The sequence below is a fragment of the Primulina tabacum genome, chromosome 1, assembly GCF_025594145.1.
Source record: "Primulina tabacum isolate GXHZ01 chromosome 1, ASM2559414v2, whole genome shotgun sequence".
Classification (NCBI taxonomy): domain Eukaryota; kingdom Viridiplantae; phylum Streptophyta; class Magnoliopsida; order Lamiales; family Gesneriaceae; genus Primulina; species Primulina tabacum.
The window spans coordinates 40,282,833-40,354,921 of record NC_134550.1 but is presented as its reverse complement, the minus strand read 5'-3'; the positions used below and the strand labels follow the sequence as shown (position 1 = coordinate 40,354,921).

The window sequence follows — 72,089 nt, the reverse complement described above, 5'->3', positions numbered from 1 at the left end:
TGAATTAGCGTCCGGGTCCCCACAGCAGGCTGGTATCAGAGCGATAGATCCTTTAGACGGAAATAGGAGCTAGTGAGCGGGATAGAATGAGTTTCTTTCCTTGCTTTTGAATGCTAACATGTGTTACTGCTTTATATAATACATGTTTACTTGCTTATCTAATTTGTTTATAAACATGTGTTATTGAGAATGAATCAGAACTGATTCTTGATCAACAGTAAGATGATCAGAGGAGGACTGAAACATGTTTGTTGTATTTGGTTACTAATTCTTTTGATAATCAGATATACCTCCTCAAAGAATCTCAGAACCGGGTAGTATTTCGACTAGTCAGATGGATGTGTAAGAAACTCCGATGGAAATACAGCTGAAGAGGTTTCAGTCATTGACACCGCCGATTCTGAGGGGTACTGAGACGACTGTTGATTGTGAGAGCTGGATAGATGATATAGAGATATTGTTTGATTCACTTGATTACTCAGATGAACATCGAGTTAGATTGATTGGGCACCAGTTATATGAAGTCGCAAAGAGCTGGTGGATTACAACCAAAGGAGTCTTAGAACAGCTTGATACAGTGATTACTTGGGAAATCTTCAAAATGGAATTTTATCGAAGGTTTTCCCAGTTTCGTACCGAGAATATATAAGGGCAGAATTTAAAAATTTGAAACAGGGTCAGCTAAACATTGAAGAATATGTTTGCGCAATTTTCTACCTTGCTACGTTTTGCTCCTAATGTGGCTGAGAATGATGAAGTTGTGACTGATCAGTTTGTTAAAGGATTGAATCCTGAGATATTGACATTGGTAAACACAGGCCGACCCTATAATTTTGTTGATGCTTTGAGTAGAGCCAAGAGAGCCGAAGCTAGTCTGATGAGACAGAAAGAAGCTTCGTTTGTGCCTCCAGCATCGAGACCACAGCAACCACCTCTCGGACTTGAGACTGGTAGTAGCAGGGGTGGAAAGAAAGATTTCTTGAAAGCTCGCCAGAAACAGTTTAAGAAACTAGGTAGTGGTTCATCTAGCTTCAGTAGTTCGAGCCCGAGTTATACCGGGGTTTATTGCAGAACTTGTGGAGGAAGATATTCCACAGAGCAATGCCAAGGAGTACTTGGTAGTTGCCACATCTGCAGACAGTCGGGACATTTTGCTAGAGTTTGTCCACAGAGAGGTTCCCGAAGATCTCAGGGAGCAGAACCATGTGGATCAGTGGCACCGCCTGATAGACCATCACCGGTTTTTCATTCCTTCCAACCACCAACGACTCCTCAGTCACAGTTAGGGCCAGGAGGAAGCCAGACAGGTAGCCAACCTCCTAGATAGTAGGCTAGAGTGTTGCCTTGACCAAGCAACAGGCCCAGAGCTCATCTGAGAAGATGGTGACATGTAATTGTTTCCTGTATGGTTATTTTGCATATGTACTGATAGATACTAATGCATTCCATCCGATTATTCTTAAATGAAATTGCATTGATATATGCGTTGTCTATTAAGTTATTATTTGCTGTAGTATTGATCTCTTTTCCGTTTGGGAGAGGTTTTGTATCAGTGACATCTGTTAGATCGTAGTATGCTACAGTATGACAGATATGAGATTGAGTAAGATTATATTGTACTTGGGTTGTCCGATTTCGATTTTATTATCGGTAATGATATGTTGATCAAGTACAAAGTTACCGTTGATTTTTCCAGAAGATTGAAAGATTCAGATAGATATGATTGATGAACGGAAATTACGGCAAGAATTCTAGATTTAGAATTCCTTGGATTATGAACGATGTTGAGGACTCGATTGTTATGAAAAGGAACAGAGGGATTCCTTATGCATTCAGTTGATTATTGAAATCGAGTTTATCATTGGCTGATTTTCCAGTAGTATATGAAATTTCTAATGTTTTCTCAATTGGAATTTCAGAGTTGCTTCCAGTCAGAAAGATAGATTCTAGCATTGAATGAATGCAAGGTACTATTTTTATTTCTAGAACACAGTACAGAATGATACCGATTGAATTGAAAGACTTGAAAAACCAGTTAGAAGATTTCTAGCCGAGAGTTACATTTGATTGAGTATTTCTATTTGGGATGCTTCGGCTATGTTTGTGGGTTGATGAACCATGTGTTCAGAAGTATTCTGATGATTTTATGCTTGTTTTATCTATGATATCCTGAGATATTAGAAGCATATGACTGATCAGATCGAACATTTGCAAATTTCATTGAATATTCTGAGAATTGAAATGTGGTATACAGAAACTGTTGAAATGTGCATCTTGATTGAGACAGATTGTATTTATGGTTTGTGATATCTGAAGATGATATATCTGTTGATTCTAGTACCGTAAAGCTGTGATCAGTTGACTGAGACCGATAGCATTGTCAGAAATTACAGTTTTATGAGTTTAGCAGATCAGTATCGATGAGTGATGTTTTGAATCTGATTGAATATTGATGTTGTTCTGAATCCGTATTTGAAAAACAGACAGTAAACAGTGAAGAATTTATATTGTACAGTCTGAACCAGAGCTGATTTGAGAATTAAAGCAGTTCAGAAAGTTGATCAGAATGTTCAGAACTCGATATTGACATCAGAACAGAGTATCGATAAGAATATCAGGTTTGTGACAGTGTGTTATATACGAGTAACCGTCTTATTGTAATGAATATTTCAGATTTGAAGGGACAGATATTGTCAGAAATGTACAGTAGTCGATTCCATAATCGTCCTGATGGCAGAAAAATGTACAGTGATTTGAAGAGATAGTTTTGAGAAAAACAGATAAAATCAGATATTACAAAATTTGTATCGAAATGTCTGAAATGCCAGCAGGTAAAGACAGAAAGAAAGAAACCAGGAAATTGGTTATATAGCTTATCGATTCCTGAACGGAAATGGGATCACATTTCCATGAATGTTGTGACGAAGCTACCGAAATCCTCCCGAGGTTGAGATGTGATTGGGTCGTGATGGACAGATTGACCGAATCTTTATGTTTCATTTGTACAAGATGACGTGCAGACATGACCAGATGACATAAATTTATGTCAGAGAAGTAGTCAGATTGTATAGAGTGCCGAAGTCGAGTGTTTCAGACTGTGATCTTCGGTTGCTTCGCACTTTGGAGCAGAGTTGCAGCAGGCCCTAGGTATGAGACTATACCTGAGTACCGCATATCATCCACAGACTGACGGACAGTCAGAGCGGACTATCCAGGCACTGGAGGATATGCTTAGGGCGATAGTACTTGATTTTAGCACTAGTTGGCAGGATTCATTGCCATGTTGTGAGTTTCGTACCACAACAGCTATCAAACGAGTATACAAATGATACCGTTTGAAGCGTTGTACGATAAGAAGTACAGATTACCTTTTGTATTAGAATGATATCTCTGAGGTTTCTGAGATTGGATCTGATATGATCAGAGATATGAGCGAAGAAGTGAAGCTGATTCAGAGAAAAGTGAAGACAGCTCAGAGTAGACAGATTGAATATGCCAACGTAAGACGATAACCGTTGGTAGTTGATATAAGAGATTAAATATTGAATTGATTTAACTTAGACAGATTTGATGGCAGATCACGATTTTGATTTGTTATGAGCTGTTGATTGGGATATACGGATGTTGTATAGCCAGTATGTTGAGATTTATTTTTATCAGAGTTACTTTGAATTATATTATGATATTATACTTCTTGAATTATTATTCCAGATTGAAATCAGAATCAGTAAAAGAAAGATAATTCACAATGAAGACTATTCTGCTAGTGAAAGTTCAATAGAGTTGTTAGAATATCGAAGAAGCTATTTGGAAGACAGAATCCAAGATGAGACAGAGATTCCAGAATTGTTTCATTGAAGTGAGTTTCTTCTTAACTTCTGTATATACCTCCTTCGGTATCTGATTTGATATCTGACTTGACTGCCTGTGATTTCGGAGTTGATTGCCTGTGATTTAGAAGACGAAATAAGATCTTCGGGGGGAGAAATGTAATGCCCGAGATTTAATTACTGTGAATCAGATGTTGATTAATTGACAGAATTGAGGTTATAGGAACTCAAATGAAGAAGCAGGGTATCGTTACAGTATAAGCCAAGATGTTGGACCGAACATCTGGCACCAAGATGTTGGACCGAACATCAGGCGCCAGAGTGGTAGAAAAGAACCGTCCGAGCGCCAATAAACTCATTGGACCGAATGTTTGGCGCCCGAGCGCCAGGAGATGATCAGCTGAGTATCTCGGGCAGAACATGCCGCGCTCGAGCGGTAATTTGCAACCGCCCGAGCGCCGCTTGCAAAATATGGAAAAGTAGACACTGTATCATTACATACAATTGGATATATATATATATATATATATATATACAAATCCCTCAGAATTATCAGATGGAATCAAAAAAAGCTACAAGGGAAGCTTCGGAAATCTTTACACATTTATATTTCAATCCATCCGTTCGATTTTGAATCTGACTTCAGTACTGAGTTCCTATCGACGCAGGCTTCAACTGGACGTAAGTTTTCTTATGTTCTGATAGGATTTGAAAATATGATGTTGAAGGAATCAGATATGATTCATATATGGTGTTTTTGATATGTTAGACATCGTATAATCGAAAACAGGATCGAAGAACAGATACCGTATGAAATTGTTATGAATTTTCAGTGTTAATTTAATTGTGATTAGACCGATGTGATATCAGAATTATGTTGTTATCGATTATGAAGTGTTGGAATTGATATCTGATTTATACTATATCGCTGGGTATAGTGAAATTATTCAGATTTGGATCAGATGAGTTGCTGAATTGTATATACATATATTGTATTGCCGGTATTACGAGCTTGTACAGATTTGAGATTATGATCTGTTATTTATTGTTGAGATTATGAGTTGTACTGATATTGATTATGATCTGTGTTATTATATCTGTGATGTTGAGATTGACGGCGTTTTTGAGATTGTATTCTTATGCCGTCGAAACATCAGTAGATTGATATTGATCAGATTCAGTATTGATTAAGATTGTATCATGATGTCATTGATATGGATCATATTATGTTGATTTGAGTATTGATCAGAACAGGTCTTGAATTGAGTTATACATTGATACAGTGTATTCGATATTGTTATTGCCAGATTGATTTGACAGGCAGTGAGTTCGAGACTTCGCCAGAGTCAGAGCGATAGAACGAAACGAAAGGTATAAGTTAATGTTGATGCGAGATTGCACGACTCGAGTTAGATTTGACTTGAGTTTCCCAAAATCACATACTGAATGATTATTGCATTTGATATTTGCAATGCTTAATATTGATTATGCTTAGTCTATTGGTCTATAGCAAAGCATGAGTTAGAGTCGGACAGATCCACCGAGTCTTTGGCTGAACCGCCAAGTCACTGGACTTTTGCATATATTTCGATAGACAGAGGAGAAGACCGACTCCTATTGCAGATCTTCAATATAGACAGCCAAAGTCTGGGACTAAGAACGTACCACCATCTAGCTGGGGTAAAGTAGATGGGAGAACGTTGCGTTCTTATTCAGATCGGGATCCCTAGATTAGGATGAGTCGAGTCGAGTCTGAGTCTGAGAATCACGGAGTGTGATTCAGAGTTTATATTGATTCATGTTTCTGATTTTGATACATGTTATGAATATCTGTTTCATGCTGTTATATTTGTTTATATTAAATGCATGTATACATGATTTATACTGGGAATGTAATTCTCACCGGAGTTATCCGGCTGTTGTCTTGTTTGTATGTGTGCATGACAACATGTGGGACAGGATCAGGAAGAGGATGAGAGATTTTAGTTAGCGTGGAGATCCGGGCCCAGAAGCAGAATAGGATTCAGCACTGGATATATAGTCGTTGAACCTAGTTGAGATAGAGATATGTAGTACATGATTGTACTTTGACTTTGACATGTATATCAGATAGATTATTATTTTGTTTCCGCATTTATATTTAGAAAAAAATTAGTCCCACTTTTCTTAATTGTTATATTTGACATTAATAATGATTAAGACATGAATTAGCGTCCGGGTCCCCACATATTAACATATCATCGTATTCGTATTAATCACAATTACTTTATTTCCTTCAACATTGATAAAGATAAAAAATTGTATATTAATTAAATGTTTTATTTTATAAATTTATAGTTTTTGTTTTATTAAATTTTTAAATATTATATGTTTTATAATAAATTGTATAAAATATAAGTTGTTGTGTAATTATAAGTTTTTACTATTTTTACAGGTTCGATAAAAAAAGAATAAATTTGGCGTTGCAAATGAGATTAAGATGATTCTTGGACCTGTAGAAAGTTGATGCTAATATCTACAATATTGGTGGCAAGCATGAGAAAAATCTTCTCACAAGTGAGATCAAATTAAGCAAAAAAAAAAAGTTACCAAAGAAGTGACAGTTTTACCATGCTCCAGCATTTTGACCATATTTCTCAAATTACTTGGTCAAATGGTAAAAAAAATACCACAATTCAAACAACTCAATTATCTACATGTTTTGTTTTATGTAGAGAAGAAAATTCGGATGGAAAGATTTTCAAAAGTGATGTGTATTTAAATATAATTTTTTTGAACACCAATGAAGACTTATGTGTAAAAAAATAATATTTTATTTGTGGTTTTCACCCCAATATATTTAAAGTGGATGCCTTAATTTTTTATATATGAGTATATCATAATATTAATTTCTTTGTACCATTTAAATGTTTGTTTAGTATTACCAACCATTTAAAGTGGATGTCTTGATTATTATATATGAATATATCATAATATTAATTTCTTGGTACCATTTAAATGTTTGTTTGGTATTACCAACCATTTAAAATGGATGTCTTGATTTATTATATATGAATATATCATAATATTAATTTCTTAGTACCATTTAAATGTTAGTTTGGTTTTACCAACCATTTAAAGTGAGAATCTTGATTTAGTATTTATAAATATATATATAGCACAATAAATAATTGAAAACATTTATATGTTTTGGTATGTATACTTATAAGATAATAATATAACATAATATAAATATGATTATTCAATATATTGAAACCATTTTATTAAGTGGATTTCAATAATGTTTATCAATGTTAACTTTATTAAAATACCAAGAGTGGATCCTTTAATCTCAACTACTTAAATTATAATTGTAACAATTAAAAATTACCAATTAAATATTCAAGCAATTAAACGAAAAAAAAAACAAAAATACATGGTACGTAGTGGACTCTTAATTACCTTAGCTTCCCTAGTGGATACGATATTCGGACTCACCGAATTATACTATTTGTGGACAATTTGCTCTTGGTAGTGCAACAATCAAAGTCGCATCAAGTTTTTGGCGCCGTTACCGGGGAAGTATAATTTAATTTCAAGTTTATTTAATTTTTTTATAATTTATTTTTCTTTATTTGAATTTTTATTGTTTTTGAGTGTTTTTATTCTTTTTCTTTTGCATTTGCATGAGCATTTGGTCACGTACACTTAGTGGCCGACTCATTCGAAATAACCCTTTATTTTTACAAAACATGGCGGAAGAACCCATCCAAGAAAATGAAGATGAAATTCAATCTCAACATGATCATGATAACGAAGAACACTTAGAGATCACATGAATCCTACACGTACTAGTGCACCTTTATGTCTAGTTTTTCCCCCTGATGCATCTCATTTCAATTTTAAGCCTGGTATTATCCAACTTTTACCCAACTTTCATGGCTTAGATTCTAAAAATCCGTACATGCATTTACGAGAGTTTGAAGAAGTGTGCAACACATATAATGATCTAAATTGTAGCATGAACACCATTCAACTTAAGCTTTTTCCTTTTTCTTTAACAGATAAAGCTAAAACTTGGCTACAAAATCTTAGATCGGGATCCATTCGAACTTGGCTTGAATTGCAACAACAATTTTTGTAAAAGTTTTTTCCATCTCATAGAACAAATTTTTTAAAAAGGCAATTAATCACTTTCACTCAAAAAAAAGGAGAAACTTTTTATCAGTGTTGGGATAAATACAAAGAATTGCTTAATCTTTGTCAACACCATGGTTTTGAAATTTGGAGAGTTGTTTCTCAATTTTATGAAGGCTTAACACCTAAAAATAGGAAAATGGTTGAATTTATGTGTAATGGAACATTTGAAGATAAAGTTCCAAACGAGGTAATTGAGTATCTCGATTCATTAGCTGAAAATGCTCAAAATTGGGACACTATAGGTACAATCGAACCATCAAACAAGATTCAATCTCCCACATCTGGTGGAGGTATGTACACCCTCAAAGATGAACATGATCTCCAAGCTAGATTTACCTCTTTGGCAATAAAATTTGAGACACTTGAATTGAAAAAGAATGGTCAATTAAAATATGTTCAAGAAATTGCGTGTCACATCTGTGATACAAGTGATCATTCTACAAAAGATTGTCCCACTTTGCCCTTCTTTTAAAGAATGTCTCCATGAACAATTCAATGTTTTGAACAATTTCAAAAGGCCAAATTTTGAACCATTTTCTCAAAATTACAATTCAGGTTGGCGAAATCATCCAAATTTTAGTTGGAGGAATGATAATGTTGCACAATTTTCACAACCACATTTTCAAAATCAACAAAATTTTCAAAATTATGCACCTTATGTTCCTCCACCTAAAAGGAACTTGGAAGATATATTGAATTCTTTCATTGCAAAGCAAGAGTCTGTCAATACTCAAACTGCTCAAACCATGACAGATTTGAAAGATACTATTGCTAAATTTGCATCTGCACTTAATGTTCATGAAAAAAGTAAATTTCATTGACAACCACATCCTAATCCTAAGGATCATCATTCACAAACTGGAACTTCTGGAATTAAACCAATTGATCAGGTAAAATCTATTATTACCCTTCGCAGTGGTAAGGTTGTGGAAAAATCCATTCTTGAACCTTGTGAAGATGATGATAAATCAACTCCAAAGGGTAAGGAAGTGGAACTCATAACTTGCGAAGAGGAGGATCAACTGACAATGTCACCACCATTCCCTCATGCATTGAAAATTACAAAAAAATCAAATTTGAATTCTGATATATATGATATTTTTAAACAAGTAAAAGTTAATATTCATTTATTAGATGCAATAAAGCAGGTACCATCATATGCCAAATTTTTGAAAGACTTGTGCACTGTGAAAAGAAAATTGAATGTGAAAAAAGAAAGCATTTTTAGCCGAACAAGTAAGTGCAATCATTCAAAATAATAATACTTTGTAAAACAAAGACCCTGGTTGTCCTAATATTTCATGTATTATTGGAGAACGAAACATTAAAAAAGCCTTGCTTGATCTTGGAGCTTTTGTGAATTTACTTCCAGATTCAGTTTATCAAAAACTCAATCTAGGAGAGTTAAAACCTACTTCGGTAACACTTTTACTTGCCGATCGATCTGTTAAAGTTCCAAGAGGTATGGTAGAAGACATGTTGGTCCAAGTTGATAACTTTGTATATCCTGTCGATTTCATAGTTTTAGATACACAACCTATCGAAGCTTGTAATGCAATTCATGTAATTTTGGGTCATCCATTTTTAGAAACTTCTAATGCTCTTATAAATTGCAAGAATAGAATAATGAAGTTGCCATTTGGTAACATGACCTTGGAGCTTAATGTTTTTAATCCTTGTAAGCAACCACATGACAAAGGAGATGAAAGTGAAGATGAAAATCTTATTGAAACTCTTGTGGAAGAAAACATTCAAGAAGAGAGTACTCGTGATCAATTAGATATTTGTTCAATTGAAACTATTAAAGAAAATATTGAAATTGATCTTGATGATTTTATCAGGTATCACTCGTTACCAGGATCAGAGAAAGAATTTGAGGCAAAATATGAGAGAAAAGACGAACCACCCATATTGGAGTTAAAACCCTTGCCAGAAGAATCGAAGTATGCATTTCTTGGAGAAGATGAAACATATCCTGTGGTAATTTCTTCCAAACTAGCAAGTGATCAAGAAGGTAAATTAGTTGATATGCTTTAAAGACATAAAAATGCAATTGGTTTGATACTAAAAGATCTCAAGGGCATTAATCCACTAATTTGCACTCACAAAATTCATTTAGAATAAAATGCTAAAACATCTCAACAACCACAAAGGAGATTAAATCCACACATGAAAGATGTTGTGAAAACTGAAGTTCTCAAACTACTTGATGTTGGGATCATCTACCCTATTTTTGATAGTAAGTGGGTAAGCCCAACACAAGTAGTTCCAAAAAAATCTGGTATCACGGTGATAAAAAAATGAAAAAGGTGAATTGTTAACAAGTCGAGTCCCATCTAGTTGGTGGATGTGTATTGATTATAGAAAATTAAATGACGCCACTAGAAAAGATCATTTTTCATTACCATTTTTAGATCAAAATTTAGAAAGAGTAGCAGGTCATCCCTACTACTGTTTTCTTGATGGATATTCAGGCTATTATCAAATTCCCATTGCACTCGAAGATCAAGATAAAACTACATTCACATGTCCTTTTGGAATATTTGCATTCAAAAAGATGCCATTTGGATTATGCAATGCCCCAACAACATTTGAAAGATGTATGCTAAGCATTTTTAGCGAAATGGTTGAAAATTGTTTGGAGATTTTCATGGATGATTTAACTGTTTCTGGGAATACATTTGATAATTGTCTTGAAAATTTGGAAAAAGTTTTAAAAAGATGCGAGGAAAAATGTCTTATTTTAAATTGAAAAAAATATCATTACATGATTACTTCTGGGATTGTTTTGGGACATGTTGTGTCATCTCATGGAATTGAAGTTGATAAAGCCAAAGTTGATGTCATTGCCAATTTACCCCCTCCAAAAAGCATTAAAGAAATTCGCTCATTTTTGGGACATGCTGGAATTTATAGAAGGTTTATAAAAGACTTTAGTTCAATCTCTAAACCCATTTGTAACATCTTAACAAAAGACACTGCATTTAAGTGGACTCAATAATGTCAAAATGCTTTTGATAAAATCATTCAACATTTAACATCAGCTCCTATCATGCAACCTCCTGATTGGTCTTTACCATCAAAGCTGATCCACTTATCATAAGCCTGCCTTTGAGCTGCTGTGGACTCCGTCGTAGGCACCGATGGACAGGGTTCATTGAGCACATATTTGTGTTTCTCCGCAGTTAAGACAATCAACAAATTACGTTTCCAATCAATGTAATTTTCTCCGACTAGTTGGTTGTTGGTTAATATCATAGACAGTGAATTTACAGTCATTTTTCTGAAAATTAAAATAAATTTAAATGAGCAATGCAATAAATAAAATTATGTGTTATGCATGAAATGCATTTGTAGATCCCAAAAACTACTACAACAAAGCAATTTACCTAAAACTCCAAAAGACATAATTTTTTCTTTAGGAAAAAACATGTTATTTATAGCTAGGCTGAGACCCTCTCACTAAATTTAATATATCTAGCAACTCATGCAATATCAATTTAGTATTGCTTGATTTTGGCCATCAAAAGCTATTGCAAAAATATTCTATAGGAAAATCTCACAATATCATTGACTTAAGTGTATAACCTTAAATTAATTATTTATCAAGTACCAAATTAATTATGTCACATATAGGGTGGTCACAATTAATTTTACTATAAAATAATTATAATAATGGGTCCAATCAAGTAACCAAAACAATGTAGCCCTCCTATAGGGAGACCAATAAAATTGGCATGAGGCATACATATATTCTTACTAATGGACTAATAAGGGAGACCGTGGGTTTATTTAAAATATATCCTCTCACACTTAATATTTAAATTTAATTTTGGGTTTTATCCGATCAATAAAATCATGACTATTTTAACTCTTAAAATAGTTCAATTATTAATCAAAATATTTATTCTCTAAAAATAGAATTAATAAAATTTTATGCATGAAAATATGGTACCTAAAGCGGTGTTTATGCAATCTACATGGCATGATACATGATTGACAAATATAAGCAATAATTAAGCAAGAACAAATTTATGGCCCAACCTAGACACAAAAAATTAAAGATCTAATTGAACCCAATTTGGCCCAATTCTTCAATTTTAAAAAATGTTTCCAGCCCAAGTAATTAATCCAGCAATCTGGTTTGGCCCATGAATAACTTTCTGGATCCAACCCGAAAGGCCATGACCCGAACCCGTGACCCAGAACCCGCGATCCATCTTCAACCGTACCAAAAAAATGCCGCCGCCGCCGCCGCTGGAATCGCCGGAAATGTGCGGTCGTGAAGATCTCCACCGCGCCGGTCACTGGAAAACCACCGAGACACCATATCCAATTCGGAATCGTAAAAACAGATGCACGATTTTTCCAGATCCAGCGCCAAAAATTTGATGATTTTCGCATCTCCTCCGCGCCGCTCCACCGTGAAGAACAACGCGTGAGAAGGACCGCAAATCACCTTCACATACATTCCTCATCCTCGCGGCCGCGTGCTTTCGATTATGCGATCTAGATTTGCCTTTTTCATGGTGGTTTTCGAAATTGCAGAACAGGTCCCTGACGGTTTGAAGAAGATGCACTCTGGTCCCTGGAAACCTTTGGACAAAATTTCATTCTGGTCCTTATGGTTTTAATTGAAATTGCATCCGGCCCTCCAGTTCTTTAATCAGAAACAGAAAAGCCCAAATCCAAAAAAATACAATAAAATTGCACAAAAATGAACAAGGGGAAACATGGAGTCGTAATCCACCCCCTTAGTTACAGACTCGAAAATACGAAATACAATTTCACCAAAAACTAAGGCCATAAACTGTTCAAAAATTAAATCAATCCATTCAAGCCACAATCACATAAATCTAACATCGCTTTAAACTAAAACATGCATAAATAATTAATTAATTCGAGATACGCAAAACAATATCAAAACCCGTGGCTCTGATACCATTTGTTAGCCAAGATCGAGAAGATCGGATCACAAAAATTAATTTCTTGTGATTTCAATCATCTCTTCTTCACAGGATCGATTGTTCTACGTATTTAACACGAATTAATTAATTACAACACACAAAAAATAGAGATTAACTTTGAAGCGTGTTTTCGATCTTTCTCTGCACTAGATCTACGCTCCAAACCTCCAAGCCTTCTCCTGGTGTTCTCTCAAACTCTTAACGTAGGATTGTGTGTAGTCACTTGTTACAATATCACATATATACAATATATATTTGTGATATCTTGTAACATAAAAGATAATGACAATATCTTTAAAAATATAAATTTAAATAGACAGAATATATTATACCATATATAGAAGATTTGATGATAAACTTCCATGCAATATAATAGTCCAGATAAATTTATCCCACATATACCATAAATTATAGCTCATATAATTTATACGAGTTTTTATTAGGGCCACCAAAGGGACCTGGTCGGATTCAATTAAATTAAGCTCCATAAATTAATTTGATCCAATCAACTCATGATTAAAAAAATAATTTATTAATCTTATTCCACTCCACTAAAATAATAAGATCGCACTCTCAAATTAATTGATTTTACTGAAGCACAAAATCGATAATTATATCCTCTGATTTATTAACCAAACAGGATGCAAAGCCACGACTGATACGATGGATTTTTTTGCTCCAAGAATTTGACATCGTGATCAAAGATAAAAAAAACCGAGAATGTCGTAGCCGATCATTTATCGAGATTAGTAACAGGATCATCTTGTGAAATGACACCAGTGAACGAAAATTTTCCTGATGAACATATATTTTCAGTTACTGCTACACCTTGGTTTGCTAACATAGTAAATTTTCTTGGGACAGGGAAAATGTCAACGCAATGGAGTTCCTAAGATAAAAGAAAATTTTTAATGACGTAAAAAAATTTTATTGGGATGATCTGTATCTGTTCAAGTATTGTACAGATCAAATTTTTTGACGTTGCATACCTGACAATGAGGTAATTAGTGTAATTAGATTTTGTCATTGAGAAGCATGCGGAAGGACATTTTTCTTCAAAGAAAACGGCTGCAAAAATCTTGCAATGTGGATTTTATTGGCCTATTTTGTTTAAAGACACCCACAAAATCTTCAAGATCTGTGAAAATTGTCAAAAATTGAGTGCGATTTCAAAAAGAAACATGATGCCTTTGAATCCTATCATTGAAATTGAAATCATTGACTGTTGGGGAATTGATTTTATGGGACTTTTTCCACTGTCGATTGGATACTTGTGTATTTTAGTTGCAGTTGATTATGTTTCCAAATGGATAGAGGCAATTCCATGTCGAAAAAATGATCATAAAATCGTCATCGAATTTTTGAAAGAAAATATTTTTAGTAGATTTGGAATTTCTTGAGCCATGATAAGTGATGGGGGAACTCACTTTGTTAATAATCCATTTGCTTCATTAATGAAAAAATATGGTATTACTCAGAAAGTAACCACTCCTTATCATCCTCAAACAAATGGACAAGTTGAATTAGCTAATGGGGAGATAAAGCAAATTTTGGAAAAAAATGTTAACCCAAATTGAAAAGATTGGTTTTTGCAACTTAATGATGCACTTTGGGCATATCGAACAACTTTTAAAACATCATTGAGTATGTCTCCCTATAGGTTGGTTTACGGAAAACATTGATATTTTCCTGTGGAATTGGAACATAAAGCTTATTGAGCGATCAAAACTTTTAATTCAAGCATCGGATGATTGCAACAAATTGCGCAAATTGCAACTTAATGAATTTGATGAACTCAGAAATGACGCGTATGAGAATTGAAGGATTTATAAAGTAAAAATCAAATTATTTCATGATAAAAAAATCTTAGAAAATCTTTTAAGATTGGTAAAAAAGTTTTGCTTTATAATTCTCGAATTCACATACTTTCAGGAAAATTAAGATCAAGATGGACAAGCCCATATGTTGTAAAGCATGTACATTCTTATGGAATTGTGGACATTGAAAATCCTAAAAATGGAGATGTTTTTAAAGTAAATGGACAAAGTATTAAACCATTTTTAGAAAATGAAATCTTTCAAGAAGATTTTATTTCCATTTCTGATCCTTGATTATTTTTTTTTGTATTTAATTATATTTGTTTTTATTTGAGCTTTCCTTAATCTTTTTATTTTCCCGGTTAAATGGTGGATAACGATATCCCATGACTCTCATAGTCGGTTAAATCAGTTTCTCACAATTGCTGATACAAAAATAAAAAAAATTCTTTTCTTTTAAAAATGGATGAAATTCTCTCAAAAATTTGTAAATATTTTTCCCTCTGTTTCTGAAAATGTTCTACGAAAAATTTATGTAGGTAAGTGTGAAAAATTGAGATTGCTAATGGAAAAAGGAATTCCAGAAGATAATCGTCTTGTAATAGAAGCAAAGGTCCGATTAGGAGGAGAAGTTCCACAATCATTGCTCATTCGGTATTTGCCTGGATTAGGAAAAAGCACTTATGCGAAAAAACGAAGGGCCAAAAGGTTAGGGGTTTGTCATAAGTGTGCAAGATGGACTTGTGACAAACGATGCACATCTTTGGAATGTGTTTCCAATAACAGAGAAGATAAAATTAGTTTCATTAAGAATGAGCTAAGTAAGGAGTTTTTAGATAACATATTATTGACTCTTCGAGACGCATTATAGTGGACACGTGCATATCGAACTTCTCCGTCTATGGAAACAATACCAAGATGAATGTCATAGTCTTGAGAATCAGACTAAAAAAGACCATGTTTGCCAATTTATAAGAAAATTGGATGGGAAGCATATCCTCGACTCATAGATGGCGTTGAAGCCATTTCTGGACGTAAAACCAGAGGAAAATTGTGAGTCATATTCACACTACTGTTTATATGAATGTGTGTCATTATTGTTTTTACTATTTATTTTGCTTACAGCTGTGACCCATAGTTTTATCATGATAACATATTCTCCTATAAAATCTCTCATCTTTTTCTCTATTTTCGTAGATAAAAAAGAAAGTAAAAACATGGATGGATCCTCTGCACAAACATTGAAAAATATTTGTGTATTTTGTGGATCGAGTCCTGGAAAAAATGAAGTCTTTGTAGAAGAAGCGAATAATCTTGGAAAGATATTGGCTGAGAGAAAAATTCACTTGGTATATGGGGGAGGTAATATTGGTTAATGAGATATGTTTCCACATCTGCTCATCTTGGAGGTAGTCAGGTTTTGGGTATTATTCCTACAGCTTTAGCTGAAGGAAATATTACAGGAGATACGAATGGGGAGGAATTAAAAGTTTCTTCTATGTATGAAAGAATCACTAAAATGATTAAAAATTCTGATGCTTTTATCGCACTACCAGGTGGTTTTGGTACCTTAGAAGAAATTTTTCACACTGTTTCTTTGGCACAAATTAATATACATAATAAACCTGTGGGCTTGTTAAATATCAATAATTATTATGACAGTTTGTTGACATTTCTTGATAAAGCTGTGGAACAGAATTTCATTTCAGAAAATTCACAAAATATGCTCATCTCTGCTTCGACTGCTTACCTACTAATTAATGATTTAGAAGCTTTTGTTTATAAGCCTGATCCGATGATAACAAAGATCAATTGATCGCAATCAAGCAGTAAGAAAAGAAAGTAGGATCATTGATTCAAAAGTCGTGGATTGGTTTGCGTTTGTTTCAGTTTGTTATCTTCAATAAAATTCCAGGCGATATCTCTTTCATTATGTACTCTTTATTAATAGTTATTTTGAAATTAGGGACAATGTCATATTCTGATTTGGGGGAGAACAAACTTATAAAAAAAAACTTTTAAAAAAATTTATTTAAAAATATTATTTTAAAATAAAACCATGTTTATTGTTTGTAGCTTAATAATTTTTGCAAAAATATCATTACATTACATGTTTGAAAGGTTTAAATTAGAAAATGTATTAATTTATCTAAGGATGTTTAAATTTTTATTTGAAAAAAAAGTCAATTTTAATATTTTGATCACTATAAAAATATGATTTATGAAATCTTTTTGAATGATTAACCATTGTGATAAAATCAATTATTAAAGTATATGGCCCAATATATACCTGATAAAAGTGCCTAAAATTTTTAAACTCACACATATTTTGTGAGTGAGTGGAGAGGATTGAGAAAACAACTTGGGAGCCTTAATTGATCATCAGGGAGGCTATCTATTGTTTAAATCTTGAGTTCTTATTTTGGAGAAAAAAAATGATATTTCCTGAAGAAAAAGAGAAAAAAAAAGAAGGATGTTGAAGATCTATGTAATTTTTAAGTTATATGCTACGACACATTTATCTCTCATAAAAATTAAAAAAAATATAGAAAAAAAGATTGAGAAATATATTGTACAAATTAAATAAATATGTGGTCAAGAAGCATAAAATTAGTCTGATTCCATGATGGTAAAAATAAAAGATCAGGAAAAAAATATATAATAAGAACAACTAGATTTTGAATCAATGGATTTCCTATCTTTTGATTAGTTTGGCTCGTTTGTCTATCTGCATTCTGTAAACCATTTTCCTGAGCATTTATCTGTATTCCAGCTCCATGAGAGAAATCGTTTCCATAAATTGAAACATTTATTAACCTGTGAGGATATGGAGTTGAGACTCTTACTAGGAATTTCTGAAGACCATGTACATTTAACTACCTGAAAATAAGCTTTGAATTGATCAGTTCAGATTATTTCATAAATTATAATTACAATGATCGTGATATAACTTTGACAGTTTTCAAATTTAATTTAAACACTTGGATAGTTCCGATTACATTTTTATTTAAATTAATCAATATGTTTTGTGTTGCTATTAACGCTTAAATTGCTAGTGACTAGCAATAAGCTGGTTGGGGAGTGTGATAAAGATAAAAAATTGTATATTAATTAAATGTTTTATAATATAAATTTATAGTTTTTGTATTATTAAATGTTTAAATATTATATGTTTTATACTAAACTGTATAAAATATAAGTTGTTGTGTAATTATAAGTTTTTACTATTTTAACAGGTTCGATAAAACAAAAATAACCATGGCGTTGCAAATGGGATTAAGATGATTCTTGGACCTGTAGAAATTTATGATAATATCTACAATATTGGTGACAAGCATAAGATAAAAATCTTCTCACAAGTGGGATCAAATTAAGCAACAAAAAAGTTAACAAAGAAGTGACAGTTTTACCATGCTCTAGTATTTTGACCATATCTCTCAAATTACTTGGTCAAATGGTTTAAAAAAAATACCACAATTCAAACAACTCAATTATCTACATGTTTTGTTTTATGTGGAGAAGAAAATTCGGATGAGAAGATTTTCAAAAGTTAAGTGTATTAAAATATAATTTCTTGGAACACCAATGAAGAATTATGTGTAAAAAATAATATTTTATTTGTGTTTGTCTCCCCAAATTTGGATATAAATAGGGGTGCATTATAATGAATTGAGATATCCCTCATTTTATGAACAAACCTTTGAGTTCATAATATTTCTCTCTTTGTTTTTCTTTAATTTTTTCATTTAAATATAATTAGCATGTTAATTTCATATTCAAAGTTTTACACTTTGAATAATAAGTAGCTAACTTCCCAAAGTTGAAATGAAAAAGTGAAACTCTTGGCATGATAATAAGGTTATTAAAAGATAAGAATCTATATTTTATATTATTTAATCATTATTTATTGCTTATGTTATCTTCTTGGAGCTTTTAGCCGGTCAAGGAAAATATACCAGTGGATGAACAGAGCGGTTGAACTGATGCATATCTCATATACGAATCGTAGGTGGTTTCATGCCGACCTGTTTTTGTCATACACCAAAATTTTTGGGAATAATATTTTCTTAACAGCATCCATTTTAAATGGTTGATAATATCAAACAAACATTTAAATGGTTCAAGAAATTAATATTATGATATATTTATATATAATAAATCAAGGCATCCACTTTAAATGGTTGGTAATACCAAACAAACATTTAAATGGTTCCAAGAATTTAGTGTAACATATAGCAACAATAAATCAAAACTCCCACTTATAAGTAGGGTATAATAATGCTTAAAGAAATAAATAGGATATTACCAATTGAGAATTAAAGAGGATGACATCTCCAAAACGGCTTTTAATACCCGTTATGGACACTATAAGTTTGTAGTAATGCCATTCGGATTAACCTACGCTCCTGCAGCTTTCATGGATATGATGCATTGAATATTTCAATGATTCTTGGACAAATTCGTTGTAATATTCATAGATGGTATTTTGATATTTTCAAGAAGTCATGAGGAACATGCTCAACATTTACGATTGATTCTCAAAACTTTGAAAGAGCATCAATTGTATGCCAAATTCAGTAAGTGTGAAATTTGGCTAGAAAAAGTGTCATTTCTTGGCCACTTTATCTCTAAGAAAGGATTGGAAGTAGATCCTGCAAAAATAGAAACCATATCTTGCTGGAAACAACCAATCAACATCATAGAAATTAGAAGTTTTCTCGGCCTAGCAGGATACTACCGAAGATTCATTAAATATTTTGCGAAAGTTAATGTTCCCCTGACACAGCTAACTCGCAAAGACAACCCTTTCTTGTGGAATGATGAGTGTGAGAAAAGTTTTTGCAAATTAAAAGAAATGCTTACTAGTGCACCTGTATTAGCTTTACCAGAAGGGACAGAAGGATTTGTGGTTTACACAGATGCCTCAAAAGAAGGCTTTGGATATGTATTAATGCAAAACGATAAAGTTATTGCATATGCATCTAGAAAATTAAAGAATCATGAGTTAATTATCCCACTCATGATCTGGAATTAGGAGCAATAGTGTTTGCATTAGCAAAATGGAGACACTACTTGTACGGTTCCACTTTTGATATTTATACAGACCACAAAAGCTTGAAGTATTTATTTACTCAAAAAGAGCTGAACATGAGGCAAAGAAGATGGATTGAATTTTTGGAAGATTACGATTGTTCCATCCTTTATCAATCAGGTAAAGCTAATGTAGTGGATGATGCTTTAAATAGAAAGATTAGCATGGCTTGTTTGGAAATGAAAGAAGTAAGAGATTGGGTACACATCCATTCACGTGGGCACTTGGCCGGATTAAGAATCGAACCTAAAATTTAATACTAGAATTAAGCAAAATCAAGAATTGGACCAAGAAGTTTCTAAACTCCGTACTGATACAAATTTCGTCACCAATTCACAAGGAATACTATTCTATCATGACCATATTTGTGTGCCTAGCTCAATGAAAAAGGAAATAATGGAAAAATCACATCAGTCTGGGATCAGCATTCATCCAGGAGGATCTAAGATGTACCAAGAGATTAAAAAACACTTCTAGTGGAAAGGAATGAAACGAGATATTGCGGATTTCATTTCACAATGCCTATCTTGCCAAATGATAAAGGCTGAACATCAAAGACCAGCAGGTCTTTTGCAACCACTTCCTATACCAGAATGGAAAAGAGATCAAATAACTATGGACTTTGTGACTGGATTACCTCATCTCCCAGGAGGTTTTAATAGCATATGGGCGATCGTTGATCGCTTAACCAAGTCAGCACATTTCATACTGTTGGAAACTAAATTCCGGCGTTTGACAAAATATGAATCAACTAAAAATATGAACCAACTGATCGAGCAAACTGAACTCAGCAACTGGACTTAATAACTGAAATCAACTGACTGATCAGTTGGAAACTGATCAGTTGATATATTCAGTCGTATGCTAAGCACCCTTCAACTGAACATATCTCGGGAAAGAACAATCAACCGTCAAGAGACATAGAAGATTGCAACGCCGCACTTCAATCAATACAGCTTAGAAAAACGCATTTCGGCTAAAGCAATTAAGACGCCGCATCACAATAAATGAAGCAAACAATGTCCAAGGAATAATCAACGGATACAAAGATTCAAATTCATCTCAAGTTACCGTTGGAAGAGAAACTTATAAATATGACAGAAGAACAGCTAAAAAGACAACGAGATTATTCTATTCAAAAGCATATTGTTACTCTGCCAAAATCTTAGCTCACTCTTATTTGATATATTCGTAGCAGTTAAGGCTACAATTTGAGCTCACTAGCAAGTTGTAATAATCGTTGAAATCCGATAGTGCTAAGATCAGTTACGCACTGAGAACATTCTGTTAAACTAAGAGTTTCAGTTTTGGCAGTGTTAAGTCCAAACTGAAGTTGGTCAGTACAATTCTTGTATTTGATCAAAGTTTTTTAGTGAATCCTTCCCAAGGGGAAGAAGGGGTGACATAGGAGTGTTTGAAATCTCCGAACATCCAGAAACAACTCTTGTCTACTTTATTTCAGTTTCGTATTCTATTTTTCAGTCAGTTATTTTCCGCAACTACTTTAGTTTAACTGATTGTCATTGACCAAAAAGATTCCTAGAATCAGTTTGTCACCAAACTGAACTCAAAATTCGAAAAGATCAGTTTTAATTGTGAGTTTTTATTCAACCCCCCTTCTAAACACTCTTGATACGTTAATCGATCCTATCAAGTGGTATCAGAGCGGTTGAATCTTGTTCTTGAATACTTTTGATCTATAAACTTGTCAGCATGACTTCATTCAACAAAATTCCTATGTTCTCCAGAGAAGAATTTGATGATTGGAAAATCAGAATGCAGGGTCATTTAGCTGCACAATATGACGACATGTGGTATGTCATAACTGATGGACCCATGAAGATTCTAAAGACAAATACAGCAGTTGCCATTACAGAAGGGGCACCACAAAGAATACAAAAGCCCAGAGATGAATGGACAACTGAAGATAAAAGAAAAGCGAATCTTGATAATGTGGCTAAAGACATTCTGTACAAAACGCTGGACAAAGTAACCTTCAGCAAAATAAAGATGTGTAAAACAGCCAAAGAAATTTGGGAGAAGCTGATCCAGCTGTATGAAGGAAATGATCAAACCAAGGAAAATAAACTTTCTGTTACTATGCAAAAGTTTGATAACATCAAAATGAAAGATTGAGAATCGATGCACGAGTATGATGAATGAGTAAGCAGTGTCATCAATGAGTTAAATGCACTTGGAAAGGTGTATACTAACAAAGAGATTGTACTAAAGATAATGAGAGGTCTTCCCAAGGAATGGGATGTCAAAACCATGGCAATGAGGGAGTCCATAGATCTAAACCAGATTGAACTTCATGATTTATTTGCTGATTTAAAGGCTTAAGAACTCGAGCTGCAGACCAGAAAGGAGAACCATCCACTCCCTGCAGCCACAACTGCTCTAGCTGCTGTCAGAACTGAATCAATCAGCTTCAGTCGAAAAATCTGCTGATCAGTTGAGTAATGATGCTATGTCATTGTTCATCAAAAAATTTGGAAGGTTCATGAGAAAGAATCAAGGGAACTTCCAGAAGCCATACCAAAGGAACAATTCCAAAGACGAACCAAATGCCTGCTATAACTGTGGCAAATCAGGTCACTTTATTGCTGATTCTCCTAAACCCAAGAAGGACAGTCAAGGCTCAACTGATAGAAGAAAGAAATCATATGAACACAAAAGAAGACCCAAGGAAGATAAGAATTCCTTCAGAAAGAAACATGAAGTACTCTTAGCTGAAGAAAACAAATCCAAATGGGCAGAAACGGACAGTGAGGAGTCAGAACCAGAAAGCTGATACAGCTCCAATGATGATGAGGAAGCCAAGTGTTTGATGGCTAATGATGCAGAAGAAGAGTCATCTATCCAACAGGTATTTGATTTCAGTTCAACTGATTTTACACGAGAAGAACTCATCCTAACACTACATGACATGGTAAATGAGTATCAAAAACTTGCATCATCATTTGAAAAAATCAAAGCAAAGCAAACTGATCCCACAGACAATAAAACCAAAACTGATGAATTAGTTGATGGGTTGAGTCTAAAAAGGGAGATTGCTGAGTTAAAAGCAGAGAGAAATAAAAATCAATCATTAATCCAGAAGTTGATGCTTGAAAACTCAAAACAGATTGAGTTCATTCAGTCTTGGAACAAGTCATCAACTGCACTAAGTGAGATGCATAATTCACAAAAATCAGTTTCTGATAAAACTGGTTTAGGGTTCAACACTCAAGGAGAAACGTATCCAAATGATACTCAACCGAAGCTAACAATAGACAAAGGAAAATACATTCACTTTGTCAAATCAGCAGTGGTACAAGAACAAATTGAGCCCAGTAAACTGATTGAGCAACCTACTGAGAATATGAACAAGGCTAGAAGATATGGGATTGGTTATAGTCAAAAATTCTCAACTGATTCACAAAGTCAGTCATCAAAGAGATTTTACAAAAACTATTACAATGGCTATCCCAATTACTACAACTGCAAGCCAGTTCAGAAGAGATATAGACTGAACAATCAGTTGAATAAAGCTAAAACACATATTGTATCATCCGTACACTACACAAGCACACAAAAGCCAAGAAAAATCATTTGGAATACGGCTACTGGAAAGTCTGTTAGACTAATCCAAGTATGGGTTCATAAAGGACTAATTAGTTCAGGACCCAAATAGATATGGGTACCGAATTATATTATGTGTGTGACTGCAGGTAACAGGTACGAACAAGAACTCAATATGGTATTTGGACAGTGGATGTTCACGACATATGACAGGAGATGCAAGTGTGCTATCTCAACTGATCAAATAAAGTGGTCCAAATATCAGTTTTTGGGACAATTCCAAAGGTAGAACTGTGGGTAAAGGTAAGCTTATCCATGGTAACTTTACATTTAAAGATGTTCTATTAGTAGAAAACCTCAAGTATAACTTGATCAGCATCAGTCAGTTATGCGACAGTGGATTCTCAGTACATTTTGACAAAAACTCATGTTCAGTCAAAACTTCAACTGATGAAATCATACTAACTGGCAAACGTTGTGGAAACACATATAAAGTCAGTTGGAATGATCAAACTTATGCACCAGTTTGTTTTATTTCTTCCAAATCATCTAAAAACTGGTTGTGGCACAAGAGACTAAGTCATCTAAACTTTAAATCCATTGCCTATCTGAGTAAACATGAACTTGTAACTGGTTTGCCCAAAATAAACTTTTTAAAAGAAAAACTTTGCTCAGCATGTCAGTATGGTAAACAAGTACGATCTTCTTTTAAAAACAAGGGTTGTAAATCTTCATCCCGATGCTTGGAACTGTTGCACATGGATCTCTTTGGTCCTATACCAGTCATGAGCTAAGGGGGAATGAAATACACCTTGGTAGTCGTAGATGATTTTTCAAGATTTACTTGGGTTATTTTTCTCAAATCTAAAGACCATACTGCTTCACAACTGATAAAGCTCTTCAAAAGACTTTTAAATGAAAAATCAGTTGGAATTGATCGAATCAGATCAGATCGAGGAACTGAATTCATCAATCAAATTCTTTCAAATTTTCTAGAGAATGCTGGAATTAAGCATGAGCTCTCAGCAACCAGAACTCCTCAGCAAAATGGTGTAGCTGAGAGAAGAAATCGGATCCTTAAAGAAGCTGCTAGAACAATGCTTGCTGATTCTAGTATTTCTCAAAGGTTTTGGGTAGAGGCACTAAACACTGCGTGTTATACTCAGAACAGATCAATGATTAATAAGAATCATATGAAAACACCATATGAGATCTAGCATGGAAGAAAAAGTATAATTACTTATTTCAAAATATTCGGCTGCAAATGTTTTATCCTTGATAATGGTAAAAATTATTTAAAAGCATTTGATGCTAAATCTGCAGAGGGAATATTTCTTGGATACTCATCAGTTAGTATAGCTTATAGAGTCTTCAACAAGAAAACCCTAAATGTTGAAGAATCTGCTCATGTTGATTTCGATGAAACTGAACTAACTGATAAGCCTAACTAATCAAGTTGAGCTAGTTGATCGATTTACAGATATCAGTTTGGAGGATGATGATGAAAAAGCCAATCATATTAATCAAAACAATCTCCAAACACCCGAACCAGAAGTGTCAGATCAATCAGCTGAACCAGAAGTCATTCCTAATGATCAGTTGATAGAGCATAATGATAACATTCAAATACCAGTTGACGAAGCACCAACTGAGACTGAAAACTATGTTCAGTTACCAACTGAAGAAATTGCTGATACAACAAATAATGAGTACATATGTAGAAAATCACATCCACCTGAGCTGGATAATAGGAAATCCATCTGATCCAGTAAGAACTCGCAATCAAATGCTAAATTTATTTATCTATTCAGCATTTGTATCACAACTAGAACCAAAGAAAACTGATGAAGCTCTTGCTGATCCTAACTGGGTAAATGCAATGCAAGAAGAGCTAAATCAGTTCACTCATGACAATGTCTGGAACTTAGTTCCAAGACCAGTTTCAAAAACTTGTATAGGTACAAAATGGGTGTACAGGAATAAACTGAACGATGATGGTTCAGTTGTGCGCAATAAAGAGAGACTAGTAGCACAAGGATATAGGCAAGAGGAAGGAATTGACTATGATGAGACATATGCTCCAGTTGCAAGACTGGAAGCAATCCGAATGTTTCTTGCTTATGCATCATACAAGAACTTCAAAGTCTATCAAATGGATGTCAAAAGTGCATTTCTAAATGGCCAGCTACAAGAGGAAGTATATGTTGAACAACCCCCAGGTTTTGTAAATCATAACTTTCCTGATCATGTATATCATTTGAACAAAGCCTTATATGGTCTTAAACAAGCTCCCAGAGCTTGGTACGAAACTCTTTCAAAATTTCCTAACTGATCATGATTTTTCTGTTGGATCAGTTGATAAGACCTTGTTCAAATTTACTAAGAATGATCACATTTTATTAGTTCAAATTTATGTTGATGATATCATATTTGGGTCAACTAACCCCAAATTATGCGAGAAATTTGCTAAGCTAATGCAGGATAAGTTTGAAATGAGCATGATGGCTGAACTGACATTCTTTCTTGGACTACAAGTGAAGCAACTGGAAACTGGCATATTCATCAGTCAGACTAAATATACAAAGGAGCTGCTGGCATGGAATCATGTTCAGCTGCAAATACTCCCATGAGCTCATCAGCAAAATTAGACACTGATCAAGGGGGAATATCAGTTGAGGCGACATTATATCGAGGTTTAATAGGGTCATTGTTATACCTAACTGCCAGTCGCCCTGATATTGTATTTGCTGTGTGTATGTGTGCTAGATTTCAAGCAAATCCTAAGCAATCACATTTCTCAGCTGCTAAAAGAATTTTGAAATATCTTAAGGGTACACAAAATGTTGGGTTATTGTATTCTAAAGACTCTACTTTCAATTTAGTTGGATATTCAGATGCAGATTATGTAGGATGTAAGCTTGATCGTAAAAGTACAAGTGGATCTTGTCAGTTTCTAGGAGACAGGCTGATCTCTTGGTTCAGCAAGAAGCAGACATCTATAGCTACCTCAACAACTAAAGCAGAATACCTTGCTGCTGGTAGTTGCTGTGCACAACTGATCTGGATCCAGCAACAACTGAGAGATTATGGAGTAATTACAAATAATTCGCCCATATTTTGTGACAATACGAGTACAATTGCCATCACCTATAATCCAATTCTTCACTCAAGGACAAAGCATATAGATGTCAGGCATCACTTCATCAGAGATCATGCTTAGAAGAAGGACATTAGACTGGAGTATATATCAACTGAGCAACAAGCAGCAGACATTTTCACCAAACCATTCGCAATATTCTTGGTTTAATTGATCTGTCTAAAAATTATTACTAATGTTGCTTTACTAATAGAATTATCTGCAGAAAATAAGAACACAACAAATTGAAAATAATACTTTATTAAGAATACCATCGATCCAAGTGTACAGAAGATATCATAGAACCAACAGAATCCTGCCATTCTCTAATCCAATTATTCAACTCATAAGTTTGGATTCTAGAAAATGACCTAGTTGAAGAAATCTTCTCAACCACATGCCATTCCTTCCATAACATTGCTTCTAACAGACATTTGTCATCAATCAGATCTGTAACATGCCTAACTTCAAAACGATCAATATATTTTCTTGCTGTTGCTGCTTGAGCACGAGTAGGAACAACACCACAATTACTTACCCTCTGCAAATCATGAATCTTGAACCATGTTGACATCACTTTCATCAAGACATATTCTTCTATTGTCTTCTTCAACTCTTCTAAATAAGGATTTATTTGCTCATTAACTTGAATATGCGAACTACTGCATGCATCAGAGTTACTTGAATCCGACATATTGAACTCTTATTATCACATTCTAATCATCTTATTTATAGACAGATGAAACTTAAATGTTGAGGAAACTGAAGAGACTCAAATCAACCAAAGCGTTTTTCTCATTTACCGAGGCTTCTTAACTATCAGTTGTTCAATATCAACTGATATCAGTTTGACACTTATTACTTAACGCTTAACCAATCATCAGGTCATCTGTTTATGATCGCAATTCATATAACTAATGAAACTTATTACTTGCATGAAAAAGAAAAAAAAAGTTAAACCAAAATAAATGTTTTATTCAACCATAAATATTTGCTTGGATTACATTTTCATATTTTTCCTCTATATCATCTATCCACATTCTCAACCGAATGGATAGAGATGAGGAAGATGTCTTGAGAAAGCTGTGAGAAGAAGCTATGTGATTAAGGATCTCCAGTTCCTTTCGAAGCATCAGCTGATAGATACGACCATCCGTAAAAATGTCCACCCACACATGCTATGTGCAAGTGCTCCCGCACTTCTCTCAACTCTGCCATCAGTTTGGGAGTGGTAGCCTCTCCAGAATTATACAGGAACGCAAGCTCCTTTAACTTTTCCCAGTAGGAAAGACTCTTGTAGAAGACTTCGCCTTCTATAACAGCTTTCCTAGCTTCCAGAGAAAATGGCGAAGCACTCGAGCTACTCACATCTGCCATTCTTTCGTCTTGAATATTTTCACCAATATGACTGAAACTAACCGTGTTACTTCTATTTATAGCAGAATATCAAAGAAGATGAAGGGTCGTCAACGTTTCAGCAAACAAAATTTTTTTTTCTTTTTGACCTTTAAAATTTATTCGCTTTAATTATTTTATGCACTAATTAAGGGGGAATAATGGTTTTAAAAGATTAACTGAGAAGACAAATGTTAGTAAACTCTCAACTGAAAGGACACAGTCTTACAACTGATCGTTCAGTTGGGTATTTCACTAATCTTCTCATATAAGTTAACTAATTAAAACATATTATATTCCAAATCAAGTGACGTGACTGTCTATTATCTAATGATGAATCTCATTTTGAAAACGTGGAAGCATTTGAACCGTTTAAATTGTACACACGCTTATAGCACACGAACACACGTTTTTATTCAAAATTTTGATGGACTGACACGTATCCAGAATCTAAACAATCACATACATATAAATAATTTTCCGCTTCAATTCAGCTTTCTTTCTTACGCGTACATCATCTCTCAGAGCAAACTCATACACTCAGAGCTTGTATTTCGCAAAATTTCAGGTTTCCTTACTCTCAGCAATGGCGAATCAAATCCCAGCTCACATGTTGAACGCTATGGCCATTGATTTTGATTCAGTTTTATCAGTTCATGAAGCTGAAATTAAGAACGTCTTTCTGAAGATTGAATCTGCTGGTCTCAAAATGTTTTTGGGACAATACTCGCAGGAGATTTACCCAAAAGAACTCCAAGACCTCTACTCAAATGGATATATCAACTCTGATGGAAACATCATTGCCACTATTAATGGTCAGTCGGTGACCATCTCTGAAGATTCTTTCGGAGAAATCTTTTCATTACCCTCTGATGGATTAGTACACCTTGCTGATGTTAAAGCATCAGATATTGAAGAAATGCAAATTGCACTCTCTGCTGATGGACGGAAAATCAAAGTTTCCGATCCTAAGAAGGAGCTGAAGCATGAGGTTCAGTTGCTGGCTGATATCGTAGCCAAAGGGCTATTGGCCAAGGCAGGATCGTATGTTGCCCTGACTTTGGAGAAGTTTCAAGCTATTACGATCATTATGGCTGGAAGAAAATTCAACTGGAAGCAACTTATTTTAGTATCTTGAAGAACATGTTTTCCTCCACTAAGCAATCCAAAGAATTTGCAGTGCCGCTAAGCTATTTGATGAAAGTCAAAGGGTTGGTGGCTGATGATTCGGAGCGATTATCTAAATTCAAAATTTTCAATGGGAAGAATATTCTACCACCCAAGACTAAACTAGACATTTCTCCTACTCAGTTTGTAAAGATAAAACAGGAGATTGGGACTCAACAGGCGGCTCCCAAATCAGTTAAACAGGAGAAGACATTGGCTCAACTGAAGACAGTTAAAAGAAAACTGATTATTAGTGAATCCGATTCTGAGAAGACGCCCTCTCCAAAACTTGCCAAGAAACCAAGAACACAAAGGACAAAATTACCAACCACAGTAAAATCAATTCCTACTTAAAGACTGATATCTTCAGATGCCCAACAACCTATCAAAGCAGTTCCTATGAAGATTATTCCACCAGAAATTTCAGCTGGTGCAAAAAAGGAAACAGTTAGAATCAAAGCTCCTCTAATCTACATCAATCGTCCTATCGTTCTAGCACCTCCCAGACCCAAAGGTATAAAGATTATAGAACAGGTGGATACTACTCGTACTGGATTGGAAATTCCACACATTCTCAGTACTGAAAAAGGCAAAGGCAAATTGATTGAAGAGCCCACTCCATCCAATTCAATTCAAACTCATATTGACCTTGTTTGGGAACATGTTAATAATTTTGCAGCATCAAAACTTAAAATCTATGATGACTGGAACTTCTACAGAATTCAAATTTTTGCTAAGCAGCTGAAAAAGAAATCCCAGCTGAACAAATTTATCAAACTAGAAGCAATTGTCCTCAAAATGGTCAAAGCTGCTACAATTGTTCAGGCTTTGGAGAGAAAAACATATTTTTTTGATCAAATTCGAGCTAAGAAGCTATCTCAACTGCTTGAGAAATTAAAGGCAAACTACATTCCCACCAATCCAACTGCATATAATGATCGAGCTGTGATCACTCAGCTAGATACAGATCTTACTAGCTTGCAAGCTCAGATAAAAATGTGAGAAATGGATCAGGAGTTAGTTCTTCCTGAGGAAGCCTCTGAAGAAGAAGACCCCTCCTCGCAGCAGAAAGAGCCATCCTCAGAACAAACTATTGTTACAACTGAAGAACCAGTTCAGGATGTGCCACAATCATCAGCTGTGGAACATCAGCTGTACTCTGAAGCCAAGCTGAATTTCGCAAACATTGATGAAATTATTCAAACAGTGGTGCAGGAATTCCAATTAAGTGAACCTATTTCTGATAAAGTTGATCATCCCGTTGATCAAATTAATCCAGAGCTTCCTATCTCTTCAGAAGCACCAGTTCAGCCAGATTCATCTGCTGAACAAACTATTCCAACTGTTGTGCCAATTGATCCCCAAGATCATCCTCTAGAGGCACCAATTTTGGCTTCATCAGAATCTATTATTTCTCCAGGAAGCTCATCTGCTGATCAAATTCCACTTTCTCCGTCTCAAGAAATTGCTGCAACAATCACTTCAGTTCAAAATGTTGCTGAAACAGTAGCAACTAACCAAGAGTTGGTTATATTTGATCAAACCACAAGAGGACCGGAATCCTCTCATCAGTCACCTCCTCTTCAATCCACAGAAATGGATCTTGTTCTTGAAGAAATCCAAAATATGCAGCACAATATGCAGCAGATGATTACTGAAATCAAGAAAATTCAATACACACAATTCTCTCATACTGTCAAATTGGATTCTTCAATTGAACATGACTCCGCAAAACTGAAAGCCATTCAAGCAAACATGAAGTCTCTTACCCGAACTGTACTTGAGATGAAAAATAACAGAGGTCTAGCTCAAAGTCTCTATACAACTCAGGATATAATCAGTCAACGAGTTGAGCGATTGGAAACTTCTGTTTCTAATAAAATAAAATTGCTGCAGACTTGTTTACAAACTGCTGTCTCAAGTATCTCCGCAGATGTCAAAATTCTTTCCACTGACGTTCGAAAATTATCTGAGAAGATGGATTTGTTTGAAAAAAAGGGGGAAGAAATCAAAGATCAAAGAGCATCTTGAAAAACAGCAGAAAATAGCAGAAGCAGTTAATCAGATTATTAGATTCAGCTGTTATTAAATCAAGATCTCTTTCAGTTATTAAATCAAGATCTCTTTCAGTTCAAGAAATTCAATCTCTTATTTTATCTACAATGAGCTTAGATGCTTTCAGTTATTAAATCAAGATCTCTTTCAGTTCAAGAAATTCAATCTCTTATTTTATCTACAATGAGCTCAGATGTTCAGTTATTATTTACTTAGTTTTGTCAAACAACATAAAGGGAGAAATTGTTGAAAACTAAATTCCGGCGTTTGACAAAATATGAATCAACTGAAAATACGAACCAACTGATCGTGCAAACTGAACTCAGCAATTGGACTTAATAACTGAAATCAACTGACTGATCAGTTGGAAACTGAATCAGTTGATATATTCAGCTGTATGCTAAGCACCCTTCAACTTAACATATCTCGGGAAAGAACAATCAACCGTCAAGAAACATAGAAGATTGCAACGCCGCACTTCAATCAATACAGCATAGAAAAACGCATTTCGGCGAAAGCAATTAAGACGCCGCATCACAATAAATGAAGCAAACAATGTCCAAGGAATAATCAACGGATACAAAGATTCAAATTCATCTCAAGTCACCGTTGGAAGGGAAGCTTATAAATATGACAGAAGAACAGCTAAAAAGACAACGAGATTATTCTATTCAAAAGCCTGCTGTTACTCTGCCAAAATCTTAGCTCACTCTTATTTGATATATTCGTAGCAGTTAAGGCTACAATTTGAGCTCACTAGCAAGTTGTAATAATCGTTGAAATTCGATAGTGCTAAGATCAGTTACGCACTGATCAACTCTTATCCAAAAACAATTTTACTAATTCCAGCTTGGACCTAAGCTCGGTTTTAAGGCCATAACTCAACCAAAACTTAACCAAAACATACTTATCATACATGCCTCGAATCCTAACTCAAAATGTCATATTTCATCAGAATACTTCAACATGAAATTCAATTATCTCGACACTGAAAAACGCCCAAAACCAGCAACCATGAGATGCAAGGTCTGTGACAGATTTAATTTCGACACTTAGAAGTATAAAATTCATATCTAACTCATCATTGACTCAAATCAATATCCGCCAATTGGAGATGAAAGACAACTCAAATATCTAAGTTTTCCTAGAAGAAACCATTTCCAGAATCCTAACAGAATAATCACAGAATTAACAAGAAAGCGCTACTACATGCACATTTCGCGGACAGAAGTTTGTACTGAAGCAGTTCTGGCAAAATCAGCATAACGACCTCAATTCTTAATGGATTTTAACGAATCTTATATCAATACTAAGACAACGCATAGCTCTACAACTCTATTTTGAATCACAAGTCCAAAATCCGAGAGCATAAATGTCATAAACTCGAATTACAGAAGCTAATCTGCACAGCTCCAACACAGCCTTCCATTTTGACACAGTTTGGTAAAAAAAATCATATCAAATCCGTTTTTAATTGGAGTTCCATTTCGTCAGTGGCTACAGAAATCTTAAACATAGAGCTATAAGTTCTTTATGAACCACAAGTCAAGAATCTTAGAGCACAACACACCAAAAATCCAAAAAACAGAACCCAAAAACCTGCAACTCAAAAAAAACAGCAACCAACTTCTTCCATGGACAAAATTGAAAACCTAAGCTTAGGGATTACCTTCAAAAGCTTCCTTTGAACTGAAATAGAGTTGGGAATGAGATCATCAAGCCCTAAAGTACACAAAATACGCAAGAATGAAGGCTGGAAAAGAAAACAGATTAGATGCCAAGAGAAGAAACGAGAAGGTTAAAGGAGGAAATGGGTTGGGCTTGGAAGAAATGGGCTTCCTACTAAAAACATATCTATATACATGAATTTAATGATTAAGCCCAAATGCTAGAATGTGACCCGATCCAAAAATTACAACTCTCGCGTGCTATTAAATTCCGATATGCATTTTAATATCGTCTATAATTCCGATATTTTCTAATACATATTTTTAACACACAAGTATAATTATTTGGCGTAATTATTTTAATTTAGCACTTTAAAATAATTATTTCTAATTCTTGCCAAATACTGAATAATTAAATTCGGGTTCGCACACGTAAAATCTTTAACAAAAGTCTTAAACATAAATCATAAGTGTGGAAAATATAGAAGCGCTGGTCCTCGGGTTATGTGCACATTCAGTCCAGTCAGGTCAATCATCAACACCTCCAATAACATTAACATCATAATCACCTGCATCTATCACACATAGTGAGTCTAAAGAAATCTTGATAACAAATACTATGTATAAAACCACAAGCAACAGTGAAAATACTTTTACGTAAAAATAACATTTTCATTACATATATAACTTAAACCTCAACATTTTTCCCTTTCATCATTTCATACCATATATTCTTTCATCATGAACATATACATTTTTTCTTTTTATTGAATTCAGATCGTTAATTGTGACTTTCTTTTTCCTGATAAAATCGATGGATCCATTGACATGTAACCACAGTACTGGGCGGCGGGGATATCAGCGACACTCTCATCCGTCAACTGAGCCTTCTCCCATAAATGGGCTCCCTCTAAGGTCTTGTCCCTCGCGATATCCCCATTCATATCCTCAATAGTCACAATTACTTCACCTCCTCCAATATTTAACATTTTCATCACTATAAAAATCATTCATTTAATATCTTTTTCTTTTTTAATTTAAAAAACAAGAATCCAAAACACTGTCATGACATTTACTATTTTCTAGGTGTAAAATCACCGGTTTTACCCCTAGACGTAAAAATTCTCGGATTTAAATTTTTCTTAATTTCGTTTGTTCTAACATGGCCCTATTGATTATTTAAGTTTAAATTAATATCCCTTGATTTTATTCAGCTTAAACATTAAACTTTTTAATTAATATTTAAATATTTGTTTTTAAGGCGTTTTAATCATGAATAACTTCAAACAATAATATAAAATTCCTAATTTTAAAACTTAGACTTTTTATATTATTTAGCCCTCGTGAACCACTCGACCCCGTGAGCCATGTTCCGAATTATTTTTCCAAGTTAAATCACTAGACCTACGGTTCAAGCCCCTTTCAAGCCAAATTGATTTTCCCTCGAGCCAGGCCCGAGCCCTCATGATCCAACCCCGAGCCAGCCTTCCCTGGACCCTACTGGACCCTAAGCACCCAAGGACTTGACCCCTAACACGAACCCGAAGCCCTACCACCAGAAGAGCCCACGACCGAGACTCCTATTGAGCATGGACTCCATGTTTGTGTTCCTAGGACTCTAGCCATCGACCCAGCCCTTGAACCAGCCTCTTGTGCACACACCTAGGACCCTAGTGAGTCACCCTAGCCCAGCCCGAAGCCCCCGGCCTGGCAGAGCTTACCTTCCCTTGCGCGGCTGCTGTCATGAAGCGAACATGCGCTGCCCACACGGGTTGAAGTCCTAGCTTGCTAGGACTCCTTCCCAGTCTTGGTGGTCGAATCCTAGCACGGCTAGGACCCTACCCTTACCCTTCATGGACCCTGGCCAAGCGCTGGCTCCAGCCAATGCCAAAACGATCAACAGGCCCCCTAAAATTGAGCCCTCAAGACCACATGACAGAATTATCGTACCAGCTTTATTCTTTATTGATATCAGCGTGTATGGTGTGTGTTCTAGGACTCTAAATTGTGTAAAAACCTTTCTTGATCTTGTCCTAATCATTGCAGCCCCTTAGACAACATAAAAACATGAATTTGGAACATAAAATCATAAGTTTACCACAAGTGTATGCAATATTTTGAAAATAATCATAAGAACATCATGATTTTCATTCAAACGTAATTTAAAACAATAATACGTTGTGATAGACGAGAAAAGGAGATGTATGGAGTGCTTTTGCGTTTTAAACGCACGAATATTCATTTGACAAATCGAGGAACAATAGCACGAAGACGATGGCTTAAACTCCCTTGAAGAACCTTCGAATTTTCCTCTCAAATTTGTGTGCCGTGTTATAATAGTTTGGAGAGAATTTTGATGGTATTGGGGAGGTGGGCGTGGGGTTCGGGAGGTTTAGGTTCAAAAATACATATTAAATACTTAATTAAGCCACTAATAATGCATAGGACCATTTATCATGTTAATTAGGCCCATTAGTGTTAAATTAAGATATAAAAATTATTTTGAGTAAAAAAGTTTGTGAATTTAATAGCCGGGTTGCCAAAACGTTCGTATTTTTGTTGAAAACCTAACACCGATAAAAATTACGTCCCGGCTTATAAAATCACCTCAAAACCCCTTATTTTCAAAAATATGAAAAAGCATTAATCGAATTTTAAATAATTAAAAACAATTATTTAATAAAAATATTTTACATTTTTCAGCTCTCAGTCTTCGTTCCTCGATCGCAACTCGAATAATCCTTAAAAGTACATTTTAATGCATGATGACAATAAAATCATATTTAACATATAATCATATATGTCACAATTAATTTATGCCATTAAAATCATTTGATCAGTCATTTTTCATTTTCCTAGATTTGAATGCAGTTGAATTACGTCGTTCTAATTTTGGACCTTACAACATGTCTTCTAGCATTAACGTTTAATCATAAAATTTCACAAACATTTTATCATTCATTACAACATTCAGGATACTGCCAGGACGTCTAAAATTTTTAGGTGTAAAATGACCGTTTTGCTCCTGAAACCATAACTTTCCCAATTTACCCTTGGAACTTAAAACGACGACCGAAATCCCTTTAAACCTAAAATAACATCTTAAAATACACCCATATATATTTCTTAAATTTAAACTTACGTTCCACAACTAGTTTTTCAATTTGCTTTAATAGCTTAGTCGTATATCTCGGTCTTAACCCGAATTGACTCGAAACTTAACCAAACTTGAACCATAGCTTTTTAACACCTAAACATACCTTATACAACCCAAATCAAGCCAATTAAAGCCCTTGCATAAGCTTAGAACAGCCGCTGAAAATCTGCACTATTTCATTCGAACCCTAGCTTGATCAACCGATATGTCCCTCGACTCCAGCCCTTAACCACCATGTCTAGACCCTAACTAGCCATCCTAGAACCTAGACAGAACCCTTAGGACTCTCTTAGACCACCCTCTACAACCCTTACACGACCAGCCCTCCAACCTGTGCCCTTCAAGCCATATGCGACCCCTAAAAGCTAGCAGCCTTCCACCTCCCCTTACATCCCTTGTACAACCCATCTAGGACCATGACTAGACCCCTCTAGGACCCTTGAACACAACCCAAATGGCAGCCTATAGCTTGTGCCAAACTAGAACCCAAGTTCGAAACCCTAGGACTCTAGAAACTTAATTTCGTGAATCATGTTACCTTATCTTGTCTAGCCCTTAAACATATGCACTTAAGGATCCTTAAACATGTGGAAAAACGTCATTTCTAGTTACCCTACCATGGAAGCCCTTTTGTGTATCGTAAGCAAGAGTTTTAAAAGATGAAAACTCTGGTTTTATACATGTTAGGCCATAGAAACGAAAATATACAAAGTGTGTCATGTTTTTCATATAATCTTGTATCAAAACATAAAATATATATGGTGTGAAAGATGAGTGAAGGAAGATTAAGGTATGCCTTTGCATATTTCACAGACGAAAAAATATTTGAGATGCGAGGGACATTGGCGGAGAGATGGAGGATGAAGGCTACCCAAGTTTTGCTTCAAAATCATGTGAATCCCTTCTCAGAAACGTGCAGTGTGTGGCGTGTTGCTGCTGTTGGGAGAGACCTAGGGCTTTTGTGTGATGTGTGCATGTGTTTGAAATTTTAGGGGTAGGGTTTTTGGTGCCTTGTTTGTGTAAAATAATTGATACGACCATAACTAAGAACTATTCCATTCGATAAGTGTAACCACTTGGACAGTCCGAGAGAAAGTAGTTCAGTGCATTACTAAATGATGATTCATTTGTATAAATGAATATCTCTATGCCCTTGCCATTGAAAATGGCTTTTACGTCACAGATGCTGGTGTCAAGTTCAAGTGACCTTTATTTTTATTTTAGGCGGCTGATTCGACTAGAAACAAGTGCAGGATATACGATACACTCTTCATGATATTACTTTGCGATTTCATAGTATCTATTGTATATATTCAAGAACATTGCAACATGCATGATTATTCAGATAAAATAATTGTCATAAATGGATAAAATCGTAAAATATTATTAAAATAATAATTACTTTTACATAAGAGCCAATAAAACTTTAGCCATAATTTGACTAGCTGGGCACTTATTTTAACAATAATAACTTTTTATTAAGAACGTCAAATTATTTAAATGATTTGTAAACTTGAGAAATATTTAGTTTGGTTTGTGGATAAATGTAAATGCTTCTGATATTTTTTTTAATTACAATGGTGAGGCGTTGGTGGATCTCGAATTTGAGACTTGTCCCAATATATTCTTAAATAGAGATAAGATCATAAAATTCAACGGTAAAGGATTGTTGTGGGGACCCGGACGCTAATCAAGTTCATAATCGTCATTCGGATAATTTAATCAATTAAAATAAACAGGGTCTAAATTTTTTTTTAAAAATGCGGAACGTAATGGGATTCAATCTAATATACATATTAGTATTAAAGTACAAGTCTTGTACTATATATACAATCATTCAACTAAGGTTCAACAACTAACTATCAAGTGTTCAGACCCTATTTACAGCAACATCAAAGTCTGTGGTCTCCACTCTAATCATGATCTCTCGTCATCTCCTCGACCCTGATCCTGTCCCACCTGTTGTCATGCACACATACAAACACGACAACAGTCGGATAATTCCGGTGAGAATATAATCCCAGTATAAATCAGCGGACATACAATCATATAATCAATATAAAGCATGAAGCAGATATCAGATATATATCAAAATCTAAACATAATTAATGTCAAACTATCAATCATACTCGTGACTCAACGACTAAGACTAGACTCAATCCTAGTCTAGGGATCCCGATTTCCAGATGTTGGTATTCCTATATCGACCAACAGTAATAGAATAAACTCTGATTCTATCCACGTCGATATAACCAAACATCCAGTGTCTTGACCTATCCGTCACAGACTGTGGCACTATCGCCAATACACTATCTTGTGACATCGTGCAATGTGCCCGTGGCGATCCCACCACTATCAGGCACTTCTGTCACAAGATCACTCGTATAATACTCGTCTAATACATGTTTCCTATAAATCAATAGAACAGCATATAAAATCAAATCAATGCATATAACAACAATAAGTATGTGATTTAGGGAAACTCAAGTATATCCTACTTTAGTCGATCTCCCAATACCACATTGACTTATACCTTTCATTCGTAGTCTCGGTCTGAATAACTGGAAGTTCTGAATTCAAGACTGTCCCTGTAAATCTGAAATGACATATCGAGAATCATAATATCAATATTCCATTCCCAAGTCGATACAGAATCTGATCAATCTGAATTTAATTCAAATCAACGACATAACGGCACAATTTCAATATCTCCGTCAACACAATATCACCAGATATCAATTACAAATCATAACCCATATATGATACAATCCATAATCAATCAATAATCCAAATCTGTCTGATTTTCAATCGATATAATCAGAAAATCATAACAATTCCATAATAAATCCGTTCTTCGGTCTGACTTCGATTCTACGATGTCTAATATGTCAAGAACATCATAAATGAATTGTATCAAATTCCTACAACATCATATTTTCAAATGATAACAGAACTCAATAAAACTTACGTCCAGTAGTATCTGTCGATACGAGGATCGCTACACCGTGTCTGGATTTAAATTCTGATAACCGGTTCTCGTACAATAAAATTTCTAAAGAAAAGAAATCTTAAAGATTCTCTGGAGGAATTCTCGATCTTCGTTGCTGAAATTCTGAATTCAATTGACACTTTACCTAATATATATATCTCAAATGCATGCGTGACAAGTGTCCCCTCAAATTTCCATATTTGCACTTTAGTCTCCTAAATTTTTTACTATTTGCAAATCGGCCCTTACAATTTTTTTTTTAATTCAATTTCAATCCTCCACATTCCAAAATCATAAATTAAATAATCTCGGATTAAAATGATAAAATCTCGGGCCTTACAATTCTCCCCCTCTGAGACATGATTTCGTCCTCGAAATCGCAGGCAGTCAAATCATATCAGATAAGAAGATATAACAGAAGCTAAAATAAAAGACTCACATCAGTGAAATAACTCTGGAAATTCTTGTCTCATATCTGATTCAGTCTCCCAGGTAGCTTCCTCAATGCCATGACGAGTCCACTGGACTTTCACAAGAGGAATAATCTTCGTTCTGAGTTGTTTTTCTTTACGATCAATAATCTGGATTGGTTTCTCTATGTAACTCAGAGATTCATCAAGTTCTGCCTCGTCTGGCTGAATAATGTGGGAATCATCAGGGAGATACTTGCGCAACATAGATACATGAAAGACATCATGTATTCCAGATAAAGAATGCGGTAATGCGAGTCGATAGGCACGATCTCCTATCTTCTCGAGAATCTCGTACGGCCTAATATATCGTGGAGACAGCTTTCCTTTCTTGCCAAATCTGACAACTCCTCTGAAAGGTGAAATCTTCAGGAATACTCGGTCTCCAGCCTCAAATACCAACGGTCTTCGTCGGATATTATCATATTTGGCCTGTCTATCTTGAGCTGTCTTCATCCTCTTCTAAATCAGCTTCACTTTTTCGGTCATATCTCTGATCATATCTGGTCCAACCTCAGGAACCTCAGAGATATCGTCCCAATACAGAGGGGATCGACATTTCTTTCCGTACAACGCTTCAAATGGTGCCATCTCAATACCCGTCTGATAGCTGTTGTTGTACGAAAACTCACAAAGTGGCAATGCTTCTTGCCATCCAGTGCTAAAATCAAGCACTACAGCTCTCAGCATATCTTCCAATGTCTGGATAGTCCGCTCTGACTGTCCGTCAGTCTGTGGATGATATGCGGTACTCAGATGTAACTTCGTACTCAGAGCTTGCTGCAAACTCTGCCAGAAGTGCGAAGTAAATCGAGGATCACGGTCTGAAACAATCGATTTCGGCACTCCGTGCAATCTGACCACTTCTCGTACATAAATATCGGCCATCTGGTCATATCTGTATGTTATTTTGTATGGAATAAAGCATGGAGATTTGGTCAATCGATCAATCATGACCCAAATAGCATCACAACCTCTGGAGGACTTCGGTAACTGCGTCACAAAATCCATGGAAATGTGATCCCATTTCCATTCAGGAATGGACAAACTCTGTAACAATCCTCCTGGTTTCTTCCTCTCGGCTTTCACCTGTTGGCAATTCAGACACTTGGCCACAAATTCAATAACATCAGATTTCATTTGTTTCCACCAATACTGTGTCTTCAAATCATTATACATTTTCCTGCCACCAGGATGAATGCTAAATCGACTGTTATGCGCTTCTGTCAATATCTGCTGTCTCAACTCTGAAACATTCGGTACAACAAGACGATTATTCACATACAATACATCATCATGTACCTGAAACTTGATCGATGACCTGATCTGACCATCTCAATCGATTTCTGTACTTTCTGATCAACTTTCAGAGCTGCTTTAATCCTCAAAATCAGCTCTGGTTCAGCTTGCACAGTATATAATCTCATCGGTTTACAATCTGTCTCAAATAGCAATCCAGACAAACAACAATCCTCTATCAAATTTGAAACACCTATTGTCGATAAGGATAACAAACATACCTTTCGACTCAGTGCATCAGCTGCTGCATTCGACTTTCCAGGATAGTATTTGATTTCACAATCAAAGTCTTTCAGCAAATCTAGCCATCTTCGTTGTCTCATATTCAGTTCTGATTGTGAAAACAGATACTTCAAGCTTTTTTGATCAAAATATATCTCAAATTTCTCACCGTAGAGATAGTGTCGCCATATCTTCAGGGCAAACACGATAGCAGCCAATTCAAGATCATGAATCGGGTATCGAGTCTCATGTGGCTTCAACTGTCTCGAAGCATAAGCAATTACATGCCCTCGCTGCATCAGAATACAACCCAAACCTCTGTGAGAAGCATCACAATAAACAACAAATCCACCAGTACCTGAGGGGATAGTCAATATCGGTGCACTGGTCAATCTTTTCTTCAACTCCAGAAAACTGGACTCACAGTCTTCTGACCAAACAAATGGAACATTCTTCTGAGTCAACTGAGTAATCAGTTTAGCAATGCTCGAGAAATATTTAATAAATCGACGATAATATCCTGCCAAACCCATAAAACTGCGAATCTCTGGCACTGATGTCGGTCTCGGCCAAGAAATCACAGCCTCAACCTTGCTGGGATCAACTGATATACCATCTCCGGATATGATATGACTCAGAAATACTACATGTCTCAACGAGAACTCACTATTTCGACAGTTTAGAATACAATTTCTCAGTTCTCAGAATTCTCAACACAGTCCTCAAATGCTCAGCATGCTCAATCATATTCTTTGAATAAATCAAAATATCATCAATGAATATGATAACAAAATCATCCAAATATTTCTGAAAGACTCGGTTCATCAGACCCATAAAAACAGCTGGGCATTCGTAAGACCGAAATGCATGACAATAAACTCGTAATGTCCATACCTGGTTCTGAATGCTTTCTTTGAGATATCAGAATCCCTGACTCTCAGCTGATGATATCCAGATCTCAGATCGATCTTGGAATAGACAGCTGATCCCTGCAACTGATCAAATAAATCATCAATACGAGGCAAAGGGTATTTGTTCTTTACCGTAGCCTTGTTCAGTTGTCGATAGTCAATGCAAAGTCTCATCGAACCGTCTTTCTTTCGCACAAACAACACTGGAGCACCCCAAGGAGATACACTCGGTCTGATATACCCCTTGGCCAGTAAATCCTCCAACTGTTCTTTCAGCTCTTTCAATTCAATCGGTGCCATTCTGTACGGAGCCCTCGAAATCGGAACTGTACGTGGCATCAACTCAATACTGAAGTCTAGCTCTCGAATCGGAGGTAATCCAGGAATCTCATCTGGAAAGACATCAGCAAACTCACACACCACTGGCAAGTCCGCCAATGATGGACTCGATTTCAGTAAATCCATTGAATAGACAAGAAATCCATCCGCTCCTTTCTGCAACAATCGAGTCATAGATAATACGGATATCAAAGGAATTCTGCTCGAGAACCCTTACCGTAAAATTTCCACTCCTCGGCCATGTCAGGTCTGAATCTCACTATCTTGTGGAAACAATCAACTGTAGCTCTGTACTTGGTCAACATATCGATCCCGATAATACAGTCAAAATCAGACAACCCAATTACAATGCAGTCTATCTCAATCTCATGCCCATCATATCGTAGTATACAAGATCTAACAGAAGTCACTGATACAAGACCTTTCCCCAAAGGAGAAGAGACAGATACTACCGCAGATAGGGACTCAATAGGTAATGCATGCATCAATGCAAATCTCTCAGAAATAAATGTATGTGATGCACCAGTATCAATCAATACATATGCAAGATAACCAGAAATAAAACAGTTACCTGCAACAACATCATCAGGTGCATCCTGAGCCTGTTCCTCAGTCAAAGCAAAAACTCTGGCCTGCTGTCTCGGAGGCTGGCTCACTGTCTGGCTACCTCCTGGCCTCTACTGTGACTGGGTCGACGGTGCTGGCTGAAATGAATGGACAGCAGATGGTCGTCTCCCTGTCTGAGCCACTGATCCAGATGACTCCGCTGCCTGGGATCCCTGGGCACCTCTCTGGGGTACATACTCGGGCAAAATGTCCCTGCTGTCGGCATATACGACAAGAGCCAAACACTCCTCGGCACTGCTCTGTGGAATGCTTCCCTCCACAAGTGCTGCAATAGAGTCCTGTGTAACTCTGGCTCTGAACCAGTCTGTCTCGAGCTACTGGAACAGGAAGAACTGCTGCCAGACTTCTTGAACTGTCTTCCTCTGGCTTTCAGATAGTCCTTCTTTCCACCACTGCTGCTTCCACTCTCGAATCTAGGAGGGGGTTGCTGTGGTATCGGTGCTGGGGCCACAAACGAAGCTCCTCTCTGTCTCATCAGACCAGCTTCTGCTCCCTTTGCTCTGTTCAGGGCGTCAGCAAAGTTGTTTGGTCGTCCAGTGTTCACCAATGTAAATATCTCTGGATTCAAGCCATTGATGAACTGATCAGCCACCGCTTCTTCATTCTCGGCGACATGTGGAGCAAATCTCAGTAGTGTAGAGAATTTAGACACATATTCCTTAATGTTCAACTGCCCTTGTCTCACATTCGCAAACTTGGCCCCCTTGTCCTTCCTGTATGAAACTAGAAAGAACCGCTGATAAAATTCGGTCTTAAACACATTCCAGGTAATAGTCGTACCTCTATGCTCCAATCCCTTCTTCGTTGTAATCCACCAGTTCTTTGCAACGTCATGCAACTGGTGCCCTATCAGTTTCACTCTTCGCTCATCTGTATAGTCCAATGAGTCAAACAGCATCTCTATGTCATCTAGCCAACTCTCACAATCCACTACAGTCTCAGTACCCTTCAGAGTCGGTGGATGGAATGACTGAAATCTCTTCAGAAGTGTTTCCATTGGAGTTGCTGTGACATCCATCGGAGGATTTGAAGTACTGCCCTGTTCCGGAATTCTTCGGGGAGGCATATCCGATTATCAAAATGATTAGTAACCCAACAGAACAAACCTGTTTCAGTCCAATTCCGATCATCTTACTGCTGATCTAGAATAGGTGCTGATTCATTCTCAATAAAACATATTACCATATCAAATCAGATAAATCAAGTAACATAGTATTAAAGCAGTAAGACATGCTAGCAATCAAAAGCAGGAGAGAAAACTCAATCTACCCCGCTCAATAGTTTCTATCTCGATCTAAAGGATCTATCGCTCTGATACCACCTGTTGTGGGGACCCGGACGCTAATCAAGTTCATAATCGTCATTCGGATAATTTAATCAATTAAAATAAACAGGGTCTAATTTTTTTTTAAAAATGCGGAACGTAATGGGATTTAATCTAATATACATATCAGTATTAAAGTACAAGTCTTGTACTATAGATACAATCATTCAACTAAGGTTCAACAACTAACTATCAAGTGTTCAAACCCTATTTATAGCAACATCAAAGTCCGTGGTCTCTACTCTAATCATGATCTCTCGTCATCTCCTCGACCCTGATCCTGTCCCACCTGTTGTCATGCACACATACAAACACGACAACAGCCGGATAATTCCGGTGAGAATATAATCTCAGTATAAATCAGCGGACATACAATCATATAATCAATATAAAGCATGAAGCAGATATCAGATATATATCAAAATCTGAAACATAATTAATGTCAAACTATCAATCATACTCGTGACTCAACGACTCAGACTAGACTCAATCCTAGTCTAGGGATCCCGATTTCCAGATGTTGGTATTCCTATATCGACCAACAGTAATAGAATAAACTCCGATTCTATCCACGTCGATATAACCAAACAACCAGTTTCTTGATATATCCCTCACAGACTGTGGCACTATCGCCAATACACTATGTTGTGACATCGTGCAATGTGCCCGTGGCGATCCCACCACTATCAGGCACTTCTGTCACAAGATCACTCGTCTAATACTCGTCTAATACATGTTTCCTATAAATCAATTCAATGCATATAACAACAATAAGTATGTGATTTAGGGAAACTCAAGTATATCCTACTTGAGTCGATCTCCCAATACCACATTGACTTATACCTTTTATTCGTAGTCTCGGTCTGAATAACTGGAAGTTCTGAATTCAAGACTGTCCCTGTAAATCTGAAATGACATATCGAGAATCATAATATCAATATTCCATTCCCAAGTCAATACAGAATCTGATCAGTCTGAATTTAATTCAAATCAACGACATAACGGCACAATTTCAATATCTCCGTCAACACAATATCACCAGATATCAATTACAAATCATAACCCATATATGATACAATCCATAATCAATCAATAATCCAAATCTGTCTGATTTTCAATCGATATAATCAGAAAATCATAACAATTCCATAATAAATCCGTTCTTCGGTCTGACTTCGATTCTACGATGTCTAACATGTCAAGAACATCATATATGAATTGTATCAAATTCCTACAACATCATATTTTCAAATGATAACAGAACTCAATAAAACTTACGTCCAGTAGTAGCTGTCGATACGAGGATCGCTACACCGTGTCCGGATTTAAATTCTGATAACCGGTTCTCGTACAATAAAATTTCTAAAGAAAAGAAATCTTAAAGATTCTCTGGAGGAATTCTCGATCTTCGTTGCTGAAATTTTGAATTCAATTGACACTTTACCTAATATATATATCTCAAATGCATGCGTGACAAGTGTCCCCTCAAATTTCCATATTTGCACTTTAGTCTCTCAACTTTTCACTATTTGCAAATCGGCCCTCACAATTTTTTTTTTAATTCAATTTCAATGCTCCACATTCCAAAATCATAAATAAATAATCTCGAATTAAAATGATAAAATCTCGGGTCTTACAATTGTCAAGATAAAAAATATGTGTGTTGTAAAAGAAAGGATAGTAAATATGTGTTAAATAAAATTTCTTTAAAAAAAATATTATTTATTTTTTGTAATAAGATATATATATATTTATATTCAAAATACATAAAATTAAATTGCTCTTTGTTCCAGAAATCTTGAATAGTCTTGAGGATTAACTGCATTGTTACTATTTATTGGAAACTATATATATAATGTTATTAAGATAGTTGTGTACTTTATTAAGATCGTACAATATGGTTCATAATATCATATCAATCACCACAATTCTAATGGAAAATATGGTGTATATTACAAATTTTAACCCAAGAATATATAGATAATTATAATATTAAAATCACATTCTCAAGACATTGCAAAAATATGGAGTGTATTAGATAGATAATCTGTTAAGACTGGTCATCATCTAGCATATATAAGAGCAACACAACCGCAATGCAACATGGGATATACAAATATTTGTAAAAATATGTCGATATTATCTGCATATTTTTTCGTGATTTTGGTTCTTTGTACTCTTTTTCCATGTATGTTAAAATAACATGTTTAACTATCACGACCTTCCCGAACATTTTCTAAAATTTTCACTGTAAAAAAATAACCAAGAAGGTATTTCATACCAACGTGGCCCATAAAGTTCTAACAAATTATCATTGGTTGTTCTTGTGCAGCTGAATCGAAAACTCTTCCTGGAAACGTCCAAGACGATTCCGCTTTTAATCAAAGCACGTCTTTGCATGGTTGTTTCAAAAATATCGTTTTATATATATAATTTGACATTACATTATGTACAAAGTTCTCAAAAAGTATCATATCATATGTTGTGCAGTTGAATCGGAGCGCAATCAGGCAATCGGAAAAAAAGATATGGCCGTTTGCTACAAAGTCTTGCCTGAATATCCATGCCAGAATTTAGAATTCGTCGTCTGCGAAAGCAACTGCAAGAGGCTATGCGGAAAAGATGCGAACGCTGGCTGCGTCTTGCCTTGGATTGGTGCTCAATTTATGTGTGCCTGTGAATTTAAAGCACCAGATTGTACTAAATTTTACGTATGCTGAGCCTTTTTTACATTTTCTAGTATATTTCAAATAAATCAAAGCAAAATAAGACCACAAAGATAGTTTTTATATTTAATCAGTCATTAAGTTGAGTAAAATTATTTCAATGCCTAACTACTTTTGTCTGTTAGAAAAAGAATCTCAGAATACGATTTTGTTTCAAGCGTGATTTCATTGTTCTTAAGAAAATAGTGCCCCATTATATTTCTGCCAAAATATTCCAAAAATAACAGAATTTATATACAACTCCATAAATTCTATCAAAACAATTAGAGAATGATTTTTGGATTGCTTCAGAAAAATGAAATGAAGAAAACAAAAATTGATATTTTCATTTCAGAAAATAGACTTGTATTCATATTGCATAAACAATCTTTAAGAGAATATATGACTTCTTGAATAAACATACATATTTCTGAATAGATACTTAATCAGCTCGAAAAGTTACATTAGTTTGTTCACGATACTATATATAACATGATTTTTTATTTTAATTAATTAATTAATAATAATAATAATAATAAATCCGAATTAATGTTACATAATTCTGATTTTGTGTCCGTGCTTATATTTAATTATTGAATATTATTCTACCATATATGATATTTAAATTTGGAGAGTTTCCTCTATATTAGTCTCCATTTGTTTAACAAATTTTCTCTTTAAAAGACTTCCACTTTCTTTTTTCTTGTTCAACGTGGGAAAAGCCAAATTTCACTAACTCTATCCAACATTGTCTTGATTGTTTTATCAAGTTTCGTAAGTTATTGATTTAATTTGTACTCCAATTGATATAAATTTCTCAAATTAAAGAAATATTAGCGAATCCAAACGGCACTATTTATTGGTAGGCTCAAAATCATAATCGAGCAAAATGCGGATTCTGAAAAATCAAAATAAGATTGGATGAGATTATGAAATTATAAAATGGATTGGATGAGATTATGAAATTATAAAATGAATTTATTTAAAATAAAAATATGTGAGGCCGAAATATTAATTTTTGTAGCTTAATGCAGATTGGTGGACATTTGAAAATTTGAGCGGGCCTTGGGTTATCACTTGGGCCATGTTTACACGATCAGTGAGTCGGAAGAAGGGGAAATTAACCGCAGAGTATCAGTGAGATGGAACAATTCCATAAATAAATCACTTTTAAAATATGGACAGAGTGTTGGATCTCGGTTTTCTACGTGTCCAAACCCAATGGAAGTCTACAAATTTTTAGATCTTGACTTTCAAGATCTTTTTGGACACACACATGGTTTTTACAATTAAACATTCATAGGAAGTACATTGTTATACTTTTGATGAATCGATCACTAGGCTCCAACTATTCCGGGGTTAGTGGAGATAGCTCTTGATGAATTTCCTACGAACTTTCTTCAGATCTCCTTTGTGTATTCGTCTAATCAGGTCTACTACTAAATGATTTGTTCCTTTTCCAAATTGCACTAGAAAATTTGGAAGAAGTTTTAATGTTGGAGAGAAAAATAAGAGAGACGGCTCAACCCTCTTCTTTCTAAAAGGAGAGGGCCGAAAAATTTGAGGAGAAGGGAGGCCAAATTTTCAAAAATAGTGAGGTTGGAAACTAGGGTTATGGCTTGATTACTCCTATTTATAATTAAGCCATGACCTAGATACATATAATTAACATTTATAGGCTTAATTAATTAATTAGGCTAGTCCAACTAGTTTAATTAATTAATCAAAGTTCATTAAGAACTTTAATTATTTAGTATGTTGGACTTGTACTCCTACAAGCCCATTAAACATACTTCCCACCATTTTTAATTTAATATTTATTAAATTCAGCTTTTGAGTTTAATAAATTAAATCTATTATAAATTCAACATTTAAATTTATTATTTAAATTATAAATTCAACTCCTTGAATTTTATCATCTCCAAAATTTAATATTTAATAAACTAAACTTTTGAGTTTAATAAATTAAATTATCAAATTTTATAAATTCAACTCCTTGAATTCATTCTCTCAAAATTTAGTTATCATAAATTCAAGTCCTTGAATTTACTATATCATAATATAAATTCAACTCCATGAATTTATTCTCTCAACAGGAGCAAATGATCCAGTGTTTGTGTGACCCTCAATGGTTTAGGGAAATAGCTAGCCGCGGATTCACAACTCCTTGTGATTCATTATATAATCCTTTATTCGGGCTTACCCTAATTTGCCCTATTCTTTGCATCAACAATTGATCATAAGAATGTCAGAAATCATATTTCTGATTAAACCCATTGAATCATGATAAGAGCGTCTAGTAATATTGCCACATGATTCCCTAGGTATCAGTGATAGTGCCTGCAAGAACCAGTCGATTATGATTAGCGTACAGTACGATCCCTTCATCAAATATATCCTGATCGAATCTGCAATCATTGGTTCATCGAGGGTTGCATAATAATTCGATAACTATTTGATACATATAAATAGTGGCATCGCATATACTATTGGAGAGCTCTTTCTCTAACGTACATCGCATACTCTGGTCAGAGATTCCACGCACTATTATTTCATCAGATCACATAGGATATCCACACCCATAGGTGAGTGGTGAATCCCGACTACAATGCACTAACTCATATATGTGTCGCAGCTGTACCCAACCTCGCCACCTGATGACTCTCCTGTAGCCAGTAAACGAGTCAAAGCACAGCCCTAGCATATAGATCCTTAGTGTTATCCCAGGTCGTAAGGACTAATGGTGTACAATCATAACCACAGAATTATCCTCTCGATGAATGATAACACTTTGGAAAGCCCGAGAGAGGGTTGTTCGGTATAATCATCATATGACTACCCATCTGCATGTTTGGACATCTCTATGCCCTTACCAAGAAACTCAGTACACAACATCACAGATGCTAGTCTCGAGCTCAAGCGAACTTTATCCATGTTTCACGCGGCTGAATCGACTAGGAACGAATTTAGATCATACAGTGTTTACAAACGAGTTTCAACATCGAATTACGATTCATTTGTATTAAAGTATAATCAAGGTCTCTTTATCTATGTTTTATAACATGGATATACAGATAAAGAAATAACAAACCATGAAATAATGAATTATATTAAAATAAAGATTGTTTATTACAATTGAGTCAATAAAATCCCTAGCCAACAGTTGTCTTGCAGGGCATCTACTCTAACAATCTCCCACTTGCCCTAGAGCCAAATACCCATAAACTTTAATCCCATTGATTCGCGATGCTTTTCAAACAATGGACCTGGCAAGGGCTTTGTAAGTGGATCAGCAACATTATCTGCAAAAGGGACTCTTTCGACTGATATATCACCTCTTCCCACAATCTCCCGGATGATGTGGAACTTCCTCATTACATGTTTGGATCGCTGATGAGACCTTGGTTCCTTAGCTTGCGCAAAGGCACCAGTGTTGTCGCAGTACACGGGACTTGATCAACTCCATTAGGAATAACGCCCAACTCTTGGACAAAATTTCTCATCCAAACTGCCTCTTTGGCTGCAGCAGATACAGTAATGTACTCAGCTTCAGTGGTGGAATCCGCAACGGTGTCTTTCTTGGAACTTTTCCAATAGACAGCCGCACCATTAAGCATGAATACAAAACCAGAGGTCGATTTTGAATCATCTACATCACATTGGAAGCTAGAATCAGTGTAGCCTTCCAATTTTAATTCTCCACCTCCATAGACCATGAACAAGTTCTTAATCCTTCTCAAGTAGTTAAGAATATCTTTCACGGCCTTCCAATGCATTGGACCAGGGTTCGCCCGATATCTTCTTGTAACACCCAGAGCGTAAGCAACATCGGGACGTGTCGATATCATACCATACATGATACTACCAATGGCTGACGCATATGGAATATGTGTCATCATCTCTATCTCTTCATCAGTTTTGGGAGACATTGCTTTAGATAGAGTAACACCTTGACACATTGGTAAGTATCCTCTCTTAGACTCTTCCATAGAGATTCGCTTCAAAATGATATCGATATAAGTGGCTTGGGTGAGTTCTAGCATTCTTTTTTATCTATCTCTATAGATTTGTATTCCCAATACATAGGATGCTTCACCCATGTCTTTCATGGAGAATTTACTTGCTAACCATACTTTAGTCGATTGCAGTAATCCTACATCATTCTCAATGAGTAGGATGTCATCAACATAAAGTACTAGGAATGTCACTGCACTATCACTAACTTTCTTGTACACGTATGGTTCCTCATGATTCTTAGCAAAACCAAACTCTTTGATAGTGCTATCAAATCTGAGGTTCCAACTCCTTGATGCCTGCTTAAGACCATATATTGATCTCTGAAGTTTGCATACCTTATGCTCACTTCCTACTGATGTGTATCCCTCAGGTTGAGACATATAAATTTCTTCTTTGATGTATCCATTGAGGAATGCAGTCTTTACATCCATTTGTCATATCTCATAGTCATACCATGCTGCTATGGCTAGTAGTATTTTAATGGACTTAAACATAGCAACTGGTTAAAAAGTTTTCTCATAGTCAACTCCTTGCCTTTGAGTATAACCTTTTGCAACTAGTCTTACTTTGAAGGTCAATATCTTCCAATCCGCCCCAAGCTTTCTTTTGTAGATCCATTTGCATCATATGGGAACGATTCCCTCACGTGGATCCACCAATGTCCAGACTTAGTTTGAATACATATAGTCCATCTCAGACTGCATGTCTTCAAGCCATTTGGATGAATGAGTATCAGATATTGCTTCTTTAAAGTTCATTTGATCACATCCAACACAAGACTCATCATGGTCTTGTTCATTAAGAAGCGTATATCTAGCAGGTGGTCTAATAACCCTATCATACTGAAATGTCTGCTTATTCGTTTTTTTAAAATGTACAAGAATTTTTTTTTTTAAATCTCACATAGCATCCGGCCGAATCACAAAATATTTTGGACATCATTTTAAAATAAATCAACCAACTAACATTTGAAAAGTATAGCCCATACTATGACCTCTCAAAAACCACTCATAAAATAAATAAAAGTCGTAAAAATATCTTTAACAACACTTAAAATCATGAATCATAACTAGTGCGGAAAACTACCGTTGGTCCTCGGGTTATGTGCACCTCCAGTCCAGTCAGATCAACCATCAAGACCTCCCTAAACATTATTATCATAATCACCTGCATCAATCACACCTAGTGAGTCTAAAGACTCAACATATCATATCCTTGATAACAAATAATAGGTAATACAGTTAACATATAACAGTGAAAAATACTTGTACTTAAAATATCATTTTCATGAAGATACATAAACTTAAACTTAAACATTTTCGTAAACATTTTCATGATGCATAAAAACATTTTCATAAAACATAAACATACTCATATTCATATTCGTATTCATATTCATATTCGTATCCATATTCATATTTGTATTCATATTCATGTTCGTGTTTGTTGAATTCAGATCCTGATTATGACTCGTATTCTTGATCGTATTGGGCGATGGATCCATCTAAAGAAAACCACAGTACTGGGCGGCGGGGGACACCAACAACACTCTCACCGGTCAACTGGGCCCTGGCCTACGTATTAACATATTCGTATTCGTATCACGTATTCGTATTCGTATCCGTATCCAAGGAAACACGATCGTCGGGCTCCCACTGGGACCATAACCCTCATGATATTTCCACCATGTAGTAGTCACAATCCCTTCACGTCCTTCAACATGTTATCATTACTTAATAAGAATATGCATATAATATCATTTTTATTTTGAAACCAAGCATGCAACATGTCTTTTAAATGCCCATTTTAAACCTTAAAATTCATAAACATTTAAAAATCATAATTTAACATGTTAAAATCATAAATATCCATAAACATGTTAAAATTGACATATTAACATATAAACATTCATAATCATATTAACATATAAAACAGCATTGTGGACACTGCCATGATGTTTACTAATTTTTAGGTGTAAAAAGACCGTTTTACCCCTAGACGTAAAATTTCACGTTTTTGACATTTTCTTAATTTCATTGAGTCTAGCATGTCCCAAATAATTATTTAATCTTACATGAATTTTCTCATATTTTTATTTAGCTTAATTCGACGACTTTTAAATGAATCTTTAAATATAACGTATTAAAGCGTTTTAATCCCGAATTAAACCAAACCTAAATATAAAATTCCCAAATTAAAAACTTAGGCTTTTAATAATTATTTAAGCTTAAACATAATTTTCCATAATTTTATAAAGCATAAAACTAGGCGTTTCAATTAACTCGTTAATTAGCGTTTCGTGCGGCGATTAAATCCCGAATAAATCCAAAACTGGTTATTTTGAGCCCAAAATTTAAACATAAACTTTTTATGATTTATTATACCCTTCCAAGTCATGAGCCACACCCGTGGACCCATGGCTCAATTTTTGCCTTTTAATTTTTGTTTTTGACACCTTATCGAACACACCGAGCCATCTCCTAATTTACTTGAGCCACGCCCGAGCCACCTTGAACCAAAACCTAACCAACCCATCTAGGAACCCTACTGACCAAGCCCAGCCCGTAAAACAAGCCGTGGCCAGCTCAAAAAACTTCCTGAAACTGAACCCAAAATCTGCATGTTTTGTGCGTGACACTTACCACCTTACCAAGACTCCTAGCCAAGTAGGACTCCTCTATCCACCTAACCAACGATCACCTAGGACCCTCACCAACCCTTGACCACGCCCAAACTCGACCCAGACCAACCCAGCCCTTAGAACCCGAGCTGCGAACCACTGGACTACATGACAGCAAGTTACGTGTGTTTATGGTGCTCCCTTGCTTCTCACGTTCCTCTTGAGCCAGCAGCAACCCGAGCCACCCCAGCCCCTGCCCAGACCCTAGAGCACCCTAGTGGGACCCAGCCTAGCCCAGCAAAAACCCCCTGGCCGAGCCATCTCTCCCTGCACCACTTCTGCAACCTGCGCTACTCTCCCTGAAGCTCTCGGATGGAGTCTAGGACTCCTCCCAGCCCTCATAACTCGGGTCCTAGCCCCCCGACCCTACAAGGACCCTATCCAAGCCCTGGTCACAAACAAAGGCAAGCCAAGCATCCAAGTCCATAACCCGTGCCCCTTAAACCCCATGCTACCCTATGGCATCCAGCTTGTCCTTATTCACGTTTGCAGCATATTGGGGTAAATTGGGACTCTCTAAAACATGTAAAATCAACCCTCAACCCTATCCTAATCATGGCAGCCCCTTTATATCATATTAAACATGATTTTGGATGAAAATACAAGCTTTAAAATTGACATATGCCACAAAAACGAAAATTGTTTCATGATGCACTTTTTTTCATGCAAATTCAATTAAATAAAATACTATGGTGTGATAGATGTTTGAAAGAATGAATATGGCGTGTCTTTGCGTATTTTACGCACGAGAAAACTGTTGGCGATTGAAGAACGGCAATGAAGATCCTTGGCTAGAAATTTCCTCGAAAATCCTTGATGCTTTTCCCTCAAAACCTTTTTGTGTGTGTCGTGTATTTTTTTGCAAGGGGAGAGTTTGATTTGTTTGTGGGTGTGTGACCGTGACAATGAAGGGGTTGGGGTGGGTTATAATATATTTTATAGCTTAATTAATCACTAATTATGCTTAGGCCCATTAAGTAGGTAATTTAGGCCAATCAGTGTTTAATTATAATTATATAAATAGTTTTGTTTAAATAAGTTTGTGAATTTAATAGCCGGGTTGCCAAATCATTCGTATTTTTGTTGAAAAACCAACACTGATAAAAATTACGTCCCAGCGTATAAAATCACCTCAAAACCCCATATTTTCAAAAATAAGGAAAAGCATCACCCTTAATTTAAATAATTAAAATAATTGCTTGATAAGACATTTTCTATTTTTCAGCCCTCGGTCTCCGTTCGTCGATCGCAACTCGAATAACTTTTTAAAAATACATTTTAATGCAACCATGTAGAAAAATATATTTTAAACATGCAAATATGCACAACATAATTAATTTATGCAATTAAAACATATAATTAAAATACAAGGGAATTTAATAACTGCATGCAAGTGGTTTGCGTGGACCTTAACATTTTCGGGACGTTACACAGACATTCTAGGAGCTTGTACTTCAACTACTGGTTGTTGGGGATTAGGTTCAACTACTATAATTGAGGGAGTATTTTGAATTTCTTCAAGTTCTATCATCTTGCCTTTTTTATCTAATAGAAATTTCTTTTCTAAAAAGTGGCATTGCTTGAAACAAACACTTTTGTTTCATTGGGGTGATAGAAATAATATCCAAGAGAATTCTTTGGATATCCTACAAAGTAGCACAAATTGGATCTACTATCCAATTTGTCTCCCAATTTCTGCTAACGTAAGCAGGACATCCTCATATTCTCATGTAAGAATATTGGAGAGTTTTTCCCATCCATATCTCATATGGTGTTTTATCCACTGCTTTATTATGGACATTATTCAACAACATTGCCGTATTTTCAAGCGCAAAGTCCCAAAACGATGTAGGCAATTCAGTGAATCACATCATGGATCGAACCATGTCCATCAAGGTTCGATTGCGACGTTCAGAAACATCATTCAATTGTGGTGTTGCTGGTGGAGTCCACTGTGAGAGAATCTCATTCTCTTTTAGATAACCCAAAAATTCAGCACTCAAGTATTCTCCATCTCGATCAGATCGAAGTATCTTAATACTCTTTTCTAGTTGTTTCCTACTTCAGATCAGAATTCTTTGAATCTTTCAAATGCTTCAGATTTGTGTTTCGTAAACATACTCATACCTCGAATGGTCATCAGTAAAGGTAATGAAGTAGGATTGCCCATATTTTGGGCTATCACTTAGCGGGCTACAAATGTCTGTGTGGATCAAGTCCAATAGACCATGCGCACGTTCCACGTTTCCATTGAATGGAGTCTTTGTCATTTTTCCTTTTAGACAAGATTTACAAGTAGGTAGAGAATTTATGTTTGACAATTCAAACATGCCTTCCTCCACTAGTTTGTGCATCCTTCTATGGGAAATGTGACGTAGTCTAGCGTGCCATATTTGTGCGGGATTTGGATCATCTAACTATCTTTTGTTTGTTGTTGAAATCATGTTTACTTGGACATTCACTTATCATTTTCAGAACATTTCTAGCGCATATAATTTCTTATGCCTGGACTTCTTGAGGTGAAATAAATATGTTCTGACTTATATGGCTTTGTAGGCCCTTTAAGTGTCCTTCAGAGTTTGCCTCTTATTGGGATTGTTCTTCTTGTGAGGGGCAGAACATTTCTTTCCCTCACATTGTGGGCCATTTTTCGTCTGACGAGAGGACCATTAGAAAAACAACAATTTCCTGTTTTATGTTGATCTCATAAGTTATAAACATATTGTCTAGCTTTTCAAGGCTATCATTTATCGTATTCAAATTGAAGTTCACCATAACTCCGTCAAATGAGGAAGAGAAAGACAACAAGTTGATGTTAACTAGTAACTCGTTAGGAATCACATATTCCATGCCCACCACATTCTCAATAAGCCCAGTCATATGTACACCACGCTTATGGGCCAAAGCGCCATCTTGCTGTTAGAGTAGGTGCCCGTCAAGCCAAGTGTTGGCCGAGTGTTCACAATGAAACTCTATGTATAAACAATCTTTATTTTAATAATATTTAAAATTATTGTTTTGGCACATCTTTATCTGTATACCCATGCTAGTTGCATAGATAATGTCCTTGAATATACAAATAGTAGAAAGAATATGAGATGCTCACATGATGAGTATCATGAAACTCATATTTGCAATACTGTATATTATAAACAGTTCCTAGTCGATTCAGCCACCGCTAAGAAGGATATAGGCCGCTCGAGTTTGAGACTAGTATCTGCGATGTGAGTACCATGTTTTATTGGCAGGGGACATTGTGATGTCTAAGCATGCAGATAGGTGCTCCTGGTAGAGTGCACTGAACAACCCTCCATATAGGACTTTTCAAGTGGTTCTCACTTATCGAGTGGAAACGTCCTAGTTTATGGTTGTACACCATTAGTCCTTATGACCCAGGACAACATTGAGACTCTATGTGCTAGCATTACACTTTGACTAGTTTACCGACTCTTACGGGGTCATCAGGTGGCAAGGTTGAGTGTTTTGTTGATAGACGTGGTTTTTATATGTTTTATTGCATTAATTTGTGTGTGTTTGAATTATGCATGCGTACATTTCATTTACATTTTGTTCGTTTTAGAGTAATATATGCATTTGATCATGTTTCACTTGTGTATGACAAATTTGCAGGAAAAATGACCGGAAAACCAAAATCGGAGAAAAAGGTGCAAAAATGGGCAGAAAGACTGCCGCCCGAGCGGTAGAAATTTACCTCCCGGGTGCGAGAAGTGACTCACAAGACAAATTACAGAAGATATGGCGCTCGGGCGGTAACCGTCAGCAGCCCGAGCGCGAGATTTCCAGAACATGTGGCGCTCGAGCGGTAATGTTTTACCGCCCGAGCGCGAATGCCGCATTCCTCAAGAAAGATTACAGAAGATGTGGCGCTCGAGTGGTAATTTTCTACCGCCCGAGCGCCACCTATTTTTGGAAAAAATATCTTTTTCGATCACTTGCCTTAGTCTTGGGATGTGGAGGATATGGAAAGGATTGGTGGACGTTTTTCATTCATTTAGACTTCATTGAGCAGCCGCCAGAAGCTTTGGAGAGATTTTCGTGCTTGGATCGAAGATTCGAAGATTTCCGGTCGTCGTTCCTTGCAATTTTCGTCAAATCTAGTATTTCTAACTTAGTTTTATCTTTGAAACATTGTTGCTTTTATTTTCATTATGAATTCTAGTAGCTAAACTTTATTATTTGTTGGGATTTAAGGGGATCCTACCCCAAACTTTGATATAATTAATTCACATATCGATTTCTGATTTATTCTTGATTATACTATTGTTTTATCGTGTTGTTAAAGCGTAGCTAACTTTAATAACAATTTTATATTGCGAGTGAGTTGGAGAGAATAACTTTTGATAGGAACGAGTAGTATAATCCGTGGATCTACAATTTACATAGATATATGAAATTGGATACGCGCCGATATTTATAGTCCTAAGGGTCGAAAAGTAAGAGATTTCATAAATCGACATGCAATTCACTCTTGATAAATAATTAAAGACATTTAATTACTTCATTGAGTAGAATTAGTTTGGCATATCTCGAGAGAGTGCGTTCAAATGAATAGGAAATCATGTCGGAAGCATATAATCAATATCGAACGAATTAATTAATTAACGAGGGATAGGTGAACCGATATTCCCAACAAATCCATTTCTTATTGAATTTAATCAACCATTTTAGACATTATATTTCATTACTTAATTCTTGAATCATTTTATTTGCGTATTTATTTGAGCATAGTAGTAATAATTATTCAATCAATTTTCGTTGCTAAAGATTTAATAACTGGAAATAATAATTGTAAAATACAGTCTCCAGTGGAACGATACTCGTACTCACGTACATTATACTATTACTTGACATCATGCACTTGCGATTAATTATTGAGCATACAAAACTATATTTTTATTATGGATTTCACAGTGCAAGTTTTGCTCGATCAAGTTTTTGGCTCCTTTGCCGGGGACTGTTAATTCACAATTTTATTTTTAGTTATTTTCTTTAGTATTCTCTATTTTACTTTGTTTGACACCTTCGATTTCTTCACAGATATCTCATCCAGTGCATGCCAAAGTCACTTGACGTGGAGCTTGAGCAGTTTGACCCTGAAATTGAAAGAACTTTCCGCAGGAGAAGACAACAGCAGAGACTGAAAGAACTGATGGAGAGGCACGAGAACGATCATGAGGAGGAACACCATGATGCTAGACATGTTGAGATTCCACGCCGCATACCGATGCTGGAATATGCCCAACCTTCTTTGGATGTAGCACGCCCCAGCATTGTGAGGCCTATGGTGCGGGCAAACTAGTTCATAATCAAACCAGCTATAATTCAGATGATTCAGAACACAGTCCAGTTTGGAGGATCTGCAGTAGATGACCCAAACACGCACATCGCAGATTTTCTTGAAATTTGCGACACTTTTAAATTTAATGGAGTTTCTGATGATGCTGTTAGGTTTCCTTTATTTCCTTTCTCCCTACGTGATAAAGCTAAAGCATGGTTGAATTGTTTGCCTGTAGGTTCGATCACCACATGGGAGGACATGGCGAAAGCGTTTCTAATCAAATACTTTCCTCCATCTAAGACCATGAAACTGCGGGCAAACATCACCACATTTGCTCAATTCGAGCAGGAGTCTTTATATTAGTCATGGGAGCGCTTCAAAGATTTATTAAGAAGATGTCCTCATCACGAACTCCCAATTGGGTTAGTCGTTCAAACCTTTTATTATGATTTGCTTACTCCTAATCGTACTATGATAGATGCTGCTGCTTGTGGAAACCTGTTGAGAAAACTGCTGAGGAAGGATATGAGTTGTTGGAGGAGATGGCTGCTAGCAGCTATCATCCTCAATCTGAAAGGAATAATCAGCAAAGAAGTGCAGGAGTTCACCAGGTAACTGACCTTTCCGCTATTACTGTACAACTCGATATCTTGAACAGGAAGTTGTATGGTTTGAATATGGGAGACACAGCTATGCGTCTTCAAGAGATATTCTGTGAAAAGTGTGGAGGTGAACATTTTGTGAAGGACTGTCAAGATGACAATCCCTTCTATGTGCAAAATGAGTCACCAGTGAATCAAGTTGGAGTCCACAACCGTCCGAGGAATGATCCGTACTCAAACACATACAATACTGGATGGAGGCAACATCCCAACTTCTCATGGGGTGGTCAAAACAGTCAGAATCGACCATAAGGAGGACAACAATATGGGAAACAACCGATGTACAGATCTGACCCTCCTAGAGAAGAAAGTCCAACTTAGAGCAGATTATGTCTAAGTTTATCTCGTCCACTGAAACTAGACTCCAAAATCAAGGTGCTTCAATAAAAGGGCTAGAGAATGAGATAGGTCAGTTAGCAAAAATGATAGCAAATAGAGAGCCGGGCACCTTGACAAGTAACACAGAGACCAATCCAAAGGAGCAAGTGAAGGCCATTGAGTTGAAGATTGGAAAGATCTTAGAGGCCATAGGAATAGAAAAAACTCAAGCACAGGATGAACAGACTGAGTCTTCAAAAGGTAAGTCTTCCCACTCGACACCAGCACCCACTGCACAATCTAAAATTGTTATTCCTCCACCTTTTCCCGCAGCATTAAAAAAGGCAAAACTTGATGCACAATTTGGTAAGTTTCTTGAGGTATTCAAAAAATTGCATATTAACATTCCTTTTGCCGATGCTTTAATGCAAATGCCTAGTTATGCTAAATTTTTGAAAGACATATTAGCTAACAAGAGGAAGTTGGAGGATCACATGACGGTGAACTTAACGGAGAATTGCTCTGCGTTGGTGCAAAACAAAATCCCACCGAAACTAAAAGACCCAGGGAGTTTCTCTATTCCTTGCATGATTGGTGATGTCGTTTTTCACAAGGCTTTGTGTGATCTTGGTGCAAGTATTAATCTTATGCCCTTATCTGTATTTAGGAAGCTCGGATTAGGAGAACCTAAGCCAATAAGGATGTCCTTGCAACTAGCAGACAGATCTGTCAAATACCCGCGAGGGGTCATAGAAGACGTCTTGGTAAAGGTGGACAAATTCATATTTCCTGCAGATTTTGTGGTACTTGATATGGAGGAAGATGTGGAGATGCCTTTGATTATGGGGAGACCGTTCGTTGCAACTGGCAAGGCCCTGATTGATGTTCAAGAGGGGAAGTTGAGATTGAGAGTGGGGGAGGAAGAGATTACATTTGATGTTTTTAATGCACTCAAGCACACATTGCACTCTCATAGTTGTTACAGAATTGATGCTTTTGATGCTCTTGTGTCTAACTATGTGCAGGGTGCTATTGGAGATCCTTTGGAAGCCACTCTCACTACCGAACTGAGAGAAGATGAATTGGACGAGGAAAAAGCCGAAATATTGGCATACTTCAATGCCAACCAGCCATGGAAGAGGCCAATAAGGATGAAACAAGAGGACTTAGGAGATCGAAGAGATTTGATCCCTCAGAAGTCAAGCCTAGAGAAGTGACCGACGCTTAAGCTCAAACCATTACCTCCACACCTCAAGTACGTATACTTATGTGAAAATAACACTTTACTTGTCATTATTTGTGCTACTTTGACAGATGGAATGGAGGACAAACTGTTGGGAGTTTTGAAAGCGAACAAGAGTGCTTTTGCGTGGAAGGTGGCGAACATAAAAGGGATCAACCCATCAGTCTGCATGCACAAGATCTTGATGGAAGACAAGTACTCACCTCTTGTGCAACCTCAGAGACGATTAAATCCAAAGATGCAAGAGGTAGTAAAAGCAGAAACTATTAAACTCCTTGATGCAGTATTATCTATCCTATATCTGATAGTGCATGGGCAAGTCCTGTTAAGTGTGTGCCGAAAAAAGGTGGGATTACTGTGATCACAAATGGAAAAAATGAATTAATACCCACCAGGACAGTTACGGGATGGCGAGTGTGTATTGACTATAGGAAGTTGAATGATGCCACCCGTAAGGACCACTTTCCCCTGCCCTTTATTGATCAGATGTTGGAGAGACTAGCGGGGCATGAGTTTTACTGTTTTCTAGATGGGTATTCAGGGTATAATCAAATCACTATTGCACCTAAGGATCAAGAGAAAACCACTTTCGCTTGTCCTTATGGAACTTTTGCTTTCCGCCGTATGCCTTTTGGTCTTTGTGATGCCCCTGCTAGGTTTCAATGTTGCATGACTGCTATATTCCATGATATGATTAAAACATTTCTTGCAATATTTATGGATGATTTTTCTATCTTTGGTGCAACGTTTGATGAGTGTCTGCAGAATATGAGAACCGTGTTGAAGAGGTGCGAGGAAACGAACTTGGTGCTTAATTGGGAGAAGTGCCACTTCATGGTGCAAGAGGGAATTGTCTTAGGGCACAAGGTTTCGGAACAAGGGATTGAAGTAGACAAAGCTAAAATAGAAGTCATAAAGAACTTACCACCACCAGCCTCAGTAAAGGGAGTTAGAAGTTTTCTAGGCCACGCCGGTTTTTATAGGCAGTTTATCAAAGCTTTTTCAAAAATTGCCAATTCTTTATCTTCCTTACTTATGAAAGATGTGCCTTTTGATTTCAATTCTGATTGTTTACCGGCGTACGAGGATTTGAAGGAGCGCTTGGTGACGGCTCTTGTCTTGGTGGCACCAGATTGGGATCTGTCCTTCGAGATCATGTGCGATGCCAGTAATATTGCGATGGGGGCTGTGCTTGGCCAGCGTCAAAACAAGGTATTCCATACAATTTACTACGCAAGTAAGACCTTTGAAGAGGCTCAATTGAATTATGCAACAACTGAAAAGGAATTACTTGCAGTAGTATTTGCGCTTCACAAATTTCATTCATACCTTGTGTTGTCCAAAGTAATTATTTACACAGATCACTCGGCATTGAAATATTTACTTTCTAAAAAAGATGCAAAGCCACGCTTACTTCGGTGGATATTACTTCTCCAAGAGTTTGAGCTCGAAATAAAAGATAAAAAAGGTGTAGAAAATGTGGTGGCGGACCATTTGTCTAGACTAGAGCTTATTTGTAATGATTGTGTAGTTCAGGCTATTGATGATTGGTTCCCTGATGAGCAACTGTTTGAGGTGAAACATTGTCCTTGGTATGCCAATTTCGCTAATTTTCTTGTCACAGGCACACCACCACCCAATCTATTGTTTCATCAACGTAAGAAATTATTTTCTGACGTGAAACATTATTTTTGGGAGGAACCATTTTTGTTTAAGATCTGTGCAGATTCTATGATCAGAATATGTGTTGCAGAGGAGGAATTTGGTCAAATTCTCCACCATGCCATGACCGTGAGGTAGGTGGTCACTTCGGACCAACAAGGACGACATCTAAGGTACTTGAGTGTGGCTTTTACTGGCCAACCCTTTTTAAAGATGCTCGTTCTTATGTGCTAGCATGTGATAAATGCCAACGGACTAGATAACATCTCTAACCGTCATGAAATGCCTTTGAATAATATTATTGAGTGTGAGGTTTTTGATGTGTGGGGAATAGACTTCATGGGACTATTTCCCAGCTCTTTCACAAAAAAATATATTTTGGTGGCGGTCGACTATGTGTCTAAGTGGGTAGAGGTAGAAGCATATGCCACTAATGATGCTCAAGTGGTCTTGAAATTTTTAAAGAAAAATATTTTTAACAGATTTGGGACACCACGAGCAATCATTAGTGATGGTGGCACCCATTTTTGCAACAAAATCTTTGAAAACTTTTAAGCAAATATGGTGTCACACATAAGATATCTACCCCATATCATCCCCAAACGAGTGGCCAAGTGGAAGTGTATAACCGAGAAATCAAGCGGATTTTAGAAAAAGTGGTAGGTGTCAGTCGAAAAGATTGGTCTGTAAGGTTAGATGATGCTCTTTGGGCATATAGGACTGCATTCAAAACACCTACAGGCACTACACCATATAGACTACTGTTTGGTAAAGCATGTCATTTACCTATAGAGTTAGAGAATCGAGCATAGTGTTCAACAAAAGCACCGAACTTTAACTTTACTGATGCAGGTGAACGACGTCTACTTCAATTGGACCAATTGGAGGAATTTTGGAATCTGGCATATGATCTCGCACTATCGTATAAGGAAAAGACAAAGAGGGCGCATGACAGGCAAATCATCGAAAGGGAATTCAAGGAAGGTGAAAATGTTCTGCTCTACAACTCCCGGTTGCGACTATTCCCCTGAAAGTTGAAATCACGATGGTCTGGTCCATTCGTGATTTCCAAAGTTTACCCATCGGGGGCTGTAGAATTGCAAGACGGAAAGGATGGGACATTTACGGTCAATGCCCAGCGCCTAAAGCACTACATGAGTGGTATGATGGAGCCACCACTTGGAATCACCCGGTTCCAAGACAAACCGAACTGAGACTGACCAACAGTCAAGCTCTCGACTATAAATTGAGAACTACCTCTCTTTCCCTTATCTTGCATTTACTTCCATATTTTATTTATGTTAGGTATGTCTTATTTATTTGTATTGTTTTGTTTTAATTAACACACAAAAAAAAGAGGGGAATACTTTTCCAGAGAGCTCGGCGCTCGGGCGGTAATTTTTTACCGCTCGAGCGCGAACACTTAAGACGAGGTACGAGTCCGGAGAACCTGGCACTCGAGCGGTAAGATTTTACCGCTCGAGCGCGCCTGGAATTAAAACGCGAAATCCCCTTTCCCTTTTTCTCATTCTGCAACTTCTAAATCCCTAAACACCCTCTCACCCCCTTTTCGATTTCCTTGTGCAGGCAAGTCGATCCCTACTCAAATTCCCGGCAAGTTGGAACAATCTTCATAAGAAACAAGAATCTTCATCACTCTGGTCATCTTCTCCATTCAAAGCACCATCTCCATCAACACCCTCATGGCTCCCAAGAAATAACGAGGTAATCCCGGTTCCTCCTCTTCCTCTTCGTCCTTTGATAGACATCGATTTGTGAGTGAGGCGGCTAGGGCCCGATTTGAGCATGCTAAGGTGCATAGAAACCCCATTGCTGAAAGGGGATTTCATCGTCTATTTGAGGATAGACACGTAGAGACTCTTGGGGCATTAGAGAGACGAGGATGGGTAAAATTTTGCGAGCAACCTAAGGCGGCAGTGGTGTCTTTAGTTAGGGAATTCTATGCTAATGTCGTTGAACGAACTGATGGTAAAGCATTTGTTAGAGGTCGGCTTGTGCCGTTTGATTCATTTACGATTAACTCCCTATTAGAAAAGGCCGAAGTTGATGACTCCGAATTCGAGGCATTAGTTGCGGACCCTAATTACACGATGATCATCGAGACTTAGTGCCATCCGGGCGCGATGTGGAAACCGTTGGGCGGACCGCCAAGCTGCTTTGACGAGAAGTATTTAAAACGGGATTGCTCTGTGGTATCTGTTTGTGGCCCGGAGGATGATGCCGGTCTCGCATAAGAGCGAGGTGCAAAAAGAGCGGGCGGTGCTCCTGTTTTCTTTGACTACTGGATACAACATAAATGTGGGCAAACTCATACATTCTCAGATCATGATGAGCATAAATAACAGCCACATCGGCCTCTTCTTTCCTACCATCATATCCGAGTTGTGTGCCCAGACGGGAGTTGTATTCCGTGATGATGAGGAGTGGTTGCAGCCGATGAAGGCTATTTGTGTAGATGACTTACAGCGGAAGAGGGCAAAGTGACAAGTAGACTTCCCCACTCAAGAGTAAGAGGCAGGTGGATCAAGCACTGTCATCCCTCGTCGCCCACAACCCTGCAGGCTCACTCAGAACGATAAAATAGACGAGAGTCTTGCCTTTATGGCTCACCAGGAGCAGGTCAACGCCAACGTCGCGACACATCTTGCCCATCTCGACTTCATGATGCGCACTTTGCTCATCCACGGTGGCGTAGATCCAGGGACCATACCACCATGTCCGCCGTTCATCCCCCCTACCAGTTTCAATATGACTGTCTTCCGCAAGGGGATGCCGCCGGAGTGCCACCACCGGAGCACGATGAGAGGGACCTTGATCAGGGGAGTTCACTGTTTCTCCGTTCTTCGCATTTTTATTTAAGTTTCTTTTATTTCTTTATGTTTTATTTCTTACCTGGCATTTATATTGCATTAATTTTCTCTGTGTCTGCATTAGTGTTTGCATTGTTGTGTTTCGGTTTTGTGCAATGGGGACATTGCACTCCTTTAGTAAGAGGGGGTCATTTTTTTGTATTTGTTGTGCATGAGTGTCAGATGATGGTGAAACTAGTAAATTGGTAGCCAATGATGATTATGGGATAAATGAACTGCATGTTACTTAGTCTTATCACTCGTTATGAATCCCCGGGCGAATTGAAATCGTTTTATACACACATAGTGGATTTTAATAGTGGTGTCGATGACAGTTAAGTTCAAAATAATCTGTGAGGGAAACTGGAGAAACATAAGATGCGAGTAGAACTTGAATGATTATCTGTTGAAATGAATGACTAAACAGTAGCATGAACTCAAGTAGAAAATCAAAAATATCCCTCAAACATCCTTCATCCCAATCGTGCATAGGACCTAAAAATTCATCCCTATCCCAGAGAAATAAAAATACCCTATATCCAAAGCCTAGGGAGTACGCATGAGAAAACTATGCGCAAATAAAAAAATTGAAAAAAAAATGGGGATGTAAGGTGAGGGGGAGCCAAAAAGGGATTAAATCCTATCCCAAGGCTAAAAAGATGGAGATGTAAGGCGTTGAGGAATGTCAGAGAAAATTTCTGACAAATGCATAGTGAAAATGATCTACGTACTCCCCATCTTTCTGAACCACTTAACACTTATGTCTATTGACTCTCTAAATTTTTTTGTTCTACCATGAAACTGTACCGCTTTATGTGTTTATTGGTTGGTCCCGAATAGAAACAGAACTCAGGAGAGAGAAATTTGCGTTGACTTGTTGATTCGACGACCCACATGATTTGCGAATAAAACTGTCTGAAAGACAAGCTTAGAAAAATCCACAGCACACACGGCCACGCCTTTTGGAAAGATACAAATGTTGTGCGATGTTTTGAAGGTGATATTAATGGATGTGTGTTTTGACTAAGTGGATGTGGTTCACAAACCCGCTGAGGCAGGAGATGTCAGTTTGCTACTTCGCCATCATTTTAGTTATTTTAATACGTTAACTTTGTGTTTGTTTCATGTTTTAGTTGTAGTCTGTAACCTATTTTGCTTGAGGGCAAGCAAAAGGTTAGTATGAGGGGGGTTGATGGACGTGGTTTTTATATGTTTTATTGCATTAATTTGTGTTTGTTTGCATTATGCATGCGTACATTTCATTTACATTTTGTTCGTTTTAGAGTAAATATATGCATTTGATCATGTTTCACTTGTGTGTGACAAATTTGCAGGAAAAATGACCGGAAAACAAAAATCGGAGAAAAAGGTGCAAAAATGGGCAGAAAGAATGGCGTCCGAGCGGTAGAAATTAACCGCCCGGGCGCGAGAAGTGACTCACAAGCCAAATTACAGAAGATATGGCGCTCGGGCTATAACATTCAACTGCCCGAGCGCGAGATTTCCAGAACATGTGGCGCTCGAGCGGTAATGTTTTACCGCTCGAGCGCGAATGCCGCATTCCTCAAGAAAGATTACAGAAGATGTGGCGCTCGAGCGGTAATTTTCTACCGCACGAGCGCCACCTATTTTTGGAAAAAAATATCTTTTCGGATTACTTGCCTTAGTCTTGGGATGTGGAGGATATGGAAAGGATTGGTGGACGTTTTTCATTCATTCAGACTTCATTGAGCTGCCGCCAGAAGCTTTGGAGAGATTTTCGTGCTTGGAACGAAGATTCGAAGATTCTCGGGCGTCGTTCTTTGCAATTTTCGTCAAATCTAGTATTCATAACTTAGTTTTTATCTTTGAAACATTGTTGCTTTTATTTTCATTATGAATTCTAGTAGCTAAACTTTATTATTTGTTGGGATTTAAGGGGATCCTACTCCAAACTTTGATATAAATAATTCACATATCGATTTCTGATTTATTCTTGATTATACTATTGTTTTATTGTGTTGTTAAAGCGTAGCTAACTTTAATAACAATTTTATATTGCGAGTGAGTTGGAGAGAATAACTTGTGATAGGAACGAGTAGTATAATCCGTGGATCTACAATTTACATAGATATATGAAATTGGATACGCGCCGATAGTTATAGTCCTAAGGGTTGAAAACTAGGGAATTTCATAAACCGACATGCAATTCACTCTTGATAAATAATTAAAGATATTTAAATACTTCATTGAGTAGAATTAGTTCGGCATAGCTCGAGAGAGTGTGTTCAATTGAATAGGAAATCCTGTCGGAAGCATATAATCAATATCGAACGAATTAATTAATTAACGAGGGTAGGTGAACCGATATTCCCAACAAATCCATTTCTTATTGAATTTTACTCAACCATTTTAGACATTATATTTCATTACTTAATTCTTGAATCATTTTATTTGCGTATTTATTTGAGCATAGTAGTAATAATTATTCAATCAATTTTCGTTGCTGAAGATTTAATAACTGGAAATAATAATTGTCAAATACAGTCTCCAGTGGAACGATACTCGTACTCACGTACATTATACTATTATTTGACATCATGCACTTGCAATTAATTATTGAGCATACAAAACTAAATTTTTATTAGGGATTTCACAGTGCAAGTTTTGCTCGATCATTTGTCGAAACATATAGAAGTCGATGCATTGTAGTCGGGGATTCACCGCTTACCTTCGGGTATGGATATCCTATTTGATCACATGTATATGTAGTATGAAATATCTGATCAGAGTATGGTGGTAATTATGAAAGGGGTTTCATAGATTACACAATCGATGCAACAACGACATGACACATAGTATCGATTCTTTGACAGTTCTCGATATACCAATAGTTGTCGAATCGGTCGGGATATTTGAGTTGAAGGGACCGTACTGTACGCTAACCATAATTGAATGGTTTTTGCATGCACTATCATTTGATACCTAGGGAATCATGTAAGCGATGCTGCTAGGCGTTTAACGAGATTGGTTGGATACTTACAGACTTGAGTTCTGACGTTCTTATTATCAAGGAGTTGATAAGAAAAAATGGAGCAACTGGGGTATGCTCATATAAGGACATGTTTAGTCCCGAATCACATTGAGATGTGAACCCACAGCTAGTTGTATCAATGAACCATTGAGGGTCACACAAGTGCTGATTTTTTAGATCCCGTTGAGAAGTAAAATAGTTCAATGTGTTGAATGGCTTATAAAGGAGTTTCTAAGCGCAAATAAAAATCGAAGTATGACTTCTATAAGGAGAATGTAACTTTTAATTTGAGTAAGTGTTCCTAAATTAAAAGTTGGTCAAACAAATAATGTATTTGAAAATTGTGATTTTCATAAACATTATTATGGATTAAATTAAATTAATTCAGGTGTTGAATTAATTAAACACTAGTGGACCTAGTAGAGTCCAAATAATTAAATTAATTCAAGTGTCGAATTAATTAAATAACATTGGGCCTTGTAGAGCCCAATTAGAAATAATTATTAAACAAGTGGGCTTGAGTAAAGTCAAGTAAAGTTTAAATGGTCTCAAATAGTGTTTGAGATATTTAAATAAAAGTTCATGGGCCTTGTAATTATTACAAGCCTAAATAAAATGTGCTTGGGGAGGTGAAGAGTTGGGAGACAACTTTTTCAACACCAAGGCATAGCATGCCTTTGGGATACACAACACCTTTTTGAACAACCAAGAAATCTTTCTCTCCTCCCACACATGGTGATGGCCGAATTTTTCATTATCATTCTCCTTCAATTTTCCTTCTTCAATTGTTGAGGAAACCATACTCTTCTCAATGAAAAATACTCTAATTTTTTTAGAGCAATTAGAGTGGTTCTACTTTGTTAGTGGTGGACCTAATTTTGAAGAAAGTAGTCCAAGAGAGCAAGGAAAGCTTGTAGATTGAGTCATCCATTCAAGAGCTTAGTTTTTTGACAACTAAGTTGGAGCCATCATCAATCTTTTGTGATTGATAGCTAGGTAAAAATTTCTAAAATACCCTGTGAATGTCATATGTGTTTTTATGTATTTGCTACACACTATAGTGGTGGAGGTGCTCGGTTTTGCTAAGAAAATATTTTTTAAATTTTTGTTGCGCATTCAGGCACCTTAAAACAAACCCTTTCAAGTAGTATCATGAGCTATGGTTACTATTTTGTGTAGCATTTACATGATATTATATTGAGATCGATTTCTAACCGCATGAGATAATTTTTGCAACAAAATCGAGGCTGGTTTTGGGAGATTTTGAGCATCAAGTTGCTGCCCATTTCGGACAGCTCGGGCTGCCCGTGAGGCTGCCTGTTTTTGGCAGCAAGGGCAGCCCCTCAGCCCTTTCAAAATATATAAAAAAAAATTTAAGTTGGCTGGAATCCGACGACGGCGATGACGACTAGGGTTTCCAAAAGTGTTTTTGAATATCAAAGTGTCATGGGCCTTGGAAGTTGTTAGGCCATTAGATGGCTAAGATAATTTGTGAATTTAAATGGGCCAAAATGTTTTTGGTGAAAAATTATTTTTTGGGCCCTTAAGTTTGAATTTACAAAAGTTGTACATATTTTCTCATGAAATAAATAATTGAAGTTGGACTTTAATTATTTATAGTAAATTGTGATTTACAAGAAATTCAGTTATAAATAAATTAATTAGAAAGTAGACTAAAGAGTTTGTATACTTTGTTCATTTAGTTTATAATCGTAGCGGTTAGTGATTGGATCAAGATATATAATATTGGATCAATTGATTATTGTGATAATTATTTGATGGTGTATGATATGTGATATTATGCATGAAGGATGATCAAAAGCTCAAGCCCAATTTGCTAGGTGTATGATAGGATATTTTGTGTTGAATGATTGTAATAATTATCAATTTATAAAGTGGGCTTGGTTTATGGCCCGTTCTCACCCCATGAGATGTATCCATATTTGCCATGGATATTTATTTATAAATATTAGTATAGTGAAAGATCAAGATTGGAAGATGGTGGCCTTGATGATTATGAAGATCGAAGACATGTAAATATTAGAGGCTTAAGTAAAAGTTGCATTTGCATGCCATGCATTTTCCTAGGATTGGACCTAGGCCCGTGTTTAGCTCACACGGGCCATTAGTTATTGAGGTGATTGATCATCCTTGTTTTATTTACTGTTTATAATATTTGCATGATATGTTATAAATAATGAGTATGTGCGTTATTATTATGATAATAACAAAGTTGCATGAATCCGGCAAACATACGATCAAACATGGCGAGCTTTTAAATAAAATTAATGATGAGACCTTTCAAAATTTAAAAACCTTAATTTTGAATAAGATTCAAAATTAATATCAATCCTGAAAAGGGGAATTATAAAATTGTTTATAATTTCCATGTCTTCCACCGACAATGGGTGCATGATGAACGCTATCCGTGTTCGGGGCTCGGCTCATATTATTAGGGGGGCCCTGGATACCGAAAAGCTGTGACATCCATTGACATGGTGATATGAACTACGTGGAACTCTCATGATTTCGGCTCATATTATTGAGGAAACTCATGGCGACCGTCCATTAAGGTTCAACATCGATGGGTAAGGCTTGACACGTAAAGATGAACGACGTCATATTATTGGGTCCTAATCAAACGTGAGACAAAAGTTTACGTAGAGAGTTGCATGGTGATGCAATTGGAAACTACCTCTTAGGAATTGTGATTGGCTGATATTATTCGGGATCAAATTTGCTAATTGGACCTTACGTACCTACTGAGGAAAGGAGTTTCCCGTTTTCACTAGAGGGTAGTGAAAAATGTCAAAAGAGTGGGAGCAAAAATTTATGAAGTCAAAGTCCATACTTTATATCTTACTAAATATTTTAAAATAGTCATTAACATTTATCTGTTTTTCTTTTCAGTACAAATTTGACATTGTCTTCGATTCGCAATCCGCTATCTGTAATATTCGACAAACACATATTAACCGGACCTAATTACCTCAATTGGCTAAGAAATCTGAAAATCGTCCTGAATTCGGAAAAGATAGCGTATACACTTACTGAGTTGCCCCCTGTTGAGGCTCTGACTAGCTGCACTCCTGAGGAATTGCAGACTTACAAGGAATGGTGTGACCATGACTTGCGAGCTAAGAGTTATATGTAGGCTTCAATGAATGACGAGCTGCAGAGGCGTTTTAAGGATGCAAAGAGTGCTGCTGACATTCATTTGCATCTCAAGGTGCTCTTTGGTGAGCAGACTTGACCTCTTAGGCATGCTACCGTCAAGGAGCTAATCACTTTACGCATGCGAGAAGGGGCTTCGGTCCATGAGCATGGCCTAAAAATGATTGGGCTCGTGGATAAGCTTGTTGGCATGAATCTTACGTTGCCTTCGGAGTTGACCACAGACGTGTTACTCTTTT

The 72,089-nt window shown here is 36.3% G+C and overlaps 1 protein-coding gene, 1 long non-coding RNA gene and 1 other non-coding gene across 3 annotated transcripts; 2 read left to right on the top strand and 1 right to left on the bottom strand.

The window, feature by feature from the left end:
- The first annotated feature begins 46,326 nt into the window (after positions 1-46,326).
- LOC142518856 (uncharacterized) lies at positions 46,327-46,966 on the top strand. The gene is made up of 3 exons (XR_012813662.1): positions 46,327-46,395; positions 46,540-46,608; positions 46,698-46,966. It is a non-coding gene; the product is annotated as an uncharacterized LOC142518856 (long non-coding RNA).
- A 12,249-nt stretch (positions 46,967-59,215) lies between these two features.
- On the bottom strand, positions 59,216-59,321 carry LOC142521478 (small nucleolar RNA R71). Its single transcript, XR_012814206.1, has one exon. It is a non-coding gene; the product is annotated as a small nucleolar RNA R71 (small nucleolar RNA).
- Positions 59,322-59,992: 671 nt separating this feature from the next.
- LOC142509291 (uncharacterized) lies at positions 59,993-61,105 on the top strand. Its single transcript, XM_075619560.1, has 2 exons — positions 59,993-60,254; positions 60,348-61,105. The coding sequence occupies exons 1-2, from the start codon at positions 59,993-59,995 to the stop codon at positions 61,103-61,105; spliced, it is 1,020 nt and encodes a 339-aa protein (XP_075475675.1).
- Positions 61,106-72,089: the final 10,984 nt, after the last annotated feature.

Excerpts from the sequence above, each read along its gene's own strand:
- LOC142509291 (XM_075619560.1), top strand. The coding sequence starts at position 59,993 with ATGATAGCAAATAGAGAGCCGGGCACCTTGACAAGTAACACAGAGACC. Across the intron at positions 60,255-60,347 it reads AAAACTTGATGCACAATTTG|ACATATTAGCTAACAAGAGG; the intron begins GTAAGTTTCTTG and ends AATTTTTGAAAG.